This window comes from Chanodichthys erythropterus, chromosome 10, assembly GCF_024489055.1.
Source record: "Chanodichthys erythropterus isolate Z2021 chromosome 10, ASM2448905v1, whole genome shotgun sequence".
Classification (NCBI taxonomy): Eukaryota; Metazoa; Chordata; class Actinopteri; order Cypriniformes; family Xenocyprididae; genus Chanodichthys; species Chanodichthys erythropterus.
Window position 1 is genome coordinate 53,918,279 of NC_090230.1, and position 72,089 is coordinate 53,990,367.

General features: G+C 37.3%; 3 protein-coding genes and 1 long non-coding RNA gene across 4 annotated transcripts; 3 read left to right on the top strand and 1 right to left on the bottom strand.

The window, feature by feature from the left end:
- Nucleotides 1-256: 256 nt before the first annotated feature.
- morn5 (MORN repeat containing 5) lies at nucleotides 257-11,306 on the bottom strand. The gene is made up of 5 exons (XM_067395663.1): nucleotides 11,260-11,306; nucleotides 10,514-10,661; nucleotides 9,898-10,009; nucleotides 9,656-9,787; nucleotides 257-422 (listed from the first exon to the last, which is right to left on the bottom strand). Exons 1-5 carry the CDS (start codon nucleotides 11,304-11,306, stop codon nucleotides 328-330), a joined length of 534 nt encoding a protein of 177 aa, XP_067251764.1. The 3' UTR covers nucleotides 257-327.
- Nucleotides 11,307-11,568: 262 nt separating this feature from the next.
- Nucleotides 11,569-16,149, top strand: ndufa8 (NADH:ubiquinone oxidoreductase subunit A8). The gene is made up of 4 exons (XM_067395665.1): nucleotides 11,569-11,732; nucleotides 12,285-12,448; nucleotides 15,571-15,736; nucleotides 15,836-16,149. Exons 1-4 carry the CDS (start codon nucleotides 11,682-11,684, stop codon nucleotides 15,971-15,973), a joined length of 519 nt encoding a protein of 172 aa, XP_067251766.1. The 5' UTR covers nucleotides 11,569-11,681; the 3' UTR covers nucleotides 15,974-16,149.
- Nucleotides 16,150-17,224: 1,075 nt separating this feature from the next.
- Nucleotides 17,225-26,299, top strand: LOC137027498 (uncharacterized). Its single transcript, XR_010896045.1, has 3 exons — nucleotides 17,225-17,255; nucleotides 20,570-20,733; nucleotides 25,588-26,299. It is a non-coding gene; the product is annotated as an uncharacterized lncRNA (long non-coding RNA).
- Nucleotides 26,300-56,534: 30,235 nt separating this feature from the next.
- si:ch211-243g18.2 (uncharacterized protein LOC559906 homolog) lies at nucleotides 56,535-67,556 on the top strand. The gene is made up of 9 exons (XM_067395666.1): nucleotides 56,535-56,573; nucleotides 57,938-58,335; nucleotides 60,253-60,335; nucleotides 60,417-60,573; nucleotides 61,860-62,024; nucleotides 62,995-63,120; nucleotides 64,252-64,469; nucleotides 65,954-65,982; nucleotides 67,108-67,556. Exons 2-9 carry the CDS (start codon nucleotides 57,943-57,945, stop codon nucleotides 67,221-67,223), a joined length of 1,287 nt encoding a protein of 428 aa, XP_067251767.1. The 5' UTR covers nucleotides 56,535-56,573; nucleotides 57,938-57,942; the 3' UTR covers nucleotides 67,224-67,556.
- The last annotated feature ends 4,533 nt before the right edge of the window (nucleotides 67,557-72,089 follow it).

The following is a 72,089-nucleotide window of genomic DNA, read 5'->3' on the forward strand; positions in this document are numbered from 1 at the left end:
GAGTTGATTTGTTAATACAGTAGATATGCTTATATCACTTAATCCAAACGTATATTTTATTTTTTTGTTTTTCATTAAGCATTCATTAAACCATAATACATAAAAATCTTATTTATGTGGGTTGCAATTTAACAGCTAGTGTTTAATCACTATTTTAAATAGGCTATATTTTAATTGGAAAATATTTAATTTTTTAAAAATTTAAATAGCCTATTATTTTTTGGAAAGGATAACAGGATTGAAACCCCCCCCAAAACGAATTAATGTCACAAAGCTGCATTAAAGTTCAGATGACATCCGTATACAATGAGCTGTGTGTGAGTATTCTCACTTCTCTAGTGTGCTGCTTCTTGGATAGTGGCCAATGAACTCATCCCAGCTCTTCCTGCATGTCCGCACAATCCACTCGTGTTCTTCCTCGTCTATAAGGGCAGAAAATACATATTTCACTCATTTTTATAAGGGGGAAAATGCTTTCTAGATTTACAATAAAAGCATGAAGTCTGCATGTATAGCCTATAGCACTAAATGAGATTCGTGGTGTTTTTTCTTTCTGATTGTTTGGTCAAAAATCGAGCTCCAAAAGGCATGTGTCAAACTCATTCATATGCGGTTACAGGCAATTTACATTTTTTACGTGCAGGATTAAGACAACAATTATGAAAATTCGCTCTCAGCAGCCTACTTCACGCGACAATCAATCACTCCCTTTTTTCTTTCCCTTCCCAGAGATGATTCCGCAACCAAAAACAGTGGATAATATACTGCTTTTTTAAATGGTTAAAACTGAAAGGAGTTGCTAATTGCGGAGCGCGAGGTAGTTCTGCTGCTGGTGCTGAATGTGAGCGCGCAGCTGCACGCACTTGAGCGCTCACCCCCATGAACGTGGCGAACTGGGCCCATTGTTGAGAACAGGTCTTAAGCTCTCCTCTGATTGTCGATAATTGCACGCGATGGCCCTAAACGGCCTCTCCACGCGCCTCCCGCCACTTCTACCTGGTTCCCGCGCGCTGCAATTGAGACTTTTCCAGCACGCGACCGGTCCATTCTGCGACAGCTGCATGCTAACGTCTCACTTTATTCAGTCGCTCCCACCTCACGCTCTCCACATGGAGGTCACACTCGAGAGGAACATTTCATCACTATTTTAAACCAATTAATACCTCAGTGGAAGCTTCAACCAATGGCTGACGGACAAGGTCGGTCTACAATTACATTTCGGTGGTAAATGGTCCGAGTTCGCACGGTTATATTTGCACGAAATTAGCACCTCAGTCCTCATTGTTTGTCCGGCATTCATACACGTGCTAAATTCATAGGCTAATACAATCCTATTTCAGAGCAGACGTGTCACTCACATCAAATCTACTGCAAATAAATTCTCCTCCGTATCAGTTGTCGAGGGCTTAAAGGGCTTGCAAACAGTTACTTTTGACATGCGATTTACATGACAATAGTGCTTCAAATTGAACAGGTAAGTCCAGACGTCAAGCTTACAAAAGCAAAGTGCTTATAATATACCATACATTACATTAGCGTGAATACTTGGAAAAAGCACAACAATGAAATGCATTTGGGCCTAAATATTGTTCTTGGAAAATTTGTTATCTTTTAACAAGCCACAGGTCACTCCCTTGCATAAAAAAATGATGTCTTGTGGTCCAATTCACAAATATATCCTTACTGTCCATTTGTTTAGATGGGGTTCTCATGGTCATGGAAGAATACCAGGGAATTTAAAAAAAAAAACAATAATGTAAGCTTTTGTTCTATAAAATATTTTTGAGTAAATCTCTTTGAGTGCAATCTCTATAAAATTATTTAAAAAAAAAATCTGTGTCCAGTAACCACAAATGACTGGAATAGTCATTCATTCATAGGTCATTCACAATTGCACATTCATTGTGGGAACGCTGTTTAAAGAACTGTCTTAGCCCTCATACTTCCTAAAACTTGTGCTGAAATTCATCTCCTTGAATTTCCGTAACCCATATAACAATCTATTTGTTTTCATTACTAATGTTTAGTTTCTTTTTCTTGGCTTTTTATTCAGATTTTCCCCTTAATCAATTTATTCCTTTTTTCCCCTTGTCTTTTCTCTAAATCTTTTTTGTTGTTGTTTATATGGTAGAATAATGTTTTTTATTAATGAGAAAGTGGTCACTTTTTTACTTATTTTTTCCTTTAAATTTATTTTAGCTATATGCCTGTATTTTGTGCAAAATACAAAATGCCATTTTTTCTTCATTTCTAATCTCTTTTTCCTCCTTTCCACATGTTCGCGTTGAGCCGTCATTCAGGTGGCCTATTAAATATGATACACAGTCAACGATCAAAGCCCAGGAGTCAGAATGGAAGCAGTAATATACCTCGTTATGAGGTGTTTATCTTAATCCCTAAAATATAATCAGAAGGAAAAGTGTTTCCTTCCAAACTGAGCCGCACTTTATTAATGGATTTAGGATCTCTGATTATTGTCTGAGATTTTCCAAGGCTCGAGGAGCTATGTGTGTGTATTCCCACCAGGTGGATGATCCTCTCCTGACAAGGTTTGATGGTACCTTAAAAAAGAGAGGCTCAGGCCTTGGCTGTTTTCATTGGTGGTGGGATTTTTATACGTTAACCTTAATGGGTTAGTTCACCCAAAAATGAAAACGATCCCATAAAATAAAATGATCACCCTCAAGCCATTCTACGTGTATATGACTTTCAGTCAAACACAATCTGAGTTATTAAAAAAATATTCTGGGTCTTCCAAGCTTTATTATAACTTTATAACATTTTTAATAACTTTATTATTTATAACTGATATTTTGAAGCCCAAAAAGCACATCTATCCATCATAAGTGAAGTGAAGCGTAGTATTTTTGTAATTAAAATAATATCCATATTTGTAACTTTATAAACTAGAATCACTGGCTTCCGTATGTTAGTCGATTCCGGCGGAAGAGTGAACTTTGCTTAAATGTCGGAGGAGCTTGAGTTTGTTGACCAGCACTATTTGTTTTAAACGTGAGAGGCGTTTACTCTCACCTAAGCTTACGCTAATCCTACATACGCTTGAACTCGACTCTCTCGTAAACTGGTGGACGAAGTTGGAAGCTAGTGATTATAGTCTATAAAGTTATAAATATGGATGTTTTTCTTATTAAAAAAAAATGCATCGCTTTGATTCAGAAGGCCTTTATTAACTCCCTGGAGCCGTATGGATTACTTTTATGATGGATGGATGTGCAATTTTGGGCTTCAAAATATCGGTTATTCACTCCCATTATAAAGCTGGGAAGAGCCAGAGTATATTTTAATGTAACTCTGATTGTGTTTGTCTGAAAGAAGAAAGTCATATGCTTGAGGGTGAGTAAATTATGGGATAATATAAATTTTTGGGTGAACTAACCCTTTAAGCAATTATCACAGAAGCAGGAGACCATTGCAAACCTTACGGCAGTAACGCTTCTGGCTCAAGTGCAGTCATGTCTTACCAAGGAACAGATGCTAAAGTAAGAAAAAAGTCAATGGTATTATTGTTTAAAAAGCATTATCTTTTACAATTGTTTGTTCTAAACTCTGCTAACTATTCAGAACTTAACTTATCCTGCACCAGACATGAATTATACCATGATAAAAAGATTTACAATTTTTGCCTGGCAGACTAGCTAAAAACTCCCATAAGACTTACACTGAACAAGGGATCTGAGTCATATCTAGAGACAAATATATTATTAAAAAAAAATGGAGGTGGATTCTTTTTTCTTGAAACAATAAGGAACCACATATTAACCACATAGCAATGCACTAAAAAACACCCAAAAGTCACTTTTAGTACTTTATAGTCACTTTTAGTGAAAGTGACTAGTAGTTTTCTGAGTGGTGATATATGGTGAAATATGGTCTATATATTAGTATGTCTTGACAGGTCAATCAAATTTAATTACTGTAAATGGAGTGTATCAACCCCCTTGCTCATTTACACACAGTGTTATTAAAGCCGGTTGTAAACAGGATTTCCAGTCCCATCATAAACCAAACGCCTGCCTCCTACCGCCTGCTTGGCTTCAGTTTTACTGCAACCTAACCCTATGTAGTCCCTAAAGCTTATAATCCTGCTCTGCTAGGCAAGGCTTATTACAAACGTTTTTTTTGTGTAATGACAGGGGCTTTAGTGATGCCCCCACTCATGTTTCAAAGCCTTTCCAGCCAGGAAGGAAACAGAGGAATCCTCCCATGTTCTTACAGCAGTCTTTCAGGCAAACCTTTTCCTCCCCTCCTCTCCAAGAATCTTATAGTGGAGACAAGTAGGTGTTTCATTTTGGAATGAGTATTGTAATTAAAACTATTTTTACATTTTGTGAAGCAAACATGAGTTTTGCTTGCCTCTGCAAAAGATGCCACCATGATTCAAGCCTGTTCTGGGTGGTTGCTAGTTGTTTACTTTCTGGTCAAAGTCAAAAGTGCCCACCTCCTAAGCCTCTGTGCTGTCCTGATTCCTATGGTACAGGTCCATCTTTTAATTCAGATGAAAACTCAAAGTCAGATAACTTTAGGTTGGAACTTTAAAAAACTGGGTATCATACACTAAATGATTGAGGATCACACAGTACCAGACTTTCAAGTCATTCCTAACACAACAAACAGAAACATGTGCCATGCATGACAATAAAAACAAACATGGGTTTACAGGAACTGACTGTAGTAGTGATTCTGAGTTGTGAAAAAAAAGAAAAGCCAAGCTCATTTGGATGCAGCCTTGGGTTGGTAGACACGGTAAGTAGGGTCTGTACTGATATGCAGCAAGAGATGAGGGAGTTGGAAGTCCGTGTAAAAGGTGTGTCATGCACTAAGATATATGTTCTGAGATTTGGCTTAAAATATCAAATATGTTTGATATACTCAGAATCATAGTCTGAAGCTATACAATTTAGAGAGTGTTCACATCATGCAGTACGCAAATTTTCTGTAATAACTTCATCAGCCTAAAATCTTCAGACTGGCTCTAATTTTTGGCAACTAGCATTGACTCGTTCAGACTGAAAATCGGGGCAAAAATATGGACAAAAGTATGTTCCAGCCTTAGAAAAGTAACAGCATACCTCCCCTCAACAAGCTGCAAGATTTGAGGTAATTCATCTCCACAACAGAAGCGGTTACAAGCCAATGTTGAATATTTGGGGTTAGAGGTTTAAAACAGACAATAGTAACACAGCAAATACCACTAACTATGAATTTACTGTTATTTTGGTCGTTTAAATTTTTTTTTTTTTTTATGGTCATATAATTTTCTCTTTTTTGAAAAGACAAGCATATGGCTTAAACTTTGCTTGGAGTATACAGTTACTGTGTTGTGGTGTGCTTGGATGGAAGACAGAGAGGAGGAGAAGCTGGTTAGCTGGGGCAGAGCAGGACATATGGAGGAGACTCAGTCTGCCTTGTGCCCATCTCAAGGGGCAGTCCTACATGAAACGCCAGCGACCGCTGCTTGTAATAACCTACTCTCCCTGACTTCAAATGACCAATGTGTTGAGATTCTTCAGGGCTTCCTCCCATCTGCTTTTATCGTGCTGTCCAACCAGCTTCAGAGTTGGCCTGCAGCCTGGGCATTTCCGCAGGCCTTCCTGTCCAGCCTGGGCTGCTGCTGCCTGGGATTGCCACCCCCTATCATGCCTGCCTCCTGGATCCTACTGTTACTCCTCTGCCCCACAGCTGTAGCTGGACTTGTCCCTCTTTCCTCTCCTCCCAAAAACATCCTCCCGCAGGGAATGTGGTTCCTCTTCGTTTGCCTCTTCAGCGTCTGCGCCCTCTGTGATCCTCCATCCTGGAGGGAAGCTACTGGCAATAAATTCTGTCCTCACACCCCTTTTGACAAATGTACCGTCACCTCCAGGTGATAAAAATAAATATATAGGATGCACAATATTCCATATTATAAGACATTCCAATGTAAGAGTTGCCATTGATTTAAAGGCCAGATGTATGTTTGAATGGGAATTCCGCTATGAAGTCTATGTGAATCTCTCCATCCCTGCTCCATGAGACTTAGTCAAGGCAGACGTCATGCTTAGTTGCCACTGGTCAGACAAACAGATCAACAATGAATGTCAAACAGGTTTGGAACGACATGAGGTTGAGGAAATAATGATAGAATCATAGGCAGAGCGTGTGTAAGGTTGGGCAAGCCTTCCCCTGGCCATGGACCAGATTAGCATGGAATTTTCTCACTCAAACCTCTGACTGGAAGAACTGCCCATAACTACTGGTCTAGGATCCATTTTCTCTGAAATAATAGCATATTGGCAAAACAGATTTGGTGTTTGCCCTCTTAGAAGCATCAAAGGTTTCTTTTCACATTGTGTTTTGCAGTGTTGAGCAATGTAGCCAATCACAAACATATCTGTTGATTACTTTAAGTTAGAATCCACTCACCGCTCAAAACGCGAGTTTTTTTCTAGTGCTGAGTTGTGCACTCTTGCAAATCCTAGAAAGTTAACTTACAACAAACAAAGTGTCGACATTATGTAGGCTAAATAAAACATTCAATGTGTGTCATTCTCATTGATTATAGCGGAACTTTGTGAGATTGCAATGAATTGAGATGAGCGACAGCTTTTTAGTGATAATAAAAGGGGCGCTCAATATATAATTCATTCAGAATTTGAATAAAACTTTTGTTTTGTAAGGAAGAAGTTATTATTCGAATTTGCTGCCATGCCAAATCATGCGTAGTATGCTTGTTTTTCCGTTCAATGGTTTGCGATTGTAGCCGCTTTACTAAAAAATAATTTATCTGGAGCGTTTATATTGGGATATGTAGGTTGTTGCTAGACTACATGTGGAGGAAGCACATCTAGCCTTACTCTGGAGTTGGTTCACTCTCCGCCTATGGATAGAAACTTTATTTTTAGGGAAACTATTCCTATGCAGGTTGAGCCAATGTTGCTAGGTTGAGCAGTCACAACTGGTGACTACGTCTTGTGTGATTTATCCACTTTATTGTAAGTGGCTTTGGTTAGAAAGCTTCTACTTAGAACATGAATGTAAATGCAAATGAAGTCTGTGATGTGGACTGTTGTAGAAGCGGGTGGGCTTTGGCTCTGGGAGTCATAACCAGGATGTGGTTTAATGTGACAGGTCTGCGCTCTTGTGTAAGTCTTGGTCTCTGATGTTTGCTCTCACTTTCCAGCCGCATGTGGTAAGGATGTAATCCCAGAGGCCTGGAAATGATCTGATCTGAAGACTGAACACACCACACTCAGACGCAGAAGTGACAGTGTGTTTGCAAACCCTGAATAGAGGCATGGAGTGACTGACACATGGAAATGTGTATGAATATGTAGTTACGCAAATAACTCCAATATGAACACATAAATACACATATCAGTGTTCTTAAGTTCATAACTTGGAAGTCAAATATCACAGCACTGAAAATGCACTAAGCTCAGATGGTTTTTTTTTTTTTTTTTTTTTTTTTTACAATATCAATATAGTTGGCCTATCAGAATCCATCCTGCTTTAAAGAACTTGAGGATTTAAAGATGACAAAAATGCAGTGTGCTTACAATAAAAAAAACTATATCATCCGCTGGTGTGAACACTAATAAAGTTATCATTATAGTTATCTTTATAGTTATCGAATGATGAATGATGGTTGTTCCAATTTTATGAAAATCTTCAGTGCTTTTTGCGGAGTTCTGTAGCTGAAAAATCTGTGTGGGCCTGATGGTGACACATAAGGAAGACAGAAAAAACTGCTCAAAGACAACTTTTATTTGCGTCACCATGTTGCTACTATTCCTTTAGCACACACGGATTCTGTTTCCTAACAATATCAATAAACAACTTCTAGTTTACTCTTTTATATACTCTGCTTCATAGAAGAAAATCTATGTGTTTTTCTCCATATGTAACTCTTTTGACATCTGTTCAGGATGTGTCTGTCTTCCTATGTTATAGTAACTGTAGATGTATGAAATAGACATGCAAGCTCACAATCAGACTGTGACGAAAGGTGGGGCTGCAGATCATGTTGCATGTATTTGCTCTAGACAGTGTTTACCAAATTATGCATCCCACAATACTGGAAAGTACAGCAAACTGCCAAATAATCCCCATGCAATGTTCTAAATAGAGATACCTGGACTAGAAAAAATTAATTGTGTAACAGCCAAAGATGTAAGTCTGACATGTGTAGAACAGTAATTAAAAAACAGCACAGATGGAATACAAGAACACATACCTTTCAATGTCACTTATTTCTTCACTGAAAATAAACTGAATATGGAAAATGGAATATTGATACTTAAAACTACTTAATGTAAGATCTTAAATTGCCCTTCAAAGAGCAACATGACATTCTATTTTGGCTAAAAACTGTATCCTTCTGGGTTATGTTAATGCAAATTAACACATAAGACTGGTTAGGTTTTATGCAATTGCACAAGCAAATACAGTATACCATTATAAGTTACATTTATCGAATGTAATTCCACCATTTGGTACTGATGATAGTCATATTTTTACAATAAACAAAGAATAATGTATCATGCACCTGCAAAAATAAATTATAGAATATACACTGTTCAAAAGTTTGGGGTCGGTAATATAGTTTAATGTTTTTGAAAGAAGTCTCTTCTGCTCACCAACACTATTATTTATTATTTGATAAAAATTATTATGTTATTATATTTGATTAAATATATTATTACAATTTAAAATAACTGCCTTCTATTTTAATATATATTTTAAAATGTAATTTATTCCTCTGATGTCAAAGCTGATGATTTTGATTGATTGATTGATGCTTTTGTGCTCAAGTAACATTTCTTATTATTATACAGTTGTGCTGCTTAATATTTTTGTGGAACCATACTTTTTTTTTTTTCAGAATTCTTTGAGGAATAGAAAGATAAAAAAAAAAAAAAAAACATTTATTTGAAAGATAAATCTTTTGTCGAAGCATGATGTCTTTCTGACCCCAAACCTTTAAATGGTTGCTTGCATAGTAATTAAAATACTGGCCCCTTTAAATACTTTAACTTTTTTTTTAAAGGGATAGACTGTATTAAATTATAAGTAGCTTGTAGCTTCACCAACACATATACAAACATATGCATACATTCAAGAAAATAATTAGGGTAACATAGCAATTATTAATTCCACAACCTTGTCTAATCAATGACGTAGCTTGGGGGATTCTGGCTTCCTATCTAAAAGGCTGACATAATGAATTCACCTCAAATCAGAGATCCCACATCGGGCACTGGAAAATGTGTTTTACATTTTCCTTGAAAACAATTCAAATGACTACAGAACTGAGGCATGTCTGGCTAAGAGAAAAGACCTACAGATGAGTTATCTTATAATCTCACTGCTCAGTCTTCAGTCCTACACTATCTACATGCATTTAGCTAATCCATTTACGCCACTCGAATGCTTGTGGCCTTATGTGTTCCAGGTGGAAAGACCAAAAGCAAATGTTTACTAAAAGGTACTTCATATCATTGACTGAGAAAAGCATTGGACTAAGAAATATATTGTGATTTTGTGGATTTCATGGAACATAGTGTAGGAAATTGTGAATGACTTGGTAGCACACATAGACACACACACACACACACACAGACTAAAACTTGCTCTGGCACTGCATGACGCTATCTCTTACCTGCGTTCCTGAGAAAATTGCCATCATAGTCTTTGATGACTCTGGTGTTGGGATCATAAAAGCCATCGCCACTGTCATAGCAACCATCAGGGATGAGCCGCGGGGGGTCCCGATCAGTTAACTGGGATTCTCCTATTCAAAGACAGGGCAAAAGTTGATTTATTTTCCTTCTATTTTTAAAGAATAATGCTGCTTGTCTATAAATGATCCCACACAATAATTCCAGTAATTTCAGACCATACCTGCTGGTTTGAGGCCATTACACCTCTCAGAGTAGAACCGCCTGTCTTTGCCATCACAGTAATCCCAGTCAGTGTCTTTATACTCCAGGCCATCAGAAAATGTGTACTTTCCCTATATGTGTAACAAAAACATTTAGTCCACATAAAGTATTTGGACACTAAAAATGTCATTGCATTAAATACAAAATATCAAAGCAAGCATCATCTGTGTTCAAATGCACTCAATAGATCACACAGGTGTCCTTCCTTGCAAAATAACCAAAGATGTAATTCATAAGTGAGTCACGTGATGCTGTTCATTCTCTCCCTCCACCTACATTTTCCTGCCGGCACTGAGACTCGAACCCACAATCTTTGGGTTACAAGTCTGACTCTCTAACCATTAGGTCTGCCCTTATTATTTTATCATTGTAAAGTGTGCTTAACAACCAGAATATGTAACAATTCTCTTTGTCTTCATTCCTGTCAGTATAGCTATTATTTTAACATTGTAAAGTGTGCTTATGTTATCTTTCTTTAAAATATTTGCAACTTGCTGTATATGTCTGATATTTTGTATCAAATATGTTGCTGTTGACATACTTGTATATTATTAACATTAGGAAGAGAAAAAGACCTGTTTGGATATTCCTTTCTCCCAAGTTCCCTCATATTTGCTTCCATTGGGGAAATGCAGCACTCCTTTTCCATGGAACATGCCGTCTTTCATCTCTCCGACATATCTTGTGTGTGTGGGAATTGTGTAGTCGCCCCTCCCCTCCATCCTTTTAAAGACAACATCATGAGAGGAAATGAGATTGCTTGCCTTACTTATTACTTATCAAAATGATTGTATCTTTTATATCGCAAGATTACAATCTTATTGCATCAAGGAAAATTTATTACGTTATTGTTTTTGTTACTAGGAAAATTAGTAATTTTTTAAATAAGGTTACAAATATCCCTTGACTTTTCAGTCATGAAAAAGATTTAAAATATTCAGGAAATCCCATATAAACTTTATCATTCCCATGCCTTACATTTTATTAAATCATATGAAATAGTTTCACTTTATATTGTTTTGTACATTTCAAATATTTTAATGTACCAGGTACTTGAAAAATCTTAATCTGTTATAGATTTATGATGTTTACAGTTATTTATTTATTAATGAATGTAATAAAAAGCCTTTGTGATGACCTTTAAGTTATGTGAGCAGCTTTGCTCATGAACCACATAACGTTAATCAGGAACTGGCAGCATCTTAAACACATCATCATACGTATAAAATATTACATAATACATGTATATGGCATTCACGTAGCCTAAAATTATATTCAGTTTGGTAATTCATATAAAAGTCATCAGATTAAGTTGTTTTACCTGCCATTTTTGTAATCTCCATCATAACTGCTACCCATGAACTCCATGTTGATACTGTTTCCATGGAAACACAACCGCGACTCTATTTGTAATTGTAAAAACACTTCTCTGGGAGAGATGTAACTGTCATGCATAAATAAAGTGATAGAATAAACGATATTTAATCATCTCTGAACTAGGAAAAGGTTTTGAAATCGGCAGAAAAGCAACTTTGAGTTGTGTTTGGAGCCAAGATGGCGTTACAGCGTCTCAGTTTCCACTAGCATGACGTTGTCTAAAGGCGCCTGTAATTTTTCGCGCATGCGCAGTCAACTGACCTTCTACTTGCGGCCTCGTCCTGCTGCCGACGAGGACATTGGGCTGCGTTGTAGTCTGAACTGTCAACTCATTTAGGTTAGTTTTGGTGCAGTAAAATTCGCACCATGCCCGGTGTGGTTGAGATTCCGACGTTGCAGGAACTGAACGTCGAAGAGGTAAGTTACGTCTGAAAGAATGAAAAACGCAACCAGTTGTTAGCCTAAAGCTGCAGCAGTCGCACTGCTAAAGTTGACATGTAAATTTCATTTAAATGTGTTCAACTACTATTAAAGTCTATGCTGGTTAGTGAAGATCAAAAAGAAAGCAGGAATTTGAAAGAACTGGATAACTGATTTGTTGGTCTTTTCTGTTTTAGCAGAAGCGTCAGTGGTTTCATATTTTGTGGCACTGTATGTATGTGTTATTAAGGGTAACAACATAATGGGTTAAACCTTTTTTCTTAGCATGCTTATTATAGACACACTTCGATTATTGGGTGAAATGACATGCTCCGTAATCCCTATTGTTTTAGAAATCTTATTATATCCAATTCAATAACAAGACTGAAAAGAAAACCTGACATTTTGCACAACTATACAGGATTTCTTTAATGTCATAAATGTATTTTTTTTTTTGCTGGGGAAAACAATGCATTCACTTAAAGTCAAATAATTGTCTCAATTGTCTACATTATGTGTATTCTCAGGACTTTGCTGTTTTCTGTGCAGGTCAATGTATCATCATCCGTACTAAAGGCGGCTGCTCATCACTATGGCTCTCAATGTGACAAGCCCAACAAAGAGTTCATGCTTTGCCGCTGGGAGGAGAAGGACCCCAGAAAATGTATGAAAGAAGGGACAAAAGTCAATGAGTGTGCAGTGAACTTCTTCAGGTACTCAACACTTTCACTTCTTTGTCCTGATTTGGCTTCAGAATGGTTTAAAAAACAAACAAACAAACAAACAAACAAAACAAATTAGCAATTCCTTCAGATTTTATTTCTCAGTATTTATCATTCTGATTTATTAGTGTAACCCATTCAGAGATGTTAAATAGAAGAACACAGAGGAGTACTCCAGTATATCTGAATGAAATAAATGTGTGATTCTAATAATATTCAGTAAATTTGTGACTTGAATTGTATTATTTGCATAAATGAAATGAGGTATTATAAAAAGAAATCAGTGCTAACATTCAAATGAGTCACTATTGCATGTTGTTTTGTTGTTGTTGTTGTTGTTTTGTTTTGTCAGGTAGTTGTTCTCTGAGAAGTAGAGCTCACTGCTAGATAAACAGGTGAATTGACCTTCACCAAGACCCGCCCCCCTTAGTTACTGTTACTATGTCTGACAAGCCATGGCGCTCTCATGTTCTCATGCAATGAAAAATGCATTGCTGAGCAAAGTGGACACTGACAACGAGACTGATCAGGTTACTTGTGTTATAAAACAATGTATCATCTTTCAAATTTTGTCATTAGTAGGGGTGGGCGATATGACCAAATTCTTATTTCGTGATATGAGAAATTTTATTTCACGATAACAATATATATTCTGATATAGTTATTTTGTGATATTTTATCTCATTTCTGTTATTATAAATAAGAAAAAAGAAGCAAATTACGAACAATAGGACAAATACAATATAACAAAAATAAGAATTAAACCAATTAAGTTTTTCAGGTACAATAGGTTTTATTTGACGTAGTTAGAATTAGTACAGAAATGTAATAATCAAACGTAATGAGCAGTAAGTTCTTTTCTCTTTGGCTTGATTCACATTAATGACACAGAGAGCAGAAGGTAGGTATATTAGGCTGCTGTCACTTGAAGACCAAATGCACAGATCCATTGTACTGATACACATCTGGATTAGACCCAACAGCGCCGCCTTGTGACTTTGCAAAATGCATCGCCTGTGGGAATGATAGCGGGAGTAAACAGTTCTGACGCACACTGAACGAGCAGGTACGAAACAACTAAGTTAATCGATCGCGGATGGTTTCATTATCTTGGGCGGATATAAAAGTATAAGAATATAAAAATAATAAAAGCAAAAATGTGTCTCTAAATGGGCGGTGGTTAATATACCTGGGCGGCCCACCCAAGTAAAGTCTATGTGTGGGAAGCACTGAACCTGCTGTGTTTATGTGAATACTCCACACGATGGGCATTTTGATATAATTGCGTGTGTATTTGACCATTCAAGCACAATAAGATGTGACAGAGAACTGAATTTGCGATCGCACACAAGAGACGCAGCTTTCTGTGCACGCACTTACACTGTGTGTCAGTCAGCGCGTGTACCACATTGAGTTCTTTTTCACCGCTTATTGTGCTTAATAACACTTTTCAACATCGAGCCTGTCCCAAATTCACGATTGCCTTCTGAGAGAGGCAGCTTTCTGTGCGCAAACTTTGGTAGTATGCCAGTCAGCATGAGCACCGCACTGAGTTCCTTTTCAGGATAAATTGCACTTATAACTCTTTTTAAACAAAGCACATCCCAGTCTGATGCAAAGCACATCAGATTTTATATGCTTTACCAAATGCACGTTATTGGAAACCCAAACAAACCCAATTCTAGATACTGAGTTCGTGTGGAGCAGCATTTACTGTCTGTGAATGGAGTCCTCTGAGATGCACTTAACCTGCACGCATATAATTAATTAAACCCACAGAGCATATATTTGTTTAATTTAATCGCAGCCTTTGTGAATTCATAACAGCACTTTGCCATGTTGTGATTTTTAAATGGTTTTAATACAACGTGCAGTTTTAGGAAATGGTCTAATAATGCGGGTCATGGATTCTTGTCCGTGGAATGCACCACTTCAGATATTTTGCCAGTTACTGGACATGGGAAAACTGCAATTGAGGATTTTTTAAAAAATTGAGTACTCGAATTTAATCGATGAATTGTGATAGCCCTATTTTGAAGTGTAAATATTGCTATATATTTACATATCGTGATAGACATGTTTTGCAAAATTCCAATGATAGACATTTTATACCTCAGTTATGATATATATCGTCATACACAGCCCTAATTCAAGCAATAAATACTGTTTTGTGCCATGATAGATCACTCTAGTACCTTAACTCAAGCAGCACGTGAACCGATCATCAGAACAAAATAACCATGAAGGAACATCAGAAGATATGTTGCTTCAACTGTGAAAAGACGTCAGTACACACCATTTTTCAAGTTTAAGTCCACCAACGTTAAATTACTAACTCTGCTGTCTGGTTTGCTTGTCCAGACAAAATGACATTATGATTGGTCAGATCACCTGTCAATCAAACTCCTGGCAAAGGGTAGTCTTGTATTTTCATATTGTAATGCAACTGCACAGTGACATTATCTGTCATGAATGGGTAAAAGTGTATTAATGGATAAGCTTCTATAAATTTTAAAATATGACCATGGGGATGAGATGTATTCCTACAATATTAACATATGCAAGGTTATAGAATCAAAATCAATGTAAACGAAGGATATCTGTCTTTGCACTATAGCAAATACTATATTGACCTGACAAATTACAAGGTGTGACACAAGAAACGATGAGCAATGCTACATTTAGTAAAGTAGCTTGGTTTCTGTTCTGTGGCATTAAGCCGGGGAGCATTGTTCATTCCTGAAAAGTCATTGAACCAAAGTCTTGCTCTTAATTTTTCTCAAACTTGAAACATTTACAAAAAAGATTATTCAGGAGTCATTGGATATTTTACAACAAAGAGCAACCATAAAAAGGATGCTGTCTGGAGAAGCTCTATGAATGTCGTGAAAATGAAAGGTATACGTTTATGCTTTTCCATGTGTAACTTCTGCACAGAGCACACAAATAGAGAGGACTCGCCTTCACTCTTCTGATTAGCTGTCATTTGCTTTACACATGCTTTCAGCATGGACAGAAAATGAGTCGTGGTGTTGTGGCTGGTTAGGACATGTTGTAATCCCCACTATTTGCATGTAATTTTTTTTTAAAATCACATATTTTTTGGCCTACAGGCAGATAAAGGGAAACTGTGCCGAGTCCTTCACGGAGTACTGGACCTGTTTGGATTACTCTAACCTGGCTGAGCTGCGCCAATGCCGGAAGCAGCAGAAGGCGTTTGATAGCTGTGTGTTGGAGAAGCTGGGCTGGGAGAGGCCTGACCTAGGAGATCTGTCCAAAGTGGGTCAAAATATCCATTACTTTATTTTAAACCAATATTCCATGTCGTTTTGGTCTTCCTCCATATCCTGTATTTCATACCTTTGACCTCTCCCACAGGTGACAAAGGTGGCAACCTCTCGACCCGTGCCTGAAAACCCCTACCATTCAAGACCAAGACCTGAGCCTAACCCTCCAATTGAGGCTGAGCTACAGCCATCCAAGCATGGCAGCCGCTTGTTCTTCTGGAACTGGTAAAAAAGGGCCAATTGCTGTCCTATAAATATCATGTTCTGCTTCTCCATGCTCCTGACCAGAGACAGTGTGCCAGTGGTTGCGCTGTTATCCTAACGTATTGTGTAGAAATGTTAATAAATTTTGTTCACTCAAAACATGTTATCGAATTAAAAAAGATTTAATTTAAACTTGGCTTCAGGTTGCTTTTTGTGTACTTCATGTAGTTTTGACTGTTAAGAATGTTCTGGGTTCAGTTCAATTTAAAGGGTAGTTCACCCAAAAATGAAAATTCTGTCTTTATTTACTCACCCTCATGTCGTTCTACACCTGTAAAATTTTGGTCATCTTCAGAACACAAATGAAGATATTTTATTGAAATCTGTCCTTCTATCTATATAGTCCACATATAAACATTCATCAACACACACATCAGGTATAGTAAAAGGAAGCTCGAGCATGCTTGCTTGACGTGTGAAAACCAATTAGGGCCATTCTTGTGTTACGCAGCATGTTTGAACTTCCGCAAAAAAAAAAAATGGGGTTGATTCTCGTGTGTTACGCAGCACGTTTGAGCCTCCAGAGAACCAATGAGGTTCATTCTCGTGTGTTACGCAGCACGTTTGAGCCTCCAGAGAACCAATGAGGTTCATTCTCGTGTGTTACGCAGCACGTTTGAGCCTCCAGAGAACCAATGAGGTTCATTCTCGTGTGTTACGCAGCACGTTTGAGCCTCCACAGAACCAATGAGGTTTGTTCTCATGCGTCAAGCAGGCAACAACAGTTAAGCTTCTGTTTATGTTTGCAGACCAATGTTTATATGTGAATAAAAGCCTAAATTAAATCTGTTCATCATACATCATAAAGTCATCGTACTAAATTAATTGCCATGTTAATTCAGTATATCAAAAAAAGTCTGCTATTACTGTTTCCACTATTATTAAAGAATTTTAATATATCGTTTTTATATATTGAATACAGTATGAATATATTTTACCATAAAATTTGAAGATAGTCACAGAGGCTGCCATGGTGTTAAAGACATTTTTAAACAAAAATGTTAAGCAGATAAAACTTTTCAACAGTGATAATAATATTCAGAATTTTTTCTTGAGCAGCAAATCATCATATTAGAATTATTTCTGAAGGCTCATGTGACAGGAAAAAATTACATTGTTCAATTGATTAAAATGTATTTAAAAAAAATTGAAATTGTAAAATTTTTTCACAATTTACTTTTTACTTTTTTTTTTTTTTATTAAATAAATGCAGCCTTGGTGAGGAGAAGATACTTTCAAAAATAAAGGTACTGTATATCGACAGATATTGGGAAACTGCATGCTTTTTTTCGCCCCTATTTTACATTTATATTTCCATTACTGCCATCTAACCATCACTTAGTTAATCTTTAGAAGCTTAATAATGTATTAACACTTTTTATTTAATGTAATCTTTAGACAATCTGAACATACAAAAGCTTAAAATGGCAATACACTGTATTTTAATGTTTATTCTAGTGTGACGCCTGTACCCATAGACTGCCATTAGGTCCATTACTCCCAAAAATCTGTTGGTTTATAAGCTGACAGATGATTCTGGCCTAATCGACAGCATGCCACAAATAGCGTAAACTTTTGTTAACTCTGGAGATTAAATACAATTTTGAATTTACCTCTACATTCCACAGTATGTGTGCTTTTTGCTCTGTGTTTGGTCACATATTCACCCTTAAAGCTTGTTATAAAGGTGCTTTCTTTCATTCACCTGGTCTGCTGTTCTGGCCAGACACCACCTCCTGTCTTAATTCAGCAGTATGGTGTATGTTTTAAAACCAGATTGTGGCTGTGTAGTGTCATGGACCTCAGGAGCTGGAGACTGGGTCCCCTTGGGTAAAGGCCAATTTCCCCCAGAGCTCCCTCCTCACTTCCTTACCAGCCCCTGCGCAGGACTGTCTGAACAACACTACAAGTTCAAAGAGTCAGTAGTGCACTGCCACAGAGCAGCACAGGTCAATTGGCCCTACAGGCAACAGCACTGCTGCCTTAAGTAAATAAACCTGTGTGCAAAGCTTCATTTTGCACCATATTTTTATAACAAGTTTTTAAATGTTAACCTTTATGACATGCAGGTAAAAGGCACTTACTGTCCCGGTAAAATGATGCTCATTTTCTATAGATTAATGTGGAGCATTTTCTGGGAGGTCTCACATGTGAAATTTAATCAAACTGTGCAACTAAATTTGTTCTTTTTTCCCTCATATGTGCAAATTTATCTCAAGAGTTGCTCTTGCCCCATACAAGTCAAACGTCATTCTGGATGAAACTCGTACTGTTTGAAGAACAAAAGCAAACTGATGTCAGATTGCGGCCTGAGAGGCAGTGCTGAATTTGCTCTGACATTTTCTTGGCTAGGAAGTAAGAATAGAGCAGGTCCAGTTTTGTACCAGTAACAGAGGAATTATAGGATAGGAGCCCTGTGGGTATCAGATCAAGGGATAAATTGCACATACTAAGATTACCAGTGGGGCAAAACAATAACTATACTGATAATAACAAGATTTGTAAGCTATACAGCAATGTCGCCTTGAAAATGATTAAATTACAGCAGGGTTGTTGCCAAAATTACCAGGTCCTGGGACCAATTTTTATGGAGTCTTTGTGGTTAATGCTCATCAGCGATGACACAGTAAACTTTGATTTGAGATAGAATAAAGCAATAGACCTTATTCTCAAAATCTTTGATTTTTAACGGGAATGAAAGCAAAGCTGTGAGGGATAGACATACATCTCCTCAGTGGGTTGTACTGTTATTTAATGTGTTTTTGGATTGTTCTGCTGACGTAACACTGCAAAAATATCTTTCCAAAAACCTCCAAGCAATATGATCTTTGGAAAAATATACGTGATCTAGGAGCTTTAATACAGCTTTTTACAGCAGATGCTTTTGACACGGTAAGTCTAGGCCAATTTATACCACACAGTCAAACACGTTTGTAGGGTTTTGTCTTATCAATTCTAAACTTGTTTGTTGGCGTTTGTCTGTGTGGTGTGAATTGACCTTTAACCCTCACAGCCTCCCTTTCATAGTGTCATGGCACTGCTCTGAATAAGGTCTATAAGCCAAGAGAGGTCATCCAATACAGTGATTTTACTGTACAAGGAAAGTGTGACGCGAAGCAGTGACAGAAATGTGTATATTTATATATATACACTATATTTTTATATATAGTGTATATTTATATATATATATATATATATATATATATATATATGTGTGTGTGTGTGTGTGTGTGTGTGTGTGTGTGTGTGTGTGTGTATATATATATATATATATATATATATATATATATATATATATATATATATATATATATATATATATTTATATATATATATATATATATATATATATATATATATATATATATATAATGTATTAATAATTACTAAAATAACTCTATATAAAATATAGTTCATTGGCCTAATTGTAGAATTCATGGTTGCCACAAAACATAGTAACTTGATGCATTAATACAGAATTTTACTGATGTTCAATGACAAATGTCTCATCTGTGTATATCAGCTGTTTACGGCTTCAGTGACTGATAATACAATCAGAATAGAGAGTTGGAACTGTCACTTTTATAAATAAAAGTCTTCTCTTTGGTAAATGTAGATTGAAACAGAAGATAGATGCTATTTCTTTAGTCTTTTTAAAAAATATATATATATGACATTGATTCACTTAGTGGAAAATATTTGACATTTAACTGGACTGCTGTTGCTCATGGCCACATCGGTCCACACATGGTCATGTTTCCATGCCGTAAGCATTTATATGCGTTCACCCTATAACACAGTGATAGATGTAAGAACTAATCATACAATTATTTAAAACTCCACCCTTATAACCAGAGCTGCAAAAGCAAAAAAAAAAAAAAAATTCATCCTGGCAGTTTTTATGCTTAGCCAGTGAAGGCCAAATTTTTCTTCTTTTTTTCTTCTTGGCCTCACAATTAGGTCAAAATACATGTCAATCATTATTTTAGTTTGCTAATGCAAGCGTCACTGAATTGTTGCTCAAACTAAGGGTTAGTGATTTGATCATTACAAATTATACAACTTAAGTAGAGGTTCAAATTCAAAATGTAGACTTTTAGTGTACATTAAAAACCACTCTAAAAGGAGAACAGTCTAGCTTGGCCAGTCTGTGATGTTTTTTTGGCTTGGTATTTTGTCAAAATCCATAAGTATTTTCCTCTGAACATCTATTTGTAACACTGTTTACTTTACGTAAAGGGATAGTTCACCCACAATTGAAAATTCTGCCATCATTTTCTCACCCTCATGTCCAAACCCATATGACTTTCTTATGCAGAACACAAAAGAAGATATTTTGAAGAACATTGTGTTGCAAAAATATTGGACACCATTGACTTTCAATGTATGGTCAAAAAAAGACAGAGACATTTATATCATAATATCTTCTTTTGTGTTCCACAGAAGTCATACAAGTTTTTGGAACAATTTTTTTTGGTGAACTATCCCTTTAAGGACTAGCGAGTCAAGCACTATTGTTGTCATTGAGCCAAAAGTGTCTTAACTGCAAAATTCCCTCTAGATATCCAAAGGTGCGGTCCGATACACAGACTCCCGCAGGAAACGTCGACAGCGGTGACGGTGACCCGGGCGGCTTCGCAGGTCCGCACAGGGAGGCCGGAGTCTGGAGGCAGGGCCCGGGGGCTCGTGGCAGCGCTAGTTCAGACCTCAACAAAGGAAATGGAGGTCAGTGTTGGTCGACTCTGCCCCGGTGCAGGAAGCACGCTTTGGCAGCGGAAAGAAATACAATACTGGACTTTCACAAAGCAACAGCCCGCACGGGAGTCCACGGTGCTAAACCACTCAAACAAACTAGCTCATTCTCGTCCCTATACTGTCAATATTCCTATTGTTCGCTACAGACTTTGACAGGATCAAATAAATATTTCAAATCAAAATCAAATCAGAATCAAAAAGAGCTTTATTGCCAGGTATGTTGTTAACACATACTAGGAATTTGTTTTAGTGACAGAAGCTCCACAGTGCAACAGAGTGACAGCGACAAGACAAGACACATAATAAAAAGAATAAAATAATAATATACAAATTTACAAGATAGACAAAGTGCAAAAAAAAAGCAAAAGACAATATATATTATAGACAATTGTATGTACAATTATGTGTGCAAATTGAGATATAAATAAGTGTTTTAAGTAAATAATGTGTAATAGTGTTATGTGTTCCGTGTTTGTTAAGTGTTCATGAGATGGATTGCTTGAGGGAGAGATGGATTGCTTTGAGGTAGCGATGTGCACCAACTGCTTGTTGCCTGGCGTAAGCTTATCATTCAGTCATCGGGCCACATGTATGCGAGCCAGGGGACACGATGTTATGAAGCGTGAGCTATGACCTGTTCGGAGGCCCCACGGAACCAGGACCTGCCGCCCGTGTGATATGTTGAAACAACCTATCGATTGTGGTTTTGTCTTGGTGTATGTGGCTTAACTGTAGTTTTAACTCGTTGTTGCGTCTGTTTACAGCAAGACCGCACGTTATATGTTTACGTGAGGCTTTCTCCTTGTCTCTGCTTTGGCGTGTTGAGAGGCGCTTTCATGTTTCCACTTAAAATGGCCTCTCACTCGATTGGCTTTGAACTCACATGCAGGTCTAAGTAAAATACACAGGCTGCCACAGTCTGTAGACTAGTGCTCCAGATGTCACTGTGTGTAACAATACATGCATATTGCAGGATAATGCACCACTTGATCCATACCATAAGTATAATGGGCCCTGCTTTTTAATGGGATTAATGTCATGTGTTTGACAGGACAGAGTGATTTCACTCATGAAAACATGCAAACTCAAATGGCAGTTGGCAGAATACAAGAAACACACTGAACACCTTGACAGTCTCCACCAAAAAAGGGCCGTGACTGTAAGGTACTGCAACAGTAAGATGCTCATACTATGGTCCATATGATTACCAAATTCATGTAGCATTGGCTTGGTTTTTACAAGGTACAAAAAATAACAGTTTTTCCATAATTTTACACTAAACAAAATTTTTTTAAACATCTATATTAACAGCATAGTATTCTTTTGAAATACCATATGCATGAATATGGTATTCATTCAGTACCATGGTATTTATCAAAATATCTCATCGCAGGGCACTACTGTGGTATTTAGACATGCGCCATGGTAATCTTGGAAGTACTTTGGAGTACCATGTAAATTCAGTGCAGTGTTATATGCATCAAAGTACCATCTGATACCAACACTGTACCGTCGTACAGCCAGGGTCATTTTTGTGAGGGAATATTATTTTTGTAAGGATATTGTGCAAAAACAAGTGTGTGTGTGTGTGTGTGTGTGTGGTCCATGATTTATCTAAAACAAGGGCATTAATTTGATAAGTCATAAGAGTTTATTCTTAATTTGTAGCTACATCATCTATTTCCTCCCTACATGTCATGTGGTGGGGCTCATTAGTCTGTTTCTAAACAGTTTTTTTCTTCAGAGCACAGATTTTACATTGCAGATTGAATGGAAAAGAGTGAGCGGTACTTTCTTCAAAATGTTTCTTTTTGTGTTTTACAGAAGAAAAAAAGAAAGACAGAATTTTTATTTTTAGCCGTACTGTCCCTTTAAGATGTCACTCTTATATATGGATAGGTATTTACATTGTAGAACATAACTGTGGTTAGAATGATTAAGATATTAAATAGATTCATTAATGTAAAATAAGTGAGCTTAGTTCATGTAGTTCCACCCAGCTTCAGAGTTTTGCGAAGTCCCGCGGAATTGGGCTACTTTTACACTGTTGCTGCGGGGTTGTTTTTCATGACCCCAAATAACATGATATTTAACCTCTGGAATGCTAATTTTACTATGAGGACCCCGACAAAAACACAGATTTGACCCCCGGAATGTGATTTTTACCAGGGGAGCCCACTTCCTTTAGTTACTGTTGCTATGTCCGACAAGCCATGCTGCTCTCACGTCACACATCATGTTCTCACAGTGAAAAATAGCTACATTGCAGAGCAAAGAGGACACTGACAACGTATCGACAGAGCAGGTTACTTTTGAAATGAAACAAGCCTTTTTCAAAGAAATTTTTTTTAAAGAAATTTAAAGAATAAATACCATTTTGAGGCTCTTTAATGTGCCGTGACAGACATCAAGCGGCTCATGAGCCGATCATCTCTTCTTACTAAGTTAGTTAATTTATAGGCTATCATCAAATATACATGAATGAACCACATGAAAGATATCAGTAGGCCAAACGTTACACATAATTTTTCAAGTTCAAGTCCACCAATGTTAATCAACTTACTCCCCTGACTGCTTTGTCGGACAAAATGGCGGATTGGCGAAGCCCAGGTTTTACCTCAGCTGACACATTTGTGCGCAGCCATGGTTGGACCTCCCGTGAGGATTTATGTATCCTTATGTATCGTTGCTAAAAAAGACACTTGTGATATAACTGATGGCCACTTAGCTCTTTGCATTCCAAACGGCGTGTGGTGGCTTTTCTTTTCTGTTTTGAAAAGGCTCCTGACATCTTCGATTGAGCTCTCCATTTAGATTTTTATTATTTATTTATTTATTTATTTTTACTACTAAAACGAGGTGCTACAATCTGCTTACCTTCCTGAGCACACCTGACCAACGGCAGAAAACGGTCATATATTTGCGTGTTTATCAGTAGCGCGCTCTCCAGTTAGCATTGTTGGCGCGAACAAGCGCGTGTTGAAATCGAAAGGCGTCAGCGCATGAACGCTTGTTTATTTTCTGAATTGGCTGAATAATGCAATATTGTGCTGGACTGTTAACGTTTTTGAAAAGTGTCAGTGAGTCACAACTCTTCTGCAAACCGATACTGAAGTACGTGATGACACGCAACGTCTAAACGCATCCCGGCCTTCCTGCAGGTGTCGCCACACTTTTCCAAAAATTAATTGCAGAGCTCAATCCACCGTACGCCTGTGGCAACATAACCGTTTTTACATGGCAACTGCGCTGCGTCCTCTGGAGTGTACGCATGCTGTGAATGCAACAAGACTGGCTGGAGGCTCCATACTTGACTTCATATTGTATATAGATAGATAAACAAATAGCGGAGTGATTGATTGCTCATTAAAAGAGGTTCCAATGAATGACAGGCCCAGCTGCTGACAGCTGCAAGGGGATGTGGAGGAGGGCAGCAGATGAGGGCATGGGGCTCAGGATTTGAAAAGGAGGAAAACGGGCCCAGCGGTGCAGATCCTCTTGGGCCAGCCCTGTGTGTTTGTGTTGGCTCACGACCAGCCTCCCATTTCTCCTTCTGATATACAGCTTTCAGGACTATTTACAGCCCTGGTTCGTGCAAGCACCAAATCCTTTCTCTTTTTTCTCTCTCTCACTCCTTACCCTCATTTCTTGTCAGAGGGGCAGTGTTATATATGGCATTGTTTGTTGAAACTTCAACCTCGATTCATTGGTTTCGCTCAATGAAGGGAGAATAATCACGGTATCCCCAGGCAAGACTTGGCTGATGATGAACTGAGATGTTCAGGGGATAGTTCATCCAGAAATTAAACTTCTTGTCATCATTTATGCACCCTCGTGTCATTGCTGTTATTTCTAGGTACTTCAAAAAAGAAATATATTTCTGATATTTCTTTCCCAGTTCATTTTTTCATATAATGCCGTTCGTAGTGACCACATCTGTCAGCTGTCTGCACTATATTCCATGTCTTCTGAAGTCATACATCATTATGTGATAAATTGACCACACTGAAGCAGTTATTTGAAAATCTTCCCAACCACTGCAGCTCTTAAATCGCAATCTCCATTTGGGATTTTCAAACTGGTGTACCTGAAACACAAAATAAATTATTAAAATGTCAAAGCAGCTTCTTTTCCGTCACAACAGAAATGCTTGCTGATCAGTAGGCTAGGTGTCAAATTCAGCTGCAATTTTGCTTGGTTTATTGAAAAAAAAAAAAAAAAAATGTGGTGCATGATGCTACTGTGAAAAGATTGGGAATGTTATATGAATTACTTTTATGGTGCTTTAAAGGCATTTTTCTCCATTTGTGTTTGTTTGAAATAGAAGGTTTTTCAAAAATGATCTTTTTAGGTTTGGAGTGACATGATGGTGGTAAATGATGACATCATTTTTATTTTTAGATGCATTGCAGTTAACCTTGCCAATTAACTCTTGAGAGAATCCCGTGGACTATCTTTCCATCCACTCCTTTGATTTTCGTTTTCTTTCTGAGATGGAGTTACATCATAGACACATGCAGGCTCTATAGCCAATGCATGCAATCATCAAACAAATCTCTGCAGATATTTATTTAAACTGTTCACTGTCTTTTATTCTCATACCAACACATTCCTGTAGGGTTATTTAGTTGATTTCTCCAAACATCTCGGCACTGTCTTGCAGGCAACAGCATATATTTGTTGCTCCCAAGCAAACGTATACAGCGAGATCTCATGTCAGCTCACTGGTTGGCAGTGCACTGAATGCTCCCTGAAAGCAGTTGCTCATTTCCCATACGTATCTGCCTACATGTCATTTTAATGCATTTGTGTATGTGGTTTCAGGGCTTTTGGAGAGAGCGGTGAAGGGGAGGAGGTGCAGGATGGAGACATTCTTCTTCTGTGCGCTCATCTAAACAGATTGAGTTAAAAGCTGTGCTGAGCGGTGCGGCCGAGCTCCTTTGGTGGTACGTATCTGACTCTGCTCGGAGCTGGGCTTGAGTTTCCTATGGATGTCAAGGTGTGTTAAGCTTTCCCTGCAACTCGAGTTTCTTGGGCCGTGGTGGGCCATCAGTCACTGTGGACCACCTCCCACTCCAACTCTGGATCTGATCCACACGCTGCTGAGCTCTGGGAGTCCCAAACCTTTCACCTTCTATTGTCCATTTTCATGACTCTCTTTATGTAATGTTTCAATTGCTGACCATGGTTCCAATCCATCTCTCCACCTACAAATATGTACGTGTTTGTACTGATTCATGTAAGATATATGGACATGGTTTTAGCTTTTTGCAATTACACTCTTGAAAAGTTGCGCTCATGGGGATTGGGGACTTGGGGATACTTTCCTGTCCTTTCTTTTCTGTCCTTTTAAATAAATAAATAAAATGACATTGTTTCATTCATTTTAAAAGTACTTTAAACAAATGTTTCTGAATAGTTGGAAGTTCTTCACTGAAAATCGTACCCACTGCTACAGGTCTTGAATTCTTTAATAAACCTAAGATGCTTCAAAGACCCATGAAGAAACTTTACTTTTAACCTTTCCTCCTTTTCTTTTTTGTACCTTCCTATAACTTCCAGGTTTTACTGAATCATACGGTCTTGACCGCCACTTCACTCAGGGCTTCTGTGGAGTTTTCCAGCTGTGTTGGCTCTGCGACTTTATTTAGTGGTTCTTTCACTCAACAGAACCCCAGTGTTTCCGTGTGCTGCCTGGACGTCCAAGTAAAGCCACGAGTCAAAGGGGGTGTGTTTGTTCCAGGTAACCACAGGATAGTGTGGGTCGGAAGAATCCTGTTTACTGCTGAAAGCCACACTGCTGCAGCTGCTCACTGGGAACGAGCGGCAAATCCAGGGAAGCCAAGCGCTTACTCACTGGTTGGACGACACAATAGTCTTGGCACTTGACATAAGAATGTGAAAGGATCTTGATTCTCCAGCGCATTGTCTGGAGAGACCTCTACACACTGTAATGAAGTATGAATTCCTCTGTTTATGATGGATTCACTCAGCCATCCTGGAAATCAAAAGAAGGATGTGAGGATCAGTTCATGCTCGCGCTGAGTGTCGGTGTGTTAAAGGTTCAGATTATATTTACACTGCAGACCTCATTCAGTGACAGGAAGGCTGGAAGTGTTTAGCTGGTAGAAGGATCCTGAATCCAATTCAGTTTTGTCACTCAATGTAAAGGTCAGTGCTTTTGACATGATTACAACCATATTCATCAGGTCTCATGACATCATTCTTGTTTACCGTGACCTTCCTGCCCTTTCCACTTCCACCAGCTATTTAGATTAACGCCGAATGACAACATATCTTATAGCGATCTTTGCCGTAACAACTAACAGAACTTGACTTGCAAATGGTGGTCGACCCACATGGGCTTCTCATAGACATAATTGCTGAAACTAAATGAAGACTTATTTGACATAAATTCATTCAAGAACCATGATTCCTTATATTTGAATTCAAATGGCAATTCTGCTTCCTGTTTGCTACTTCCATACAATTCTGATGGCTTAAAGCACTGGTAAGTGTAGTTTAATGGTTCATGGTGCATGATTAAATGTGTTCATTTAAAATTAATACATGTCTTAAGTTAACTTGTTAAATTGTCAGCCCTGGTCTAAATGATGTTTTATTAACAAAGTTCGGGAGGAGCACGTTCTGATAATTAAACTAATTAACATGGGAGGGGCACATTCAGTCAATCAACTCAATTATCGAGATAGGAGGTACATATATGACAGACTTACTTCTGTTCTATGACAGTTTTCCAGCATCCCTCCACCACCTCATCTCCTCATTTCTAACTATTCCTATCCCAACCTGGGATGGGGGGAGTACTCTGGGTTCGGGTCAAATTCCGAGCTCGAAGCCCTCCCCTTGGACAGCATGCCAAATACGCATAACATTTACACTATTTAGTTATATGTTAGTGTGAACTTGTGAAACACTTATTTTACGATAATTCATTGGAGTAGTTATTATTGTAGTAATACTGTGGTAATGAAGAAAGAACAAGTGCATTATTAAAGGGGCTATATTATGGTGGCTGAGAGAGCTCAACGCACTGCAAATGAAGAAAACACATGCAAACAGAAAAAACACCAGCAAATAAAGAAAACATCTTCATCAGTTTGACAATACATGCGCTGCAAAAGTTCACAACACAAGCAAATACAAAAACACGATGCAAATATGCCTGCTTATAATGCACATACGATCAGGATGTTAAGATAAACTAAAGTCACCTTTCAGGTGCACACCACTGAAGAGTAAACATTGAACAATAAGCGGTCCCAGCCAGGTTTGTCACTTGTTGGTGTTCCCTTATAACATTTTTGTTGTGGTCTGTGCCACTCCCGGTCCCAGGACAAACGATTTGGGGGGCATTATTAATAGATTATTAATAATACATAATATATATTTTTTAATAATTTACTTGATTTTATGTCTCAAATCCCAGTCAATTATTCACTGCAGAAAGTGAAAGTAAAAACTCAGCGATGAGAGCTCTACTTCAACATGTTCTGATTTCTCTTGTGAGAAAAAAAATGAGAAGAGATGTAGGTGTTAAACAAGTTGTTGTTGTTTTTTTTAAATGAGGAGTTAGCTAATCTTATTACAGCGTGTCGGTTTTGCGTGATACGCTATAAATTAGGGGAGAGCGGGGCACAAAGTAACACTTTTTGACTTTCTCAGTTTGTGTAAATTCACTTGAGGTTCAGAGTATTTATTTTTTCCCACATTAATTTCACACATGTCCAGTACAATTATGTGGTTTTGTTTCATTAATACAGTGTATACTTTTTTCTTGATTTTCCCCGAAAGACTAGAAGTGAAATGTGTCAACATGCCCCATAGGTGGGGCACAAACATGTGAGGGGCACATACAACAGCTTAAAAAGTTATCTGATCTAATAAAAAAATAAAAAATACAAGTATAACAAATATACAATATTTTGTCAACAAAATACAATTATTAAACTTTTCATTATAAAATAATGGCATTTTTTAATAATTAAAAATATTAATTAATTTTTTTGTTTGACAACAAACACACCGCAAAACACAGCTATACTGCATAGTTCAAAACAATAATAATTAATAATTTCTGAACATTGACTCTCAGTCTTTATTCACCTTTTTCTCATGGTTTATCAATAGAATTCATAAAAGTATAGAATAGAATAGCATAGTTCCCATAGGGGCACATTCTAACACAGTGTTACAACATGCCCCATCTGCGCAACTGAGATTTAAACCCAGCTCGTCTCTTCGGCTGGTTAGATCAGCATTAAAGAACTACTTCAACTGTTAACAGATATAATATTAAAATAATATCAGAATGGTCTCATTTTAAATAAACACAAAAAATAGAGATGAAAAACTAACTTTAGAAATTTACTTTTACTTAATTTAATTTACTTTTGCTATGGTTAAATAAAGGTTCAGTGATATCTTCCAAAGTTTCTTAATTTTGGCACAGTTTTTTCTCGATATAATGTTGATATGGCAACTAGTAAATACACTAAGTTTCGTCATGCTGGCATGTGTGGAAAGTTTTAAACCATGTGTGTTACAACTAACCCCACATTACTTTGTGCCCTGCTCTCCCCTATTGCGGGGCAAATTAAAATATTAATTTAATTCTAAAAGAAGCTTAATCATCATCATCATCATGATCAGCATCATCATTCAGATCATCGCAGAGGGGGGCTTGAGATCACTGGGCCTGGTATGTGCTATTTGCAGCACGTTTTTGTATTTGCTCGTGTTGTGAACTTTTGCAGCGCGTTTTTGCATTTGCATGTGTTGTGAACATTTGCAGCGCATGTGTTGTCAAACTGATGAAGATGTTTTCTTTATTTGCTGGTGTTTTTTCTATTTGCATGTGTTTTCTTCATTTGCAGCGTGTTGAGCTCTCTCGGCCACCATACTATATGTGGAATTCAGAAACCTATGTTATTAGCGACACCGATGGCCGTAAGGTGAACTGCAGCTAGCAACTTTTTGCTTGTGTTTGCACTTGTGCACACATAACATAAAAGACATTGAACGTAATTAAATGATCTGATATAATCACGGCAAAGTTTTTTTTCGTTCTTCTTCACTTAGAAGTAAAAAAAATTGGAAATACCTTTGCAGCGATATACTTTTAACAAACACCCTAATGCCGTCCATGCTGCTGAGAGCTACGTTTAGATGAATATGTGCAGCGCATTTTCCTCTCAATAACAAAATAAAAACACAACAAAAATGACAGCGGTGAGAAAGCAGCAGTTAAGAAAGCATTTGATCATAGTGATGTGGATATGTTTGCACAAGCTCTGCAATTCGCCGGCATCATGTCGACAGATGACATAATTAAAATTACACTCTTACGATAGTTTGATTATAAAGTATATCTGAGACTATAGCCTATTTAGATCTATCTATGTCAGACTATAGTTTGAATTAATCCATTTTCGTTGCATGACACCTTGACATTACAGTACAGAATGGCTCTTTCAGCATTGTCTTGAACATCAGCATTCATTTCATGTGTCATTGAACGGAAGAGAGGCTCTCAGGAACACACGTACCGTAAACGTCACATGCTTATGATTTCCCAGCGAACCCAGGCCAGAGTCCTTCACATAAAAATCCCAGGAAGTCGGGGAAGGTCTAATTTTTTAAGTTTCGTTACAGGCTTTTAAGAGGTTAAAACATTAAGATTCTTACTTATAATTAATATTTTTAATATAATAATTTTAATTATATTTAATATTTTATAGTTGTAGTTACTAACAAATTCTAATTTAAAAATGAGCTTTTTTGTTTTTATGTTTTTTCCCATTGGGTTTGGTTAGGCATTTTCAATTTGGAATCACTATGGGACATCCATGTGATTAATTAGCCAATGCAATCAATGACTATATAATCTGCTGTCAAACACTTCTGAGGTGAGATTAGTTGACCAATTTGTGGACATGAGCGGCACAGACAGTAGCTGAGGTTTGAAGCAGAACCGCACCTTGAAAGCGAGTCCCTGGTTCATGCCAGGCAACTGCGTGGTTCGGGTGTTTTGTGTGAACATTGATGTGATGTGATGTGAATGAGAGATGAAGTCCAGTCCACCCGTCCAACTTCCTGAACACAAATAAGCACCTCACTTCCACGTTTGCCTTGCCTGTTAGTGTCCAGCAGTACACAACCCAATTACAACCACCATGGCTTTAATTGTGTATGCGGTGAGTTTGCGAATAGTAAGTAAAATAACTTTTTGCAAAGAAAAATAAACGACGGGGGATTTTTCCTGGGAGGAAACCTTTAGTTTACTATATGACATGTTTCTTAATAGTGCTAAAGTGTTCTGTGTTCTTTAAATAAACAATGGGGAGTTTTGCATAGAGGGGCATGAAAGAATGCAGGATTTCACTGCTCCTCACACACATGTCAGCAATTTGGCTGCCTTGTGTATTTTGGATGTAAAAAAAAAGCAGCATTTCAAAGTAAACGAAAGAGGGAGAGTCTTATCCGCCTGGCAGCTGCGCTCAGTACTAAATTGCTTTCAGCTGATACTCTGCAGCTCAAACTTGCTTGGGTAATGTCAAGTGATGCATTGCAATACTGAGAAAACAACACAGACAAAAATAAATAAGGGGAGAGAAAATGGTGGAAAGTTCCTATATATGCTTATCCTTGGCCTTCACCTCTGAGACCCCTGTTCTGCATTGTCCATCTAGGCCTGAGACAAGAAGTAGACGAAAAGTCAACCTTAGACCAGGACAGGAGTACAGATTGTAAATTTAAATTAAAAGTTTTTTTTTTTTTTTCTAAAGAAGTCTCTTTTGCACAGCAAGGTTGTATTTATTTGAACAAAAATACTGTAAAACAGTCAAATTTGACCTATAGTGACCTATTATTATAATATAAAATTATTGTTTTCTGTTTAAACATATCTTAAACTGTAATTTATTCATGTGATCAAAGCTGAATTTTCAGCATCATTACTCCAGTCTTCAGTGTCACATGATCCTTCAGAAATCATTCTAATATGCTTATTTGATGTTCAATTATTATCAGTTATTGAGTCATTAGAGTCATTATTGGTGATCAATTATTAAAAATGTTTTTTAATTATATTTGAAATAGAAATCTTTTGTAACATCATATTGTCTTTACTGTCACTGTTCAATTATTTAATGCATCCTTCCTGAATAAAATAATAAACCTTACTTACCCCAAAATTTTGAATGGTGGTGTATAATGGTTTACTACACAAAAAAAAAAAAAAAAAAAAAAAAAAAAAAAATCTTTAAGAAATGTTTCTTGATCAGCAAATGCTACAGTACACTTAATATATATATATATATATATATATATATATATATATATATATATATATATATATATATATATATATATATATATATATATATATATATGCATATATGCCCTGTATCCACCTGGGATCACTGTAATTTTGCCAAGTAAGACGTTCCTGGATAAACCTAACCCTATGCATAACTTATCCCTAAAATCAGAAGGGAAATGATATAGGTGAATAACACTGATGTAGAAACACCTAACCCAGGTTGTAGCCTAAACCTGACATAAACTGTGAACTTGTTCCTCAAATCTGATTGGTTAATTGGAATGTTGTTCCAGGATCAACAAAGATGTTGAGCCAGAGTACTTGGTGAAATCACGTTCACCATGACCTGACAAACCTCAATGGACCACTCTGATGCAAGCCAGGCTTACTTTAGCACTAATATAAAATTATACCACAGACTTTAATTTTCTTGTTAACATATGCTTACGAGAAGTGGGCCCCCTTAATGTAGGTCTATGGGATTCTTTTCCCTGTTTTATCATCCGCCAGGTGATAATCTTAAGTGGTGATGTTCATTGCATAAGTCACCCCTGCCCATAACCAGCAGGCCCATATTACTTCATTATGAGCTCTTCAGCGCTCTGAAATTAAGCTCTTTTGCAATTAGTAATTGTTTTTGCATAATTACAAAGTGGACTGCATGTTTTCTTTCAGCTCTGATCTCTCTATATTGTTCATGTTCCTGGATTGCCTCCTACAAAAGACCTTGAAATGTATCATTTGGAGTGAAGCCGCCCACCATGCAACATGCTATTGGAAAATCATTGAATCAACTTAGTTTTTCCTTTAAAACAGGCAAGCACTGGTTAAGAAAATGGATTTTAGCAAATTTGCACCCTCATTGTTCTACTAACTTCTAGCTTGACTATAGTCTGACACAGAGTGCAAAGTCGTTCCCAGCATGCTGTTGTTTATACTGTCAGAGCCGAGGAATCTGGAAGCATTTGGTGGGTTAGCTCGCTGGGAGCTATCAGACGATTTCTTTTTAAACTATTTTGATATCAGCTCTGTGGAGAGTTGACTTGCGCCTGAGAAATGAGACCTTCTGGGCTCTAAGGCCTGGCTGCACTGCAAGAATAAACACAACAACAGGATGAAACCACAGCCTGCTGAGGACTTTCAAGAGTGGGAACACGTCACACAGCTGTTAAGTAGTTTCATCATCCATGATTGTGGGTATTACGTACCCACACTGGTGGAACGGGATGGCACTGTGTTTGTGGTGATATCTTGGTTTCAATTATCCAAGCCATAAAGGTCAACGGCAATCAGGATATTGGAAGCCCCTCTGGCCTATACGGCAATTACGACTGCTTAAATTCGAACTCCGCCACACGCTCAGACATGTAACAGTTCTAAAACGACAACCACCTTCACAGCAAGTCTGTTCCTTGTGACCTATTACCCAAATGTGTTTATTCTAGGAGCCGCCATTATCCTGGCCACGATCCCACTTTAGAGCTAATGGCTGAAATTCTCTGCATAAGTTTTTGTGAAATAATTGATCACATGTGAGTGTGCCGGTGCGTGTTTCCGCCATTTTGAAGGTGATATCATGCAGTCAAGAGTTTTCCTGTGATACTGTGATTGCTTCCCTTCGCCGTGGCCAGGGCAGCGAGATGGAGGCATTACGCCACTGCACTGGAGTGCTCTTATCAAAGTGTGCCGTTATCACTATCACAATCTGCCCTGGACTGTGGCCACATGGACTCAGCAAGTATGCACTGTCTGCCATCAACATTACGTGGCAAGGAAATTTGACTACAATTAAGCTTGAAGGCCTGCAAGATGTTTTCAAGACAAAAATCAAGGGGGAAATTTCGACTAGGTTTTGCAAGGGACGTCCAGCTGTTGCTCTTGTGCATGTGTTGGCTCTTTCAAATGAACACAGTGCTGCTTTATACAAGTAAACTTTCCTCCAAGCCAAAGAAATCATAATTTGATAAATACCTATGAGGACTTCAAAGGGTTTGCTTCAGAAGGAATAACTTCTTTGGTCGAACCGGCAAGTCAAGTTTCTGGCTCTTATGCAGTCCCACTATATTCACTCAGTACTCTGTCCAAACAGTTATTTGAATCCTATTTTTTCGTCCATCTTCATCTTGCGGGGAATGTTTTGTATACATCTAGTAAAACCACGGAGTACTACAACACAATTTTGACTCTTCTCCAACAATGAGTGAAGGACCTTCTGCATTAATCTAACTGCTTTATTTTTCGTATTTTGACAAATTTGTGTTTCCAGGAAGTGGCTGAGGTCAGCGCAGCATCTGTTGCTACTTATGTCCAAGATGCATGCGTTGCTTTGTGTTGGTTGCCAGGGAAACCATGTCTGCACAATCACCTCTGAATGGTCACATCTTCAAAGACCTCATGAGACTGTCAAGCTGGATGATTCTGACCAAACTGCAATACTAAGGGTATGTTAATGTAACTGTCCAGTTTGCATATTTACTAATAAAGGGATAAAATTCATTCAAAACTTGTATGTATTATTTTCTATTGCAGAACTCAAAAGAAAATGAGGAATGAGTGTTGGTTTGGACCCCACTGACTTTCGTTGTATGTAAAAAAAAAAAGACACTCAAGCATCCTTTAATGTATCTCTTTTTGTGCTCCACGGATGAAGGAAAGTCATTGTTTGGAACAACATGAGGCTGAATAAATGGTTATTGAATTTTCATGGTAAAATGTCCCTTCCTTAGAAATCTTGTTTTACCAAAAATGGGTAAAAAAAACCCCACATCATTAATGAAAAAAGAAAACATGACATAAATTATGAAATAGGAATTCCAAGAAGATGACAGACATTTAAAAAAGTGCCTGTGGATATTCCTGTAAAATGTCACAAAATTTGTTCAGAGTCTAGACAAACATTTAAACATGTTTTCTTGTGAGAAAGCTCCGTGAGAAATGAATACAGGATTTTGATAAGGGAAGCATTGCTTTTTTACTTGTATATATCCAATCCCACTTATAATGAAGTAGAGACCCTAAGTATTCACATGTCCTGGTTGTATTAACCATTTTTTATAGAGGATCATTTTGTCAAATGGCTCTATCGACAGGCTAATGAATTCGAGATCTGTGCTTGACAACACTGGCTCACTCAGCTGATGCCTCACTTAGCTTATTAATTTACTTTTTGGCAGGATCCACAAGCTGTGCTTTCGTCTTTCCACTCTTGAACTCAAATGTATGCACTTCCACACAGGAAACCCTTCTGGGCTCTGCCAATACTGTCACCAAGGGAACATCTCCAAAACCAATTTATCAATTTTGGCAGCTAGGTTTGTCTCAAGGATGTACATCTGTGGTTTCCTACTGGCACAGTCCCTTCTGTATCCTGATGAAGGCCAATGAACTAATGAATCAATTTTACAGGCATTCCATTGATTAGTACAGCTCAATTGAAAGATGCTTTTGGATCAACCAACAGAATCTGATCTGGGTTCTTCTCTGGAAGGAGAACCCACATTCAGGAAGATGCTAACATTAGGTTTGCATACTAGGGGCGGACATTTAGCGACGTGTTGTGCTAACAGGGCATTCTCCTTGTTGTGAGAGGACCACCCCTACACTAGTTTCCCCCAAAACTCAACCAGATGTGTAATGAGCTTCGCTGCGCTAGTAGTAGTAATTATTTTCACCTGTCCTATGACAGTCTCCCGTGTAGATGCTAATATGTGCAGCCCCACCGCGGCCCTCTTTTGCTCCTCAGAGACACCATGAACCTTGCAGACTTAGCCCTCATTTCCGTGTAGTCATTGGCCCAGAGCTACACCTCTTATGTAGACAAGCTGAGAAAAGTCTGTCACCAATGTGAGCTCAGTCCTGCCAAGTGCCTACATCAGATTCTTTTTTCGGTCTCTCCCCCAAAATCATTTTTTTTTTTAATAATCTGGAATGCTATTTTCCTTCTCTGTTCGACAACATGAGGATTTAATTTACCCTTCCCTTCTAAGCCCCCATCTTGCTCATTTTTACCTTACAGCTGTTGTTTTGGATTAGCGAAATAGCTGCTGTCAAATAGGACAATCTTTCTCCAGTGCCACCCACTAAGCCACTGGAATTGACAGGCAAATGTCAAGACACGTCAAGGGTTCCTGCAGTGACCGTGGATGACAGTGTCCTATTCATTGCCAGGTAGCGGATCGAAGCTGGCGTGCTGTTCACACCTTCCTGTGGTTTGTTACACACTGTGAGGAATGTCATAAATTCTGTGCTTTCTTCCTCACCTCTTGTACCTCTGTGCACACACTTTGTTTTCCTGTCCTGTACAGAGAGACTGAGGATAACAACTGGGTTTTCGACAGCTTTTGTTCTATTGTCATTGACGTAAAAGTCTACAAGCAATTTTTGTGTGATATTCATAGCAATGTTTTTTTTTTTTAAGTATTTTTCCAAAAAACATTCCATGTATTGGGACAAAAACAAGGAATTAATGTCCATTTGAAGATGAAGTTAGTAAGAATTGCCACTAATGTTATCAATGTGATATAGCAAAAATTTCTTCAGCTGCCTCCAAATGCCACCTAGGAATTCATTATTACGACATGTCATGCAGATCAGAAAGAAAACACAGAAACTTGTGAACAGTAAACCCAAATGACTGAATTCAAAATAAGGACCAGTCTTTCTACCATTTTTCCAACATCACTCGCAACTTCATCTAGAATTCCAAGTTTCCTTCTTGTAAATATGACTTAGTTGAGCCATTCGTGAATGATATTTTTCCAATTCCACATGAAGGGCACATAATACCAAACAGGTTTCCTTAATACTCCCTCCATCTTCAATTGGCTAGAAAAACTGCTGGCCCCACCCCAAACTGACGCAATTGGTTGAACCACTGTTGCTATGCTGATGTTCAACCAAAATGAACAATGTTTTGAAAGTGAGTCAAGAGCTGCATTGCAATTCAGAGGCTGCACCGTGCGAAGGATGCATTTAAAGGCGCCGCAATAAGAGCTGTCCCAATTCAAAGGCTCATTCGAATGCAACCTACAAATGTGTCCTTTGTTTCCCGGGCTGTGAAAGATAGAACAAGTGGATCCTTCACAGCCTAGCCTATCCAAAGATTTAATACGCACCAGTGATGACTGGATTTTTTGAAAGAAAATGCTGGATTACACTTTTAAAAGTTAGTATTGGGTTTCAACTTAAGCTGCGTTTCCACCGCAGGAACTTTCCCCAGGAACTAGGAACTTTAGGGTGGTACTCGGTGTGTTTCGACTGCAGAAACCAGGGTCTAAATGAGCTCCGGTTAAAAAAATCCCCCCTCTGAAAGTACCTGCTCACTAAGTAGTACTTTTTCAAAGTTTCGTAACTTTCGGGGGAGGGACTTTGGCACTGAACATGCTGATTGGTTGATTTCACGCAGCATTTTGATTGGTTGACTCCACACAGCGGGAACTGGAAAGTCTCGCGCAGTCCTGCATCACTGGATTATCTGCACAGTACCAAAGAGTATAGAACCCAAAAGGTGACACTTTGTGACAATTTGTGAAAATACTAACTGGCCCATAGAATCCTTCACATCTTATGCACTCAAAATCGATGAACTTCACTGCCAAATCAGAAGCACAAAAGAACAGCTTTTTAAATTAAGTCACTAGTAAATTGTATGGCTCCTACAGTAAATGTTGTATTGTCTTATATATGTTTTATTTTACTAGTTGTGGAATCCAACCATTCAACCATCTGAGGTAATGTAGTTAGCTTACTTTATTGAGTATTTCCATTTTATACAACTTTATTTAAGATCTTCATGTTTGCAGCAAACAATATATTTTAGACCTAGTGGAGTAATACTAGCCTAATAATAGTATCTAGATCTGAATTGAAATATGCTATATTGTACCTTTTAATGGATCACACAAATATAATGATCTTATAATACATGATGCATTGTGTCCGTTATTACATAATTTCCACTTTTGGACACTTTTGCTTTAATGGAAATTAGACAACACAGCAAAATGTCACAATATTCATATATTTATTATTTATTTATTTATTTTTTTGATGCATGTCCTTAATTTAATTTCATATTAATTCAGTGTTTTCTAATACTAAATCTTTTAAAGAATTTTAACCCAAACTGACTGGGTTTCTAGAGCAAAGGTTTTGTGAAAAAAGTGGAAGACCTAAACACAAAGTGTGTAAAATAAACTGTTGAAAGGATTTAATGATCACTAGTGATAGTATTTTATTCTGTGTTGTCATCATTCAGGTTGTATTTCAGCTTTAATGTACGTTTTTTTAACAAAGCAGCTGATATTGCCATAGAAACTAGTGGACTGACGAGTCGCTTTCACCACAAAATGGCGGAAACACAGGGCCGCTGCTGGGCGCCAGTGTTTCAATGGAACGTTATATTAAGTGTTGCTTCTTGTTAGTGTTTATTCTTTGACAGAACTTTAGACCGCTATAGAAACGCAGCTAGCAATAGGTCTGGGGGAAAAAAGTTCCTGGGTCCCATTTAACAACACAGTTTGACCTTTGCAGACTTCGAAGGATGCAGCCTCTGAATTGGGACACGGCTGTGTTTACACTTTTGTGTAAAATACTATCACTAGTGATCATTAAATCCTTTCAACAGTTTATTTTACACACTTTGTGTTTAGGTCTTCCACTTTTTTCACAAAACCTTTGCTCTAGAAACCCAGTCAGTTTGGGTTAAAATTCTTTAAAAGATTTAGTATTAGCATTAAAAACACTGAATTTATATGAAATTAAATTAAGGACATGCATCAAAAAAAATAAAAAATAAATAATAAATATATGAATATTGTGACATTTTGCTATGTTGTCTAATTTCCGTTAAAGCAAAAGTGTCCAAAAGTGGATCAACCTATAAATGGCTTATTATAGTTGTCTTTGGGATAGGAAAAGGGTATTTTAAAATAAAAAATTAAACAATGTTTAATGATGTAATTAAACAACTTTAAACACAATTTATTTTTTGCTATTACCAAAGTGAGATCACAACATTACAACCAGCAGCTTGATGGCAAAGTAATAGTTTTCATTAAACATGAAGTCTGTTTCACATGTGCAAAACTGCAAACAGTATGCACATTTACCACATTTTAAAACTAAAATAAACACGTGTACAAATATTGGAGCTTTAATCAATGAAATACTGAGTTTAATGATGTTTCTGTTGACCAGCTTCTCTTTTTTTAATCTGTTGCAGATTACGTGAACGTTACAGTTGGAAGGCGTCGCAGATGAGTGGACATTGGAGCTAATTATTTTCAGTGTAGCTACTGCAGACATTACTGGTTGATGGTTGATATCCAGTATGTTTGCTTATTCTTCATGGTGACCCTTATACAACAGAGTGACATTGAACAAAGCATGATGAATTGCCCCTGCTGATGGTTTCCAGAATGGAGCTGTGATTGGATCAAGAGTTTAGTCAGGTGTTAAAGGGATTCTTCACCTAAAAGTCATCTTTTACTCACCATTATGTTGTTCCAAATGCAAAAGAACATATTTTTAAGAATGTTTCAGCTGTTTTATTCATGCTATGAACGTCAGTGGGAACCAAAGCTCAGAGGGTATAAGAAATTTTATTGAAATAACCCATATAGCTGTATATTGTCAATCTGAAGTGATTTAATAATTTTGAATAAAAAACAGCCCAAAATGTAAGCCTTTATTCACTCTTGAATCAAATCAAAACATGCAACAAAACAATGCACACAAAGCCTACATAAAATATGACTACAAACATTCAATGTCAATTAACCTCTTTGGGTTTTAACACATTGTGACATTTGAGATTTGTGTTGCCAGACTTTATGTAGTGTGTGTATGCGTGTGTTGATCAGTGTTTTAAATGATCATTGACAAGTTTAGGCTATATGACTTGGAGCAGCAAATCATTTTAACTATTTTTGGGGTTTGACATTTGGTCATTATGTTCTTTGCATGAAACTTTTTCCTTTCATTTTACAACAAATTAAAGTCAAACAGTTTTGGAATGACATGAGGGTGATTAAATGCTACTGTTTTTGTTATCATAGTTGCTGTTGCCCTTACAAACATCTGCAGATCTTCCCTCCTGTCTGCTTTCTTCTGCTGCCCCTGTGGCCCCTGGATGGAGTGAAGACGTAGCCAGGCCTCACTTGTGCGCAGGTTTCCTTTGAGAGACAATAGGGGGGCAGCGCAGGGACGTTCCAGGGCTGAGGGGGCAGATTTATTGCAAAGGAAACAGAAACGGGTGTCAGAGAGAACAATAGGGGATTCACACAGCAGTGGTGTCCCTAGGATAGATGCTTACTTTTATCCAGGACTCTTTCCCCTTAGCCAGGAACTCCCTTCCTACAGAGTGGCTAGAAAAGCCAGCTTCCCCATTCAGAGAGAGCAGGAGGGACCCAGAGAAAAGAGAGATCAACGTCTGACAGGGGGTCTGCCGCAGACCTGACAGCACACGCCTGTAGGTCATCACTTACTGATATATGGGTTCACCAGCCCCCACGTGGAGACAGTGGAGTTCCTGTCTATACTGGCCTGCTGCCCATTTCATGAAATTGAGATGCACCGCCCATCTCAGGCACTGCAATGTGTCTGATTGCACTCAAGAGCGCCCCTGCTGTCCGATGTCAGAACTGACTGGCACACACAAAGACTACATGTCCCCAAAAAGTAAGCAATTCTCAAAAATGTATTCATCACTGCATTAGATAATGAAATATCAAACCAATTAGGTTTTATTTTTGGATATTCTAAATACACTTTTCGAGTAAAACATTTCACAAAAAGATTAGGTTTAAATGATAAAACAACACTCTTCAAAATGAAGACAAAAAGTGTGTGGACTTTTTCTAGTCATCAAAAGTTGGTCGAATATGTTATTATCTCATGCAATGTCGTTACTCTGATAGGACACCTGAACCAAATAATCACTGCAACACAGGTTAAAAGTAACAGCAAAAAGTGAAGCAGCATAATTTCATTGCAGATTGCACTTGGTTTGATAGTTGACTATGATAGTAATACATTAGGATTAGGCCTTAGTTCAATTAGGACATTTAGGTGTTTAATAAACATTAGCCTTAGAAAAAACATTACTGGTGTGCATCTTGAGACAAAACAATGACACTAACATATTTTAAGATATGTTAGTGAAAGTTGCTTTCAGTTAAAACAGCTCAAACATGCATTTTAGTCTGGGACTATAGCTTAAAGTCCTTGTAAAGTCAATTCTGAGAATTCTTTCTAAACACTTTATAAATGTTACAAATGTATTGCTAAAACACATTACAAAGTGTGTGAATTGAGTAATGCTTAATTGTGAAGTTAGAGCGTTAAACAGTTTTTCACCAAGTCTCTGCTCAGGATTTTTTTGGCGGAGCTAAAACGGGGGTCTAATGACGCACATCGTCCCCCGAGCATAGCCCCTCCCCTAACACTATATAACTGTCGATGACGCACCGAGCGTGGCGCCGCCTCTACAGCGGTTCACTCGCTGTGTCTCGAGCCTATGGTCTCGAGGGTCATTACAGTCATACAGCCCTTTGTACATTTAGCTAGTAATGCCTTCGTCACGCAAATGCATATAACATGGTTGTTATAATATACAATACAGCTCGGTCTTCTTATTTCCTCCCGTCTCGCGGCACCGTCATTTGTCGACTCGAAAACAGTCCGGCAGTATGCTAGGTGCCCACCAATGAGTGTAAGTTACCGAGTTTGCGTATGTTATAATTAGTAGGTAGTCCACAGTAACTCTACTAAAATGTGCAACCCTCAAACGTGATTCTTTTGTTTATATGCATTAGTATGTTTGACTCATTAGACAAGTAAGTTGAGACGGCAGCTCTGGCGAGTGGGTGTGGTTTCAGCGCCGACAGCGGACACGCCCCCAGCGTTTGAGAGCAGAGAGCGCTGCCTATTTTTTTTCGAGATTTTGATAACTTATTTCATTTACTTGCAGATTTTTTTAATCATTAAAATTTGGCTGGGTGGTTAATAACACATTTTTCTGTGGTGTGAAAAGCTCAAAACATACTTTAAAATGACTTTACAGGGACTTTAAGCCTTGTCTGTGAAACCAGGGGTTAAAGGGTTCTGTACAAATGATGTAGTTCTGCTTTTGATTATGGTGCATTTAAAACTTACAATACAGGTTCCATTTGTTAACATTATAGTTAACTACATTAGTTAATATGAACTAAATCATTCTAAAACATTTATTAATCTTAGCTAATGTTAATTTCAACATTAACTATTAATAAATTATTAAAATCAAAAGTTGTATCTGTTAACATTAGGCCTATTTAATGGACCTTAGATATGTAGGCTATACGGTGAACAGCTGTATTTTTAATAATGTCAACAAAGATTATTAAATACTGTAGCAATATATTGCTATAGCAAATGTATTGCGCATTGTTAATTAATTTTTGCTAATTTTTGCTAATGCATTAACCATCATTAACCAATGGGACCATATTGTAAAGTGTTGCGCTTATAGGTTTATGCCATTTATGTATAAGATGCGCAGCAGTATTCGTATTGCTTTGCCTACTCAAGCATGTAACTTTTCCTGCACCTGCATGCAGAAACCACTCAGAACTCCCTATAGTAACCACATAGCAATGTAAAAAGATGTAACATTTAATTCAGAAAATTTCTTTTAAAAAATGTCAGTGCTAAATTTGTGTCTAAAAGTTATATAGTTTTTCCTAACTGTAGCCTATTTCTATAGAATTTCATACATTAAGTATATGATATGTTTTTGAAGGTGAGGGGGTCCCCATGCAAGGGCAAGAAGCATAAAGTCTTAAACACTCAAGTCCACCCATCACACAAACTGCAGGGATTACCATAGACAAATATTCTGTAGCCTACTATAGCTTTCTATCTGACATTTTTCATATTCCCATTATGACGGAGAGGTAATTGTTGTTCTCCACGCGAGACAAGCGGCTTCTAACGAGCACGCGCCCGCCGAGGGAAAAAGGTGATATAAATGCATAAGATTATGTTGTTTCATTAAGTTCGTCTCCCTTCTCTTTCACAATGCGTTAACAGCCATTCAGTGCATAAAGCGGCGTAAATATAGTGTTTAGTGTTGTTGGCTGGTAATTGAAACTTTTTTTATTCGGCTTTTGTGTCTGCGGCGGTGATTGGCAGACTCGAGTGCGCGCGGATGAAACGGCTGCAGTGTTAATGAATAGCGCGCTGATTGCAGGATCCCGAGCCGTAAATTAGCAGTGCCGCCACGCTGACGTGCAATTACCGGCCCCCCTTCATGCATATTCATCAAGCTGTTTTGCATATTGATCAACAACTTCAGCTCTCCCACCAACAGCTAGAAAGGACTTGAAAAATTCTTTGGTCGGAAGTCGAAGGTATTTCTCCTGGGGTTCATAATTGGCGGTAACAAGACTTTTGCATCCCACAAAGCCTGTTTTATGCGACATTTAAGTTCCAGCTCTTTTCCACATGCTTCTAATGAGCACATTGCAGGTCACTGTGAACCTATTTCGGAAGCGAACCGGAATTATTTCAGTACAAATCTGCACGACACAATATCAGCTATTCGCCTGGTATTTGTATTACAATACGAGTTTAAATATAAAACATTTATGACCAAACTGATGCTCCTGTCACAATTAGGCTGCATTCAGTTACATAATTTTGAGTTAACAAAAGCAAATGTGGCTTGGCTGATACCTACATTAAAAAAGCAGTTAGATGGGTGCACCTTTTCTTCAGAACTGTATCTTCCAGTTCGTGCGTTTCATAAATTGCTCACAAAAAGAAACCATTTGGATTAGGCCAATTTGCAGGGAATTCTTCACGGTTGTCACTTAGAATTCGAATTAAATTCCTGTATTTTACATTACCATTACATTACATTTAAACTATATTAATTTTCCCTGGAAAAATGGATCAAACCACGAAAAAATGGTGAGTCCATACACTGGTGATTGTGTTATCCACACCACAAAGTCGCTTTCTGTACTGAATTTGATTTACAGCCTACATTCAATATAAAAATGTGAAAGAATAGATCGAGGAAACATTTAGTAACAGTGGGAAAGTGCAAATGCTGCCAAGAGCCGCATTGTGCAATCAAGACGAGTCAGAATAAGTGCCTTCTGTAGGTTGGGAACAGGCTTTAAAACAATGTGGTTGGTTATAATTACAGTTATATCATAATGAGATTTTTTTTTCTCTCTCATACATTCATCATCACACCCAGTGTTTCTTCCATCCTCGAATCTCCTCCGCACACAGCAAAATAAATCCAATTTTAGCCAAGTGAGCTTGTAGTCAGCAGCATCGAATGTGATATAGCCTTAAAAAGACCGTGAACCGCAAAAAATTACAAGAAATATTAATTCCATTTCTTTCACGAATATTGAATCGTTTAAAAAGAATCGCGTACTCGCGAGTAACCTGTCAGGTTGAATCAGTCGGACAAATCCTTCACTGAATGAACTCACTGAATCATTTAGAGCGTTTCTTGAAAAAACATCTACAAACTGTGTAGGCTACTGTCCATGGTGTTTACGGTGACTGAAACTTAAAGGGTTAGTTCACCCAAAAATGAAAATTCTGTCATTTATTTCTTACCCTCATGTCGTTCCACACCCGTAAGACCTTCGTTAATCTTCGGAACACAAATTAAGATATTTTAGTTGAAATCCGATAACTCCGTGAGGCCTTCATAGCCAGCAATGACATTTCCTCTCTCGAGATCCATAAAGGATCAGTTTAATCAGTTCATGTGAGTACAGTGGTTCAATATTAATATTATAAAGCCACAAGAATATTTATAAAAAAAAAAAAAAACTTATTTAGTGATGGCTGATTTCAAAACACTGCTTCAGGAAGCATCAGAGCACAAATGAATCAGCGGCTGTGTCCGAAAATCTAGGTAGCTGTCTTGCTGCCTCGCTGTCTTATAAGAGAATGACTTGTACGGCAGCGTTTGTACATGAAGGTACCTCACGAAATTGATTTCGGACAGGCTTCTGAGGCAGCGTAAGAGTTTAATGATCTACAGCAATATACTGTAGCGTGAACTTTGGTGAGAACTAAACAAATATTTAATTATTACAGTAGTAATTTCTCGATAGAAATGATATCAAAATTGAAATATGTTGATCAAAATCGTACATTTATACACAAACTGAGCAGCAAGTGCAACTTTCGGATGCCATCTTTATTTTTCTAGCTCAACTGTCACAGAATGAAAAGCACAGGATTGTGGGATATCAAAGGCAGCTAAGGATACATCTATGCTTCCTTAAAAAACGTGCCTTGATGCCTTGACGTGCCTTGATGCCTTACTACCTTGAAATGTGTCCTCAGAAGGCAGCATTTTCCAGTTTTCGGACGCCGCCAGCGTGTCGAATCAGCTGTTTGGAGCGACAAAGTCACGTGATTTCAGCAGTTTGGCGGTTTGACACTTGATCCGAATCATGATTCGATACACTGATTCATTTGTGCTCCGATGCTTCATGAAGCAGTGTTTTGAAATCGGCCATCACTAAATAAGTCGTTATTTCATTTTTTTGGCACACTAAAAATATTCTCGTCACTTTATAATATTAATATTGAACCACTGTACTCACATGAACTGATTTAAAGTACATTAATAGTTTTTAGTACTTTTATGGATCTTGACAGAGGAAATGTCATTGCTGGCTATGGAGGCCTCATGGAGCCATCGGATATCAACAAAAATATCTTAATTTGTGTTCCGAGGATTAACGAAGGTCTTACGGGTGTGGAACAGCATGAGGGTAAGTAATAAATTACACAATTTTCATTTTTGGGTGAACTAACCCTTTAAATGAGTGTAATTGCTGACTGGTTGTTCATATGGCAACGTCTACATTTAAAGATAGGCTACCCATTTTCTTGTAAAATTTATATTAAAAATTACATTACAGTCTAATAACATTAAATCCGTTTACTCCATGTCATGTCAAAGAGTGATTTTGAATGTTATATTATTCACAAATATTAATTTAATAGGAATTAATAGAAATGATTAGTTCTAAAGATAATGCTATTGTCATTTGCTCATTAAATTCTTATCTGAAACAACAAACATCCCAACTGCAAAACTATGAACCTTTGGAAACCTATAGGGGCTTTCACACCAAATAGCTCTAGGAACTCAGTTATAGGAATTAGCCACTAGGATAGTTCTCTGAGAAATAGGAGCTTTAGCAGAAGTTCTACCTGGAAGATTCTAACGCACGTCATTACTCATTATCTAACCAATCATTACACGTCACCTGAGTATATAAGTTCTGTTCCCCACTATTATGTTCGCAGATTCCGACGCTACCCCCATCCTCCCTGTTCATACATTGGGCCTAGGCTCCGCCCCTGCCTTCATCTTCAGGCAGGATCTGCAATCGTCTGCTACCCTCCAGATCGTACTATGGACGGGGCCTACGCCAAAGAATTCTATCATTCCATCTGTTCGATATTTGTTAAATAAATCTTATTTAAAGGTGCCATAGAACGTCTTTTTAAAAGATGTAATATAAGTCTAAGGTGCCCCCTGAATGTGTCTGTGATGTTTCAGCTCAAAATATCCCATAGATTTTTTTAAATAAATTTTTTTAACTGCCTATTTTGGGGCATCATTAAATATGAGCCGACTTAGGCTGCAGCCCCTTTAAATGCTCACGCTCCCCACCCACGGAGCTCGCACTTGCCTTTAACAGCATAAACAAAGTTCACACAGCTAATATAACCCTCAAAATTGTTCTTTACAAAGTGTTCGTCATGCAGCATGTCTAATCGTGTAAGTATGGTATTTATTTGGATGTTTGAGGCTATATGCTCTGTGGTTAACGGCTAATGCTACACTGTTGGAGAGATTTATAAAGAATGAAGATGTGTTTATGCATTATACAGACTGCAAGTGTTTAATAATAAAAATAACGACGGCTCTTGTCTCCGTGAATACAGTAATAAACGATGGTAACTTTAACCACATTTAACAGTACATTAGCAACATGCTAACAAAACATTTAGAAAGACAATTTACAAATATCACTAAAAATATCATGATATCATGGATCATGTCAGTTATTATTGCTCCATCTGCCATTTTTCGCTATTGTCCTTGCTTGCTTATCTAGTCTGATGATTCAGCTGTGCACAGATCCAGACGTTAATACTGGCTGCCCTTGTGTAATGCCTTTAACATGAGCTGGCATATGCAAATATTGGGGCGTACATATTAATGATCCTGACTGTTACGTAACAGTCAGTGTTATGTTGAGATTCGCCTGTTCCTCTGAAGTTTTTCAAACAAATGGGATTCATATAAGAAGGAGGAAACAATGGAGTTTGAGACTCACTGTATGTCATTTCCATGTACTGAACTCTTGTTATTCAACTATGCCAAGATAAATTAAATTTTTAATTCTAGGGCACCTTTAAATGCTTCCTTGCCTCCAGAGTCTTTCTGGTGGAACTAATCTCTCCCCCAGGCCATGTTCCTGGTTGGATTTGCATCGGAAATAGGAACTCTGAAGCAGCCGACATCGGCGTCTTTAAGTGCGGCATTTACAAAGGTTAAAAACTGGTGGATGGAGGATGCTGTGATCGGAGCTGTGTTTTTGGTGTGTTGTGGGTTTCGTGAAAACGGAGATGGAATGTGAACGCATAATTTATGTGACTGAAAGAGCAAAAGGTGGGGCTAAGAGACAAAATCTCCTATGACAATTTTCAGTATTACATATCATCGAAGCAGATAAAAGAACACAGCAGCTGCAGACAACAGGTAAATGCTGTTATTGCTGTTTTCCATGTTCGTGAAATTAATATATTTACACCGCGTTTTAAAAATGTCTGTGTTTAACATACGTTCGACCAATCAACATACACTCACGTCACTAATAGTTCCTAGTGCTGGTTTAGACCCTGCTCTGAAGTAGGAGCTAATTTAATTCCCCCAAAAGGAGTTCATAGCACTAAAACCGTTCCTAGTTCCTGCGATGCAAAAATGGCAAAATCTGTTTACTTCAGCCAATAGTTCTTGGAACTATGAAAAGGTTCCTCTGGTGCAAAAGCCACTAACTTGGCCACACCATATCACACTATAAAATCCTACAATTAACCATAGCCTCATATTTTATGCAACTCAAATTCTCTCCTTTTTACTTAAGGCCATTTTCTGAAGGCATACTTCTCCTTGATTATCTCTCAGTCTTTTAACAATTTCCCTTTAAGTTTTTCACCATTGCCTGTGTGTATTTCATCGCTCAAAGGATGGAAAATTATATTAAAAGCAGTGGTTTTAAAAGCCGCTGTAAGCTGGCCAGCGGTTAAAGTGTTCACACAAGGGCCCTCTCTAGATAGTGATCTCTCCCTCAGACATGTCCATTCACATTTTGACTGCCTCTGTTGGGCCTTTTGAAGCACAAAAGCAACCTGTGCTTTGGGAGAGGAAACACAAACTGCATGAAAAGAAGAAAAAAAGTAATGAGCGAAAGGCAAATGCAGGTGCTGACCCCCAGTGTAATACACATCTGTTCGTATCTGTTTGCAATTTCTCCACTAGTGATCTTTATCATTGATTCAATTGAGCTATGAACTGCAGTCCCTGGCTCGGGCCTTCCTGGCCGAACGCACTGGCAGCTATTCAAAGGACCTGAACTGTGTTCTGAGCCTGTGAAAACGTTTCCACTTCCCCCTAGATGGGCTCTGGATATCAGCAGACTAATTCTGCTAAGTGGTCACTGTGTGCAGTTTGGAAGACAAACAGTAAACACCCTGGCAGCATCTGTGCGCGTAAAAACAGGGACGCTGCAGCCGGTCAAACAGGAAAGAATGACTTAAGATAAAATGAGGGGAAAGATAAGAAAAAATGCACTAACTACAACAGTTTGGCCACGAAATTGAGAGTGGAAGAGAGGCTGATAATGCTTTCCATGTATAGGGTCCAAAAGCTTGAGACCTCTATAGTGAAAGTGCCTCTATTTTGCTTTTTTAATTGAATACACAGTTTTTTTTTTAAATTTTTATTGCAAACTATATTTTAATGCAAACAGTTTTATGTCAATTCACAACCAGTGTTGGGGGTAACGCATTACAAGTTATGTAGTTATGTAATCGGATTACTTTTGTCAAGTAACTAGTAAAGTATCGACAAAACAAATTACTTTTGCAAATAAGTAGAACAAGTTACTTTGTTTTTCCATTTATTGACTGACACCTCTCCTGTTCCCATGTTGTGAGAAATCAGAAGTGTTGTGTGCGTACTCATCTCACAGATTCAGTATTCCTCAAAATGAATAAAAACTGTGAAACGCAAATGCAGAATATTACTTAAACTTGCAATATGTTAAGTAACACAAATATACTTTATGTATTTAATCTTACTTTATTTACCAATGTCTAAGCAAATATTAATTTAGGTAAGCATCACGTTTTTTTTTTTTTTTTTCATTTATTTTATTGCTGAAGTAACATCATGTCTACACCGGATGCCACAGTTATCAGCTTGAAGCCGCTGTCACACTAGACTCTGAGCATATGAAATTTCTACGGACACTGCAACGGTCGTGAAATAACGTCACTCTCTGTGGCGTCTTTTTTTTAAAAATGTGAATTCAACATATAACAAATAGTAATACATTGAAAATGTAAAAATATACAATCTACTCGACTTTACTGCAAAAATATGTTCTTTTAATTTAGTCAAGAGGTTACGCCATGAGGTTAAGCCGTCACACGGCTTCACATGATGCAAATCCGCAGGTCAGAGTTCACCAAACTTGAACTTTGGACTGTAGCTCCACACTGCAGTACACAATGTCCAGGGGGTGAGGTTGAATATGAATGGTTTTCGTATGAATTCGTACAATGTGAACTGTACAAAAACTTACAATTATTAGAAAAAAGTAAACATGCAGGGCTAAACCTAACCGTCAATGGAGAGTAAGCAGATCATGATTTAGAATTTCATAGGAATTAGGTTTAAAGTCCTAGAGTTAATGTAGAATCATAAATATTTCATATTCATGTTACATCATAACGTTTCATATTTTGATATTTTCAAAACCCTAAAGATTTCATCTTTAAATGAAAAAGAAAGTCACTGATTTTCAATGTGGCCTCAGACTTTTGCATCAAACTGTATGTCAAAACGTTTTCAATGGCATTTTAGTTCTGTGAATCAAGTGAATGTGAATCATCATTCAGGTTTCATCACTATTCGTGGCCGGTCTCTTGATTTGAAGTAAACAAACCACTGTTATTGGTCAGACGGGGGCGGCGTGGTGTTGGAAAGTGAGAGGGAGGCTACAGGGGTCTGTCCAGGCTAATCAACTGTGACAGAGGTCAGCAGAGGTCAAGTGGGGTCAAAGGTTGCATCCTGACTTTGCACTCACTGATCAGACTTTTATTGATTTAGCTGATTTCACTGACCCCACACTGATGCGCTTTTATATATTTGATGTTTCCACTTTTTTTAGTAGGCATTATTTGACACAATCTACCCGGAATAATGCTTCTGCTTTGGTTTTTAGTGTCTCTAGGTCTTTAAATTCTAATTCTTTTTAATTTGTATGATCTCAGTTTCCGTACAATCTTTTTACAGGTGAGGATAGGGGTGGTCCTTCATGATTACTTTTTTCCTAAAAATCATTAGTTTTTGTATGATTTACATAGTATGAATTTATACTAAATAAAATAAATACAATTTTCTTTGAGATCAGGTTAAAATTTCTCTTAGTGGACATACCGATCCAAAAAAGTGTTTGGACACTTAACAGGATAGTTCACCTAAAAAATCTAAATTCTGTCATCATTTACTCACACTCATGTTGTTTTAAACCTGTATGGGTTTCTTTTTTTCTGTCAAACGCAAAAGGAGATATTTTCAAGAACGTTGGTAACCAAACGGTTGGTTATCCACATTCTTCATCATTTGTGTTCAGCAGAAGAAAGAAATTCATACAGGTTTAGAATAACTTAAGGGTGAGTAAATGATGACAGCGTTTTCATTTTTTGGTGAACTATCCCTTTAATTCACACTCAGCATATCTATATGCCACTGTATTATAAATAACGAAGTGCAAACAAATGCTACTAGAGCTTTTTCTAAAACTACCCTTTCTGGCTCGTTTTGCAATGACTTTAATCAGCTGTTGTCATGGTGATTTTTAGTGGATGTATGAAGTCAGTTCTCCTCAAGTTCTTGTTATAGTTCATAGTTTATCACATTAACAATGAACATGATCCACAAACGTCTGACAACCTTTTTTGACTGTATATGGAATCGTTTTTCTATCGTTTTATCGTTTGTCGAACCCCCCGAAAAATACATTTTTATCAGGCAAATATACGAACTAAATGGCTGTTGAACAGTCCAGGATAGAGAATGAAGTGATGCTGGATCAGCACAAAGGACAGATACTTGAACACTTCAGGTCTGAAGCTCGTTAGTGACCCCTGTTGGCTCTGCTTGGGTATTGACTTTTTATTTATTTATTTATTTTGAATTTTTTACAAAACACAGTTTTATTATTAATATTTTTTTAGCACAATACATGCCTGATATACTGGTCAAAGATGTGGATTTTTAAAACAACATCAATCACAATGTATCGTAATTATACGACTAAACAATTTCCTGAAACCTACACTCAAAGTCTTGAAAATCAAAACACAATTGTTTCAAACGGCATTTCTCTTCCAAACCCAAAAACATTTAATTAATATTAATAACTGACAATATATATATTTTTTTAATAGTTAATAAATGATAACAATGCTCTTTTAACTGATGAACAAATCCTATATTTAAAATGATCACTTAGGCTATACATGCTTTGAAGATAGCCTAATTCTTAAAAAGTTTGAGCTTGAGTCTTGATCTTATGCAAATTTAGGCGTGAGCCATTACCAGTCATGTCTCTGAGTAAAGCACTTCAGATTGCTTCAAACTGACTGCCTTTGTAAAAAAAAGTGCACTATAATTAACACAAGTCCCTTTGAGTAAAAGAAACAAAACTGATTTCTGTACATGAAGAGGATTGTAACACAAACAAATAAATAAATAATGAATAAATAAATATTTAAATATATTACTCATAATATTACTCAAAAAAGATGACAAACCAGTATCAAACAGTTTTAGTTTTACTAAAATAACCAAAATTAAATGATCTAAAATTAATTAGTAAATTAAATTAAATAATATTAAAGTAAATTAATAAACTTTTAAAAAACGTGCCCATCAAATTAGACTATTGTTCGTATTTCAGGCAATTAAAAACGCACTAAATAGAAATGCACTATTTCTTTCATCCACACGGTGGAGATGTTGTCCTGAGCATTTCTTCCCAGTTCTATTTACTTATACGCACATATTATATTATATTATATTATATTATATTATATTATATTATATTATATTATATTATATTATATTATATTATATTATATTATATTATATTATATTATATTATATTATATTATATATGGTGAGTCTTCTACATCACAAAACCTCATTATCCTCATTAACTTTATAATATCTTAAAATAATATCCAAAACCACAGTATCCTGTTTCCTTTTATACAATAACATGATGCCTGCGACATGGAAAGAGGCTAGCGTAGTATGACTTCTTGCCAGATATTTAACACGGGATACAGGCACATTAGCAAAGCAAGGTGATCTTTTCCCCTCCATTGTATAAATGGAGACTTCTCCACACCAGTGTCTGTACACCCCCCTTTATGGTAAACTCACCCTGTTTGCTTTCAGCTAAGACTAAAAACATAAAGCATTTGCTTCAACAGTTCGCCACTCCTCAACCCAACCACATAATTTACGTTTCTTCTTATACTTCACTGATAAACATGTAAATGTGAGGTGTGGACAGTTCATAACTCAACACTGAGCCAGCAATCCATCAGGATAACACATGTCCTTTTTCAGAGAAATGCGAAATGTGTGCCCAAAATGTGAGGCAAATATAACAGGCACATGCCTAAAAAGAAGATATACAGAGCTGTTTTGTTTGCATGTGTGTTCAGGCTGTCTCCTGTATGGCACGTTTGTTTTATCTTGTCTCTCACATGTTTGTCTTTAACCTGTCATCATAAGCCGTGTCTCATCTCTTGTTGAGATATCGTGAGTGAATTATGTGTTAAAAGACCAGCTCCCCTAAAAACGACAACTCTGTAGCTATTTACTTATGCTTGTGTCGTTCCAAACCTGTATTCTTTTTTCTGTGGAACACAAAAGGTGAATTTTTGAAGAAATTCTTGAGCACTCTTTTCCATATAATAAAAGTGAATGGAGACTGGAGCTTTCAAGCTTCACAAAGACTGAAAACCATAAACATACTAAGAAATTAGTTCAAAGGACTTTTGCTCTATGTAGTTATTCAATAGCTATGTCTGAGGAACAGACTGAAATTTAAGTCGCTTTTTACTCATAATCTTCCCCTCCAGTGAGCTGTTAATAGTTGCAACCGGATCACTGAGTCAGTGAGTTGAACTCGAGAACTGGATCAATTCAGTTCAAGAACAAATTATTCAGACCAGATTTGATTCATTAAAAATATTTGATTCCTTCATGAACTGAAAATTGAGGTTATGTTTACACGACACTGACGTACTAAAAGCAGAAAATGTTTTCCTTATGCATTGCTTATAGATGACAAAGTTGTCGAAACAATCCCCGTTCACACTGAAAACTAAAAACGCTGTATGCCAGGCCAGTAGATGGCGATGTCACTTTGTAAGGAAACACTACGCGCCTATAGACTCAACATATAATACACATGCGCATGATGTCACCTTTTCAAAAATTGCACTTTGAAACTTTTTCAAAAGTTTGCATTTTTTTAAGGCCCCAAAAACGTTGTTGTCGTGTAAATGTATGACCTTTTTTTTCATTTTTGGTTGAAATTGGTGTCATTTAAATCACCCTTGAGTTACATTTTTGTTATTGTTAACTGAAAATAAAAACAATAAAATATCCCCAATTGAAATAAAGATTAAATAAAATAAAGTATAATAATAAAATAAATATTACAAGAAAAACTTAACCTTTGCATTTGTCAAATCTGAAGTACTAGATTTAAAGATAAATAGAATAAAAATAATAATACAAGTGAAACCAACAATACTACTAAAACTTAAATTATAATGAAAACTGAAAATATGAAAATAAAAGATTGGTTGCACTTTATTTCGATGGTCCACTTTAGACATTCTGTTAACTTAACTTAACTTTGCAACATGCCAGTTACTCTCATTAGTGTATTAGTAGACTGTAGTGGACTGTTGGTTCAGGTTAGCTGCAAAGTTACTTATTGTTAGTTCAATGTCTAAAGTGGACCATTGTGATAAAGAGTTAGCAAAAGATCATTCAAAATATTAATAAATACTACAGTATTATATACAAAAAATAACATGAATATCAAGATGTTCAGAGTATCGCAACTTAAGTTTTTCTTCCACAAAATGTTCAGAAGACTTGAAATATAGAGCAAAAGATGTATGGTGCGGTTTTATGGTGTTTTTTTTTCTATTATTATTTTGGAGCCTGACAGACCCCATCCTCATTTACTTTCATCATACAGAAAAAAAGTGTCCAGAATATTCTTCAGAAATGCACAGAACTTTATTTTTGTGTGAGATGTTCCTTTAAGGACTGTCAAAACTCTTTTAATTGTAGTACTGATTTTTTTTTTCTTTTTTTCTCCACACAGTAAAAGTTGTAGAAAGGGCTTCAATACAACAAACAACTCAAGCTCCTGGCATTACAGAACAAAGACACTGGGATGAATGTGAGCCAATCGTATGTTGAGTAATTGCTCAGACAGAAAGGATCTGTGATCTACCAGAGCTGCTTGAAAAGCTCATACACTGTATGAATTGCTGCTAATTTGTCTTTCTTTTCCATCTCTTTCAGTGTCTCCATGTTGTGGATCTATTTGCCCACCCATGGTGCCATAAAAGAGCAAGAGAGATGATCAAATAGCTAGGGAATATTATGTTATATAAAATGAACTTCAGGTATTAAAATTGGATCAGTTTTAGTCACTTTTAAATTGTAATATGAATAAATAAATAATAAACATAATATAATTATGATAAAATATTATCATTAATTAAATTATTATAATTAAATGACAACCAAGTTTTGCACTGGCAAGCATTTGTAAAAATCTATACTGTACAGAACCAAACCTCTTCTTTACATGCACCAATGCTGAACCTCAGTGTGAGCAAAAGTGAGCAGAGGTTTAGGAATGTCATTGCGGTGAGCTGCCATGTCAGAATGTGTGTTTACAGGTACGTAGGAAATAGACAAGGCAACATGTAACCTGAAACACACATGGATGTGTGAATCGAATCAATCGCAGTGGTGCCATCTAGTTTGGCATCAGCTTAACAGCTCTGAGAGTCCAGCCTTGTGAGATCTGGATGCTTCATTGTGTTTATAGAGCGGACACAAAAGATCTCTGTTTGCTACTCAACTCCTGTTCCCATGACACAGTTTGAGTGAAAGATTACACTGGAGTTGTGAACATTTAAAAGGTGTTAACCAGAGCAGCTTGACTTAATCGAGCCTATCGTTTTTGCGAAATATTTATTGCAAATTTCAAGAAAAGGTGCGTGGTGTTTCCCTGCTGAAAATCCAATAAACTGGTAGCTGGTTCAAGCTTGATTTTTAACCATGATTCCTGTTCAAAACTGGCAGGTTTGTACAATACCAATAATGTACAAACCAAAGAAGATATTTTGGATCTTAGCATTTTTTTTTTTTTTTGTCCATCCACAGGAAGTCATTGGTAACCAAAATGGTTGGATTACCAACATTATTCAAAATATCATCTATGTTTCAGCAGAAGGTACTGTATAAAGTCGTACAGGTTTGAAACATCAAGAGACTGAATAAATGATGACAGATTTTAATTTTTGGGGGAACTATCCCTATCAGTACACAAATACAGAACAACCATATTCTGTTTCTGTGTGAACGTAGCCTCTGCAAATTAGGCCATCATTTTTGTTCAGTAGAGCACAGTTTGATAACTAAACTACTGAAAAGATAAGCTATCCTTCAGATCTAGTTCGGAGAGAATAAGTATATAGTATAGTATAGTAAACACTGTTCTGGCTCATAGATCTTGTCTTGCAGGCAGATAGAGCAGGCTTTGTTTTTTTCTTTCTCTTTGTTCACGTTACAGTAGAAACCTGTTGAATATTTCATGCCATGATCTCTGGTGTCTTGAGTTACAGCGATGTGAAAACCCTAGTTTAAGAGAGAGTCAGGTGGACTCCTCCCACAAGTGTTCAGGTACTGTAAGCCCCGCCCCTGTCCTGAGCTCTATATGAGGGCACCTTTAGGAACTGACCACAGCTTAACACTCTACACATCCCTCACCACAGAAGCCGTCCTCCCTTACAAAGACAACAGGTATGAATCTTGTTATTCTCATAAAATAACTACATATAAATCAACTTTTAATCTCAAATGTATTGTGAATTATACATGTTGTGATTCACTTTATATTGGATTTATATTCACTTATATAGATTTAAATTGCAGGAATGATAAGAAAAGAACTATGTAATTCCAAATTCTTGGGTGGTTTGAGAGAAAGTTTCCTTTTTAATTTATATTTAGGTGTTTTGTAATGACCAATAATTGATTTAAAAGTTGTTGCACCTCCAAAAAATAATCGTATTGTCTTTTTTGGAGTAACTCAGATCGTACTCAAGAAGCGTAGTATCCAAGACAACAGACCTCACGTTAGAAGAATGTTCATTGTTTGATGTGCCAACATAAAACAACAATACAGTGTCCATTTACATATCAAGTGATCCTTATCATTCAGTGAAGTTTTGTGCATTGCTTGATCCTCTTAATATTTCACTCAGTAGAAAACATGAACAGTTCAATATTTGTACAAGCATTTCAACAGAAGGATTTTAAAACAACTGATGTTTACTGTTACTTTAGTTAGACGAGGTAAGACTTGTTTCCTCGGCATTGGTTCAGTTTCTGCAACTGATCTGAGATCTATTTCACCCCAAATTCAAAAGAAAAAATGTATGTTTTGTTCAAAGAAAATAATACCTGTTTTAGGGCCATAATGTTTTTTTTTTTTTTTGTTAAATAATGTAAGGAACATTTTAACCCTACCCCTGACGTTACTGTCAGAGTTGGGATTCTGATCCCTGATCAGCATAAAGAACTCCTTCAGCCCAGAGCTCTTTAACAGTAGCAGGCTGTCAGACGCTTATCACTTTATGGCAGGAGATAAATGGATTAGGAAGGTGTGAACCAACTCTTTTTAAGCAGCCCAGAGTTGAGAAGTCATTTTTTACTGAGTTTGGACATTTACTTCTAGATGTAAAATCCAGCATGGGGGAGCAATGGAAAATTCTTTGTTTGAAAAGCTTCTTTTGAAAAGTCCATTTGTATGAAGAGCATTTTAAGCTGGAAGTCTTGAGGTTAGGTGGAGATGTGTGATGTTTTACAACAAATATGATTTTCTTTGCATATGGTTGTTACTAGTATTTTTCTGCAAAATGTTTCTGAAAATGTGGCTGTGATGGAAGTTTTAAGCTTAATTTTGTTCTAAAAGCACACTTTACTTTTATACTGTATAGAGTACATTTGCATGTAGTGGAAGTATCTTTAAATTTAACAGTGCTGTGCAATCATTTCTCTGATGTTACTGTACAAGGATAATATTTAACTTTTGCTGATAGACATTCATCAACAGTACTGAGCATACCGGTGTGAAATACATCTCCTTTCATTCCCGTCCACAGAGGTCATGACGTCTAGTCTCTCAGTACGGAGTTTCTCTCTGGGCCGGCAGCCCTCTTTCTCCAGCATGTCTCTGAGGGACAGTGGACGCGCCCGGTCCAAAGCCGCTGTCTCGTTCGCTTCCTCCAAGCCCCTGTCTCGTTCTTCCTCATTGAGCATGTCAGATCTAAACGGCCTGAGCAACCTGTCCCTCAACGGCCTTCATGGCAACAGCACCAATGAGAAAGAGGCCATGCAAAGCCTCAACAACCGACTGGCCAGCTACCTAGACAAGGTCCGCTCCCTGGAGAAGTCCAACGCTGACCTGGAGCTGAAGATCAAACAACTGATGCTGGACCGTGTGCCGAAAGGGCACGATATTGATTCCATGATGGCTCAAGCCCATGCCCTAGAACAGGAAGTATGTGGACAATGCCCTTAAGGCCTTTTGAAAACAAAGTTTGTTAGCATGGCTCATAGTGTGTAGGTATACACATGCCTTGAAAGTCTGCTCAGCAATGTTTCTGATCATTAGCCATAACAAACACACTAGTTAAATGATTAGCTACCATCAGACTAAACAGTTACCTTTTAACAAAGAAGGAAAGTAATACTTAAATCTGAATAGAGAGTTGTCTAATGGTTGAAATTCTCAGACGGGTATCCAATGGTTCAAGGGTGAACTGGTGAGTTAAATTCCCCTCACCAGGAAAGCAACACAATCCCGAGTTCCTCCATGGGTGGCGTCTATAACAGGTTTGTCCAATCCTGCTCCTAGAGGGGCACCTTCCTCCAGAGTTTTGTTTCTACCTGCTCCAACACACATGCCCAAAGGATTCGAGTGATCTTAAAAACCTTGATTAGCTGGTTTATCTTTGTTTAATTAGGAGTGGAGACGAGAGGTGCTTCTTATCCTCACATCCTGTAATGAAGTTAAAGGTTTGGTTCAGCCAAAAAAGAAAATTCTGTCATTAATTACTCACCATCATGTCATTTGACACCTGTAAGACCTTCATTCATCTTAGGAACACAAATTAAGATATTTTTGATGAGGTATACGATTCATCCATATAGACAGTAATTTAACCAACACTTTCAAGGTCCAGAAAGGTACTAAAGACATCGTTAAAACAGTCAACGTGACTACAGTGGTTCAACCTTAATTTTACGGAGCAGCGAGAATACTTTTTGTGCGCAAAAACAAAACAAAAATAATGACTTTATTCAACAATATCTTCTCTTCTGTGTCATTCTCATACGCTGTTTACATTCCAGCGATTCCAGGTTCTTCATCAGAACGCTGGCTCAGTAGTCATATACTTCTTGGATTTCATCAAAAATATCTTAATTTGTGTTCTGAAGATGGATGAAGGTCTTACGGGTTTGGAACGACATGAGGGTGAGTTAATAATGGCAGAATTTTAATTTTTGGGTGATTTAACCCTTTAAAGGTTCAGGTAAGAACGAGGCAGGAACCGGCAAATGTTCAACATAATATTTTAATTATAAAATAAACGAAGAACAAAATGAAATTATGGACGACTGCCGCTTAAACTAAAACAAAACACCAACATGAACAGCCTTCACTCCTCCTTTTATCCTTCCGGAGCTCCTCCATTAGATTCAAGATCGGTATGGCATGCAAAGTGACTCTCATTAGCACTCGTGCCACCAGCCTCAAAGTTTGTTTCCCGTTCCCATGTCTCTCGGCCCTACCCTGCTTGCCACACTTCCAAAGTCCACTCTCCTTGGGATGCAAGGAAGGAAAATGAGGATGGATTAATTGAAGGAAAGCTTATTTGTAAATTGGAATCTATATATGTATATTGGAGTTTAAGAAATTCTTTATAAATAATAATAAAGCAAGATTCCCCCCAAGATGTTGGTTTATTTAAACTGCAAAGGTAAAACATAAATTAAAATTACTGTGACAGATGTGAAGATTCATATGTGCCTCAGGTTTTTCGACAAGAAAGACTTCCGCATAAGATACACCTGTGCACCGCTCATAGCTGCTCTGGAAGCTTCCTCGCTCCTCGTTCCTCCTCACGTGCAATTAGAGAATTGAGATATCCTTCAAGTTGGCTAAGTTTGATCAGTTTCCTAGTCACAGGCTGGATCAAGGAAATGAGGAAGCATCCTTTTGAATATTGACAAGCACCCAAACTCTGCATGAAGGTGACTTTCCAGCAGCATGATTGGTTGTAATTGTGCTATGCGTAATGATGTCTTCAGTAATTAATTACACTCTCAATATAATAATTTGATTTGTGATTTCAATGTGTTTGAGAATTAAGGCATTATGTGCACCTTCATTTTCACATGCTGTACCTTGCAGTTAAGGAAGAAAACCCTGGAGAACGCTCGGATCATGCTTGAGATCGATAACGCCAAGCTGGCTGCAGATGATTTCAGAATCAAGTGAGTGCCCCACCTCTCAAAACATCTTTGAAACATCTGTTGAGGAACTTTAGGAGGCATATAATGGATGTGCGCTTGCAGATGGGAGACGGAGAGTGCGATGTGTCAGTCGGTGGAGCGGGACTGTGTGGCCCTGAAGAAAGCCAAGTCAGACCATGACCAGATCATTGCCTCGCTCCGTGGTGACCTGGACAGCCTGAAAGAGGAACTCTACTTCCTGAAGAAGAATCATGAGGAGGTAAGGAAGTGGACAAATGCTGCACCTTATAGAAAAACAACTGTTGCTCCAAATTCCCTCAGTCTACAAACTGGTTAGAAGTGTAGATTAAGAGTAGGAGGTGAGCCAGTCCAACGTTCAGTGGTTTTCCATTCCGTCCAACCAACCTCCTGTAATTCCCATTTTCTGCATACGTTCATAGAGGAATGGATGGTACCTCTGTGACAGGGTTGTCAAACCCTTGAAGAGTGTCAAGCCATGACCTCTATTGTCTTTGATAGACAAGGACCATGCTTGGAATCACTTGTAACCCAATCCATGTGGTTCCTTTGTCAAGTGAAATCTAAGATGTGCCTCGCAGCTAATGTCCTGGCATGAAGTCAAATGGTGATTGTCGTTTTTAGGCCAGAAACTTGCTTTACACAAGTACACAAATATGCAAATGCTTGGCCAACAAATTCCAAGTGCAGAGAAGCAGTACAAATACTAATACTTAAATTCTTGTGTTTCTTTGAAAGTAACAAGTCCCAGCATTTAAGAGGGCAATAGAGTTACCATTAATGTCTATATCATTAAACCAGATTAAGGTAGTCAAGTAGCTAGCTATAAACATCTCTAGTTTAACTAACTTGATCTATCTTGCTCAGCAAGATTCTCTTCAAACTGTTGCTCTGAAATGACAATAGCTGAAAAGTACTAAAAGACAGTCTGTTATAATTGATAATGTTATGAATTGCATTTGGAAATAATATGTGTTTGTTCTACTTGCATAGAGTACATTTTACACCTTAACTGTCACTGGCACATTGACAAACCCCAAAATATAAGAAAAAAGACATAATACCAGGAAGTACAGTGCCATTCTCATACTTTCTCACGCATACACTGTATTTGGACAGAAGGGTGTGGTGTCATGGTTGTGGAATATTCAAAATATATCTAAAGTGTTTGTCTGTTTTTGTGAGAGGCACATTGCATGCTCCCTTTGTGAGTAACACGAGATCAACACTATTAAATATTCATTGAGAAGAACTTAATAATGAAGTAACTTCCACCTACCGTGTGCCACCACGTGGTATCACATTCCCAAAATTCACTCTGCAGTCTCAAATCACCACACAAACCACACCCCAGTGTTCAAACACAAAATACACGCACATTTAACATACACAAACTTGTTAACTGTCTCATTAGTCAAAGACTAACAGTTTTTATTAGCTCCACAGAATATTTTCACACAGTTTGTTTAGTTGTACAACATCCTTCTCTCAATCATTCTCTCATTAGTTTTCTCACTGTCTCTGCAGGAACTGGACAGCCTGAGGGCCCGGGTTGCTCAAGAGGAAGTCAGTGTTGAGGTGGATGCAGCCCGTGGGCCAGAGCTGGGAACGGTTCTCTCCGACCTGAGGTTTCAATATGAAGGCATTGTCCAGAAGAACAAGGAGGAAGCTGAGAACTGGTACCGTAAAAAGGTTGGTGCACCCAGGGGAACAGGGTCAGAACTAGTACTTTGGCTGCCAGCTCTCATTTAGAGTTTCCTAGACCCAGATAACATTTCACTTACAAAAACACCTTGGTACAACCATGTGCTTTTGTACATGTACAATGGTATATGGTATTTTTGTGCATTAAAGCCTGTTACTCCGAAGTATTTCAAAATACTATGACTTTACCCTGTTCTTTGGATACGATACCACAGTAATATGATATTTTTGGAAAGTGAAACCATGTAATTTACATAAGGTACTTCAAAGTTCAACAAAGAGAGGAGCTCACACACATAATAGTAGATTTCTTACAAAAAATACTTTATTTAGAGGCCAAAGGCAAACAAAACATTTTCAATTTTACATCGTCATCAGTGTCGATAGTAGTACTTCAAAAATACTGTGGCATTACCATGTTTTTTTGAATATGGAGCCACTTTACCATTATGGTTTGTTAACATATTTACACCATAGTATTTTTTGTAAGCTAAAACGTGGTATTTTTGGTTCATGTAACCATAATATTTACATATGGTGCTTAAAGAAAACTGTATTACCATGTTTTTTAATATGGAACCAAAATAATATTTACAAGTTATTTCAAAGTACTTCAAAAATACTGTGGTATTACTATGTTGACATGTGAGACATGGTACCATGGCATTTTTGGTATGCGTAACAAAGATATTTACATGGTACTCTGGAGTACTTCAAAAATACTTTTGGACATGGAACCATTGTAATACCATAGTGTTATTTGAAAGTATATCAATTTTAACATGAATATGGTAATCATCTATATGGTAAATGGTTGCATGTTATAGCTGAAACCATCATTATGTAAGAATTGGTGCAGCAGTGCAACAAACCTTTAGCAGGATGTATTACTTTCTACTGTTGCATGGTGGTCTTGTATACTTTTGTAACCCATTCACTGTATATGTGTGTGTTATAGCTGGAGACGGTGCAGATGCAGGTGCGCGAGAGTAATGAAGCCCTGAGAGGGGCTCACAGTGAACTAACCGAGAGGCAACGCTTTCTGCAGACACTGGAAGTGGAACTGGAGAGCCTTCACAAACAGGTCAGAACCAGGCAGGAGGAACCTTTTAAGGACCATTTCTGTTCCCTGAGTGAACTTCTAGTGCCGCGGCCAATACGGATACAGTTACAGCTTACCACTGGAAAGTAAAACCCTGCCCTTTATGTCGAGGCTATTTGAATGACCCAAGCCATAAATGCTCCATCATATGCCATTACTTACTTTCACAAGTCAAATGTGTGCTGCAAGAAACACAGACACAGTTTGTTTTTGGATTATGTCGAAACCCTACTAAAAGTAGTACAATCTTAGATCTCCAAAGAGCAACTCTTCCAACAGAACGTTCAATCAGAAACAGGTTTTCTTGTTTTCGTGACCTTTGAGCCTCATGCCAGTCCAAGATCACACTCAGAATCTCAGATGTATAACTGTCAACAGGTCATGCTTGTGTAAATAAGCCAAGATGTGAGTTCACATAGAGGTTGTTTCGTAGTTTCTCTGCTGCTACTGTTACGTTTTGAGGGTGAAAGTAGGTGCATAAAGCCAATGTACCATTTAATGCCTTAATGGGACAAGTTTTGTCATCTGCCCTCAATTCTGTCCGAACCTATATGACTCTCTTTCCTCTGTGGAACAAAGGACAATAAAAGCATAGAGTGTATTAAAATTTTGCAGGAATAGTAGGTTTGTATAAATGGTTTCCTCCTCATCAGCATGTGCGCAGTAGCCAAAGAAGCCCCATTGTCTGGACGGTTCACCTTATCACTAACCGGTGGTTGGCAGTTTAAACATGATTACATGTAAAATAAATAGTATCGACATATTTACTGATGGAATAGCTTAATTTCCATGTTAATTAGTTATTCACCAAACACATACCCACATACCTACATATACATGTATTTTGGTATGTAACACTTTACATCATGCAACAATTCCTTTTGAAAGCATGCATACTTTTTAATGCGTGTAAAAGTATAGTATACATGTTTTATTGAGGATAGAGAGAGGATAGAAGAGTTTGGGAAAAGAGATGGAAACAGGATCCAGAAATGTATTCCAATTCAAACTCGCATCTCCCACTGGAACATCACTGCTCCATGTGTTTATGTTTGTGTTTACCAAGTCTTGTTAGGCTTCAGCTAAAAAATTCCCATTTAACCTCCCTGACAGGTGTCGGCTCTGGAGGGTAACCTGGGTGAGACCGGGCAGAAGTACACCATGGAGATGGAGCGACTGCAGGCTACCCTGGCCCAGCTGGAGGAAAGCCTGTCGCATCTGCGCCTGGACATGCAGCGCAACAAGACGGACTATGAGCAGCTCCTGCGCATCAAGCAGAACCTGGAGATGGAGATTGCAACCTACAGGAGGCTGCTGGAGGGCGAGGAAACGTGAGTGCAAGGGATTCTTTTAGCTTAACAGAACAGTTAACTTGATGAAAATTGTAGTGCTGCCAATCGATTGCATTTTTTTTTATTAATAAATGTTTTTATTTTTTATTATTTTTTCTCAAAATAATCATTATTAATCGCATATTGATATAATATTTTTATATTGTAATAATTTCACATTAAATCTCCAAAATGTATGTATAAACAACATAAAGATGGTATAAATATTTGTTTTGAAGTAATATGAATGAAGGCCAGTATCACTGATACCAATACTGATACTGATGTCTCTATTAAATTGATTTTTTTCTCTGAATTTTAGCCATTAATTATAGCAATTCAACATTATAGTACAGCTGAAAGCCATCATTTTTAATAGGCTTTAAAAAATATAGCAACTTTTAGTTTGAGAGAACGTAAAACAATCTTCACATAAACTATAGATTGTATATGCATAACTATAAATTGAATATACTGTAGATCAAAGGTGCAGTGCGGCATCTGGGTGAGGTTGCAAATTGCAATATAGAGAAGCTACGGTGGCCAACACAGGTCAAAGTTGTCATCGTCTGAGACAGCAGAGAGTATCCAGTCAAGCAAACGCTCTCTGTAAAATAGTTTGTCCGTTTAGGGTTGCTGTAGAAAAATGCCAGCACAAAATGGCGACTTGACATGTAAGGGGACCTGTGGTGTATGTAGATAGAAATGGTTCATTCCAAGGTAATAAAACATAACGATTCATTATGTAAGGTCTTTATACGCCACTGAAAACATAGTTATGTATATTATATTGCATTTCTGTCAATAGATCCCTAAATTTACACATTGCATCTTTAATCCTTATTTAACATCTCTGACAGACAGCAGCAGGTTTATTAGGCTGCTGTCACTTTAAAACCTGATGCACATGACGCAGATCTGACATGCATTCGATTTTCTCAAAACTCTTTACGTTTATTTAAGACTTTTAAATCAATCTAATTTAAGGCTGTACTCTCCAAAGGATGAGGATACTTGCCAAAAACTGATATTTTGACATAATTGTTTTTGTCCGTTCAAGCCTGAAAGAGAACTCAATGCGGCGCTGGCGCGCTCTCAGAAGCGACTTTTTGTGCACTGGTTTCAGGTGAGTGAACACAGAGAGCCGCTTCACAGACAGCGCGCCAGTACAGATTCAAGTTCTCTTTTGCGGCTTATCGTGCTTGAATGGTTTAAAAGCACTTGAATGAATGATTGCAAGATCATTTAATGTAACGCAGCCAAAGGATGCCAGAAAAAAAGGATGCTGCGTTAATAGCATTAAATATTCTTACCGCATTAAAAAATTATTTTAGAAAATTAGCCTTAGAAAATTGTCATTATTTACCCAACGTAATGTCAGCCGTCTGCTGGTATTTTTTGTGACACTGATATTGGTGTCTGGGATTTTTGCAGCTTAATGATTGTTTTGATGCTTAATTTGTGTTTCATGTTTTATTTCACAGGGTTAAAGAGATTCCTCCACCACCCAAGAGTGAGTACTCACCCATAAAGAACATACTGCTGCACTGTCACATGCTACAATCAGCAAACACTACAACAAATATGCACAAACTAGTCTTGCATTCAACAAACATTTGAGAAAATTTGCATAGCTCTAACAAATATTGCATAATTGAATTTAAAAATATTACCTGCGCCATAATTACAGAGGATATAATCTCTTAGAGTTATCATCTCAAATTACCGTAATTCTGACATTACATGACAATAGCACATCTTGTGTTTAAAATGGTTATAAGCAGTATCATACTCGCAATATACCTGCAGTCTCATGCCTACAGACAAAACACAGAACATGTGACTTTTCCTTAAACTATAAAGTGTTGTTTACTATAGAACATCATGGTAACACAATGACATTTTAAGATTGTTCTCTACTGACAAACATCACAAAACATATAACTGATAAAAATGGGAGACCTTTGCATGTCCTTCACTTTTTGAAAGAATGAAGACATTATTATAAAAGATTTTGACTTATAGGAAAATTTGCTTTGAAAGGGAAAAAATGATGGTAATAGGGTTGACTCATAACCTGGGCACACACCCTCAAATCTTTTTAATAATACATTATGGCAATAAAAAAACAACAACAACATTATTTTAATGTTGAAAACAGCTGCTTAACATTTTTGTGAAAACTGTGATATGTTTTTCCAGGATTCTTTGATGAATAGAAAGTTCAAAAGAACAGCATTTATTTTAAAAATAAATCAATTTTCTATAAAAGAAATCAAAAAGCTATTTTATTTATTTATTTATTTGTTATGAGACACACAATTGGCCCCCTTTCAGTAGAAAGCAGCAGTGTGATAGCGAGTCTGATGCTTAAGTATATTTTAAGCTGGGTTGAACTGTTGGGTAAACATTCATCAGATATCAGACCGTGGCTCTGGAATGTTCTGGGAGTGCGTTTGTCCTCTCACCTGGGCTCCATACCGGCTGTGACTGAAAACTAATGACACATTAAACACTGCCAAACAGAGCAGCCTCTCATAACAGAGCCGTCCACAGAAACACCGAGCGTACAGGCCGGTGTCTGTTTGTTTGAAAGGAATCTGTCATATCGCTAACATCTCTGTCTTTCTATCCGCAGAGGAGCCTGACGTTCGTACCCGTAAGATAGTGAAGGTGGTAACGCAAACCATGATCAATGGTAAAGTGGTGGACGAATCCAGTGAAGTTGAACAGATTGAAGAGACAAAGAAGTAAAACAAGAACAAGACTGTCTGTGTGATTCTCCATATAAAAGCCTCTATTGTCCATTTAGAAGCCACATTACCTTTGGGCCCCTGTGTTTTGTTTCATTCCCAGTCTTTCAAAGAGATCGCCTTTCCTTTCTCAAGCAACAAAAGAGCTGAAATTACTAGGAAAGCCATCAGAAATAGAGCTGAAACTGAAGAAGAAACAAGTGCTCCTGTTATTGCTTTTAGGGACTTATCAGACCAAAACTCTTTATTCTTTCTGCATGCAATATTTATTTCTAAATAGTGTAGAGTGAGGAACAATTTATTACCTTAGAAGTTTGCTTATCTGTCATTTCTTTCACACTTTATCTATAATAAAACTATTGCAAACTGTGTTTGTTGTGCCATTTATGACTTTCACAAGACCTTATACAGTGCTACATGGGAACTGAACCCATGACCTTATAGTTGCTAGTGCTGTGCTTTACCTTTTGTGATTATCTTTATTCAAATATATATGCATGACAGATAATATGTTAAATATGTATCATATTTATTTGCATCCATTTTCAGAATACAGTTAATTACAGAAACACTATTGAAAGGGTTAGTTCACCAAAAAATGAAAATTCTGTCATTAATTACTCACCCTCATGTCGTTTTACACCCGTAAGACACAAAGTAAGATATTTTTGATAAAATCAGATTGCTTAGTAAGGCCTCCATTAACAGCAAGACAATTAACATTTTCAGATGCCCAGAAAGCTACTAAAGATGTATTTAAAACATTTCATGTGACTACAGTGGTTCAACCTTAATGTTATGAAGTGACGAGATTACTTTTTGTGCACCAAAAAAAAAAAATAAAATAAAATAACGACTTTATTCAACAATATCTAGTGATGGGCGATTTCAAAACACTGCTTCATGAAGCTTCGAAGCTTTACGAATCTTTTGTTTTGAATCAGTGGTTCAGAGCATGTATCAAACTGCCAAAGTCACGTGATTTCAGTAAACGAGGCTTCGTTACGTCATAAGTGTTTCGAAATTTCAGTGGTTCACCATTAGGGGGCGGGACTTTGGCCCAAAACTGTTAAGTTTCCCACATTCTTTAAAATATGAGTGTTTTGTGTTGACATTTGTACAGGGTTTGAACAACTTGAGGGTGAGTAAATGATGGCCGTATTTCATTTTTGGGTGAACTATCCCTTTACCTTTAACGCAAGACAATTCACTGCGTCCAAAATCAAATACTTCCCTACTATCTACGAAAAACAGTGTGCCGTACGTCTGAATTTAAACAGTAGATGAAAAGTCCCTGGATGGCCTACTACTTCTGCCGAGAATGTGAAGTGCGCATTCAATGGACACTTTACTACTATCCCATGAGGCCACGGGAGAGGAGGTGAATGGTGAATGGAGGTGACGCCGTAGGTCACATGAGAGCAACTACATGACGGATGTAGTACGTCCGAATTTCATTACTACCCACATTCATACTATATAGAACATACATTTTTAACATATTTTTTGTACCTACTCAGTACGTGATTTCAGAGGTACCGAAGGAACAGAAGAAACTGAGGGCTTAAATACACAGAGGAATATCATTAAAGGGAACAGATATGAACTACAACAAATGAATGAACGAGAACACAGGAAAGCCAAGACTAGAAACTAAATATGACCGAAAACAATATCAGGTTGTTTTTAAGATTTTTGAATTTCATTTGTATGGCAAAGTATTTTAAAAAATAAAAACATACTATTCATAAACTGTAAACAGTACACAAATAATTACTTTGGCATTACTTCAACCATTTTTATGCTTAGCAAATTAAGCATAAATCAAAGGTCCCGTTTTTCGTGTTTTTTTTAAGCTTTGATTGTGTTTATAGTGTGCAATATAACATGTGTTCATGTTTCGCGTGTAAAAAAACATTTTTCACATAATTTACTTATCTGTATACCGCTGTTTCCACTGTCATAAAAACGGGCTGATGACTTCCTTGTTCTATGAAGTCCCTCCTTCAGAAATACGTAATGAGTTCTGATTGTGCCAGCGGTTCCTGTGTTGTGATTCGACAGCAGCTTAGCGCTCCTTGCCTGGAAAGGTCACGCCTCTTACCATAACGTGGAGATGCAAATAGTTTTACATGTGGATTATTGTGGTGTTGTGCCGAATGAACACAAAAGACAATAATTCCCGAGAGACTGAACTCTTTAATCTCCACAAGCAGCGACAGAAAATGTACAACGTTCGCTCTCACTCAGAAGAGTACCTCATACGGAAAACAGCCATATACATAAACATAGTCCCCTCTTGTGGCCATTATGTGCACTGCAGTCCAACATTAACTGTTGCAGTAAGGATACCACAATTATAATTTTCGGGAACCGAGTTAAGCATAAATTGTAACCATTGATCACTAATTACAGCGTCCCTGGAAAGACCAAACAAAGGTGATTGGACTGCGGGATGAAAATAACACAGTTTCGACGACATGGCGACAAACACACTCTACAAACGCAACTCTTGCTCTTCTCCGTGGGAGCGCCCCCTTTTTGTGTATTCCTGTGGGCGGAGGTTAGTCAAAAAACTGTTTTAGTGACGTCATTAAAGAAGGAAGTAGAGGGATGTAGTCCAAACTGGCCGTTCGATGTAGGCGACTTCTGTTAAATAAAATATCTCGCTTGGCATTGAACTTTGAGCTTTAAAATTTTACAGATTTTATTTATACTCTAACAACAACATTACACACTAACTAAAGTTTGAAACATGGGATCACGAAGAACGGGACCTTTAATGTACTTAATACCATTCCTTTAAACATTATATTTTCAAGTATTTGTTTAGTGAAAGATCAACATTACTTTCATAGCTCTATAATTTTATGGTATGTCAACAATATTCTCAAATAGTTTCTATTTTAATTTTGATAAGGGTTTTTAGTAGAAAGAGCTGAGACAACGTCATGCAAATGAAACTGAATTGAGAACTGAAAGCTTCCTAAACTATAAAAGAGCAGTCCAAGCAATGACATTTTTATCTGCAACTTTAAGACAACACAAGGGTGCAAATGTCTCATTCAAGTGCTCTTTGATCATTTGACTTTTACCCATGTCTGACTTCTGTAGAACAAATAAAAAGTATGAATTTGCATTTTGCATGGTAGGGTAGGAAAAAATATAATATAGGCAAATACAAATATAAGCATAACAGAAATAATAAAGAGTACTGACAACAAGTGCTGAGTACTTTTATAGCAATACCTGCATGTTACAAGGAACTTAAGTTACATGATTTGAATGTAAAACCTTGAAAACGTAAATCAAGTGCTGGTTCACATCAGGACAACAAAACCATTTAGGCCTATCAAAGTTTACTGTATTACTGGAATTGACATTTACTCTTATACTGTATAACTATAGACATTTTTAAGTAATTATCTCAGAGGCATACAGCTAGAAATAAAAAGCCTCTAGTGTTCTTATTCTTCACAATTTGAGGATTATGGTAAATTGGATCTGTGGAAAAACTTTCCTGATTGGTGACGCCATCCTGATTGTCCTCAGCTTCACCTAAATGGACTCATTCAGATGATTTGATCTATTGGCCAGTGAATGCAGCACCGGATAGGCTGGTGAGGATTGAAGAGCGGTTTGGCATTTGGGGCCGTCTAGGGACTTCAGTGTGAACTGATCCCTGCACTGATCTGTCAGTGGAGAACAAGAGGATGTTCACTAACAAGCCTGTACTGAATTAATTTAGGAGTCTAGATTGGAACGCTCTGTTCCATGCTTGAGGAATGAGAATTGCTTTAATTTTGTATAAGTTTACTTCTATTTATACTTTTTTACTTCGATTCAGGTCATTTATATTACTGTAATTAATGTATTTAATGTATATTAAACATATCATTTAAAAAAATATTTATTTTTATGTTTAATTTTATATAATATTTACTTTGAGTTTATTAGTGATGCATTTCCTCTTATTTTTCCTCTGGTGGGAAAATAAATAAAATAAAATAAAATAAAATAAAATAAAATAAAATAAAATAAAATAAAATAAAATAAAATAAAATAAAATAAAATAAAATAAAATAAATAAAACAGGTTCTATTGGCCAGTAATCAACTACTTGTTTTATTTTTATTTTACTAGTCATGCTTGCTTTTCCTCTGATTTTTCCTTATGGTGGGAAATACAACGGTCCAAAAACTTCAGTTCTTTTGACATTAAGCAACCACCTAACAACCACCCAGACCACCCTAGCAACCACACAGCAATGTGTAAAACCATTTTGAACACCTTAGAAACCTCAAAGAAACCCTGAAAAAACACTTAAAACACCCTATAGCATTGTGGTGATGAGTTTTGCATGGGAAAACAGCATTTACATTTTTTTTTTTTTTTTTTCAGTTGTTAATTCATTTTGTTTCAAAATTGTTAATGTTTTGCACTATAATTATGGTCTAAAAAAACTTTTCTTGGAAACAGGACAGGGAACGTTAGCCAACAGTTCAGCCGTGGCAATATGTGGGAAAAATAATGTACCGCAATGATGGCTGAGGATATGCATTTCACTAACCACTTCCTAACTCTAAGCAATTTTGTTGTTGCCCACACGGACACTGTCTCTATGGATACTAATCGGGGTCAAAAATGATCAGTGCAAAAAAAAAAAAAAAAAAAGGCTGTCTTTTTTCTTTTGAAGAAACAACCATTCTGTCATGGAAACATGATTCTTGAAGAGGGGATTTGTAGGAATAAAGTGAATGTAGGACTTCCCCTGACACACCCTGAACCTAAAACATACAAACTGACATGATGCCTCAAAAGCTGACATCTGTAAAACTCCTCATTTCCAATAGCTTTACACAGCCTG

Excerpts from the sequence above, each read along its gene's own strand:
- morn5 (XM_067395663.1), bottom strand. The coding sequence starts at position 11,306 with ATGGAGTTCATGGGTAGCAGTTATGATGGAGATTACAAAAATGGCAG. Across the intron at positions 10,010-10,513 it reads AGAAAGGAATATCCAAACAG|GGAAAGTACACATTTTCTGA; the intron begins GTCTTTTTCTCT and ends TTACACATATAG. Across the intron at positions 423-9,655 it reads CAATTTTCTCAGGAACGCAG|ACGAGGAAGAACACGAGTGG; the intron begins GTAAGAGATAGC and ends CTGCCCTTATAG.
- ndufa8 (XM_067395665.1), top strand. The coding sequence starts at position 11,682 with ATGCCCGGTGTGGTTGAGATTCCGACGTTGCAGGAACTGAACGTCGAA. Across the intron at positions 11,733-12,284 it reads AGGAACTGAACGTCGAAGAG|GTCAATGTATCATCATCCGT; the intron begins GTAAGTTACGTC and ends TTTTCTGTGCAG. Across the intron at positions 15,737-15,835 it reads ACCTAGGAGATCTGTCCAAA|GTGACAAAGGTGGCAACCTC; the intron begins GTGGGTCAAAAT and ends CCTCTCCCACAG.
- si:ch211-243g18.2 (XM_067395666.1), top strand. The coding sequence starts at position 57,943 with ATGACGTCTAGTCTCTCAGTACGGAGTTTCTCTCTGGGCCGGCAGCCC. Across the intron at positions 60,336-60,416 it reads GCAGATGATTTCAGAATCAA|ATGGGAGACGGAGAGTGCGA; the intron begins GTGAGTGCCCCA and ends GTGCGCTTGCAG. Across the intron at positions 64,470-65,953 it reads CTGCTGGAGGGCGAGGAAAC|GGTTAAAGAGATTCCTCCAC; the intron begins GTGAGTGCAAGG and ends TTTATTTCACAG.